The 72089-nt window shown below is 39.4% G+C and overlaps 1 long non-coding RNA gene across 1 annotated transcript; it reads right to left on the bottom strand.

Moving 5' to 3' along the window:
* Positions 1–9261: 9261 nt before the first annotated feature.
* On the bottom strand, positions 9262–31704 carry LOC116422825. Its single transcript, XR_004233361.1, has 3 exons — positions 31502–31704; positions 31092–31175; positions 9262–9970 (listed from the first exon to the last, which is right to left on the bottom strand). It is a non-coding gene; the product is annotated as an uncharacterized LOC116422825 (long non-coding RNA).
* Positions 31705–72089: the final 40385 nt, after the last annotated feature.

Below are 72089 nucleotides of genomic sequence, written 5' to 3' on the forward strand. Positions count from 1 at the left end.
CAAAAGGGAACAAATCACGAGTTAGGGGGAAAAAAAAGAAGCAAACAATAGCAACAACACAAAGGTGAAAAACTATGCTTTGATGCATATTCAGTCTCCATAGTTATCTTTTTGGATGTGGATGGCATTTTTCATTGAAAGAGTCTTATTCTTTTAAATTTGAATTACTTCCTTGTCTATTTTGAGAATGAATCATCAGAAACTTGTAGATTCTTTTCCCTAATTAACTGGTTTCCCCCCTAATTTTAGCTAGTGTTTTGTTTGTCCAGTAATTTTAGTTTGTGCAATTTTACATAAGCAAAATTGACCTTTTTATTCTTGTTTGATCATGAACTTTCCCCTCTATCCATAGATCTGAAAGAAAATCTTTTCCTTGTTCTTCCAATTTGTAAATAAGATAGCATTGCTTGCTAAAGCTCTTGTAGTCTGAAAGGAATTTTATCTATTCTGTCTCTTTTCCTGTTATTGCATTAAAAACTGGCAACTTGATGTCTTTTTTATTGGATTTGAAAAAGACGGATTAATTCAGGAGTAGCTCTTGAAGTGCTTATAGTCAGTAGAGTTAAATACTGATATGGATTTGTATAACACTTGTGTGAAGAAACTTGAAGGTTTGTTCTAAATTTGTGTGTGTGTGTGTGTGTGTATCTCTATACATGACTATATACTTCTACACATGTCTGTGTCTACCAATCTATACCTACTTATAGATACAGACATAGATTGTCTCAGAACATCATATATGATTGATCAGAGAGTTGGCTTTCCGCTCCAGAGTTGTATTTCTGGTTTATGAGAAAATATGGAAATTATTCTGCAAGTTATTTTCACAAAGTAAGAGGAAGACCATTGACTTTGACATCAATGGGATGATCTGAGTTCAAATCACAATTCTTTACCTTTCCACTACCTGAGCCTCAGTTACTTCATTAATAAACTGGGGATACTAATCTTTTCATTATTGATATTTGGTGGATATCATGGATATTTGGTGAAAAACATCTTGCGAACCCTAACATGTAATGCCCATAGAAGTGATGTCTTTAGCAAGTCATTCAGTGCTCTAAGTATCTGTCTTAAGACAGATGGAGTCCTGCAATGGGGGGCATACCTCCTCACCCTGGAGTTCCTTGTGTTGGAGGTCCACTATCACTTTCTATCCATTTGAATACTTCTCATCCCCATCCTTTGGACAGTCTTTGACCCCTTTATCTTTCATGAGATATATGTGGTGACTATAAGTATATAAAGTGTTTTTGGTGCAGACTCTGGTTTTTGGGTGTAGTAATAGTTCCTTCTTTCAGATTTTATGTCTTCCCTAGTAATTTCCATTTTTTATATTTCTTTGTTGTTTGTTAAGTGTAGAGGGCTGGAACTCTGGACAAGTATACTTGAAACAAGGTGTTAACTCAGTGGAATTGATGAGGTGATGGTTCTCTAGTTCACATATGTACTTAGTATGGTGATGTAATGATTCTCTGATTCACACATATAGTATGCTGTTATGATGTAATTACTTTTTTTTTTTTTAATTTAATAGCCTTTTATTTACAGGCTATATACATGGGTAACTTTACAGCATTAACAATTGCCAAACCTCTTGTTCCAATTTTTCACCTCTTACCCCCCCACCCCCTCCCCTAGATGGCAGGATGACCAGTAGATGTTAAATATATTAAAATATAAATTAGATACACAGTAAGTATACATGACCAAAACATTATTTTGCTGTACAAAAAGAATCACACTCTGAAATATTGTACAATTAGCTTGTGAAGGAAATAAAAAATGCAGGTGTGCATAAATATAGGGATTGGGAATTCAATGTAATGGTTTTTAGTCATGTTATGATGTAATTACAATAAGGTATATAAGGGCTAAGAAGGACTGGAAGACAGACATTCTATTTTTGACTGTCTTCCTGGTGGCTCTCCTACCTCCTCCTGAGATCAAGGTCTCCAGAAAGCCAGTCCAAACATTATAGTTAAGGTTATTTATCTTCATTTGATACCTCAAGGGGATGAGTCCTGGGAGCCATCCTGGAGATTTTCTCTTCCAACCCTCTTATTCTAAATCTGGGAGAGCTGAGACCCACAGAGGGGCGAGGTCCCATGAGTAAGTAACAGGTAACACAGCTCATTTCACTTTTCTGTTAAGATTCCTGTGAGAATCTCTTCATTGTGCAAATGAGTAAACTGAGGTCCAGCAAGAAGTAACTTTCCCCAAGATGGAAAAAATAAATAGGCCTGTGCTCAAGATCACAGATAATGAAATAACTAGAATCAAAATGAACTTGGAGAAAGGGTGGTGATGTCATAAGGGAGGGAATCTTATTAACTCTCTGTGTCATGGAGTCCTTCAGCAGTCAATCTGGTGAAGCCTATGGACCACTTCTCAGGAGAATTTTTTTAAATGCATAAAAAACTTATGAAGGAAACCAATCCTACTCATGTGTTATTATTGAAGTATATTTTAAAATTAGATTCATGGACACCCAAGTTAAGATACCGTAATGTAAAGGGGAGTTGAGTAGCAGCATCCAGATTCTTTATTTCTTGAGGTAGAGCACTGATGACCAAAGCTGGAGCTATGCCATCAATGTAGCTATTATACAAACCTATCTTTTCCAAACCTTTTTTGCAGAGTTCCTATGAGATTTAACTTTACTTTGGTGAATACATAAGTTCTCAGGATTTCACTTTCCTCATCTGTAAAATATAGAGAATTGGGCTAATGCTCTTTAAGGGTTTTTTGTTGTTGTTCCAAATCCTATAGTTTCTATATCTCACTATTAACACAGACACTATTTGAAAGTGACATTATTAATTTTATTCCAGATTTATCCTTGTTAGACCTTTCAGGATATTATCCTTGTTAGACCTTCAGGAGATCTGGTTGGTTATCCTCTATTACTTGGAGGAACCAGTCCAGTGGTCTCCTGAGATTCACTCTGTTGAACACAAGATTTGGGGCCAGGCTTGACAGAGGCCAGAGGCCTGGTGGCTGCTGTGCTTACCGCTGGCATTTTAGGTACTCTCCCAGCTTGCTTTTCCAGTTGCTGTGTGGCTAACTTGCTGGGTTCCTTGATGATCATGTACATTCTGCACTTGCCGCGGTTTTCCAGGGAGGGCAGGACATGGTCAGGGGGTCCCAGCTTGGAAGAACTAGTCCAGTGGTGTTCCAGTAATGAATGAACCAAAACACCAACTGAGAGTAGTTAATGCTTTTTCACAGTTAATCATCTATAAGTCACAGAACAAAACAATGACTGTCCCCCCTAGTTCTAATCCTTCCTGGCTGTCCCCCAGCTGCATTTAACACCAATGAGCTCTAAATTTTCCTCTGATGTCTTCAGTGCCACATCCTGCTACCTGTCTGTACTTTGTTTCTTTCCAACACTCTTGCTTCCTCGTGACTAACTTTATAAAGCATTTTCCCAAGGCTTTAGGCCTTTGGCAGGTCCTCTTTCTATGGCCTTCCTTAGAGGCCCCTCCACTGAGTGATGGATACATCACTTCTGCTGCACTGGATTTGAGTCATGGGGGACCTGGATTCAGAGCCTGCCCAGTCAGTCACTCACTGTTGGGATGAATCCTTTAGGTTTCAGTTTCCTTGTCTCCAAAATGGGGATAGTAATAGCACTTCTTTCATAAGATTGTCATAAGGATCAAAGGAGATAAAGTGTATAAAAAGCAATTTGCAAACCTGTTTGCAATTGCAAATGCTAGCTGTTGTCATTATTGACATCATTCATGTTATTGCCATGCTCTCATATCCCTGGTCTACTTCTTCCATCAGGCTCTCATGCTCTTTCTGTTCTGATTGCCTAGAGCAGAATTTAAAACTGTTTTTTTTTTTTCCATCCACCACCCCTTTTTGCCCAAGAAAGTTTTACATGACCATCTCTTGCATCTGAGCCAAAGGTATTTCTGGCAGCATTTGTGGTGCACAGTGTGAAATTCACATGTTCTGTGGTTAGAACCAAGGCTGCAGTGAAGTTTTGGAATGCAACAGGAGTAAGTGCTGCCAGGATTCATTATGTGTTTTATTTTGAATTAATTTTTTTTAATTGGGAAGAATGTCAATTTTTTTCCCCTTAATAGTATGTTATTTTTCCAAATACCTGTAAAGACAGTTTTCAGCATTCATTTCTGTAAGATTTTGTGTTCCAAGTTTTTTCTCTTTCCCCTTCCCTCTCTTCCAAAGACAGCAGGCAATCCAATGTAGGTTAGACATGTACAATACATGTGCAACCTATTTCCATATTTATCATGTACAAGAAAAAGCAGGCCAAAAAAAAAAAAAAAAAAAACCATAGGAAAGAAAAAGCAAACAAACAAAAATGATGAGAATACCATGCTGGGATCTGCATTCAGTCTCCAAAGTTTTCTCTCTGGATGTGGATAGCATTTTCCATCCCAGATCAATTGGAATTGTACTGGATTACTGCAGTACTGAGAAGAACTAAGACATAGTTGATCTTCACAGAATCTTGCTGTTACTGTATACAGTGTTCTGGTTCTGCTCACTTCATGCAGCAATGGTTCATACAAGTCTTTCCAGGCTTTTCTGAATTCATCCTGCTTATCATTTCTTATCGAACAATAATATTCCATTACATTGTATACCAAAACTTATTCAACCATTGCCCAGTTGATGGGCTCATTGAATTAATTTGTGGTTGTTCAGACACTTTTTATTGCTGACAAATTTTTCACAACCTCCATGTTTGGTTATACAATCCCAAGTGGGGTCACAACCCATAATTTAAGAAGCTTTGCTCTTAGAGGATGCATAACCCTTAATATGAAACCAAAATTATTCTTATTTTTCCTTGTTCCCCCTCCCCCACATAATTAGCTTTCTACTATGACCTTACATATGGCATTTCCCTATTGGTGGCCTTCTCCCTTTTTCCTGTGTATCTTACTCTTAATTACAACCCAAAATGAATCCTGTCCGAGCTAACCATCTTGCTGTCCCTTACTTAAAACCTGTTTACATTTAGTATTGTGCCTTTGTATGTTGTTTCCTGAACATGTGATATTCCCTCTCTTCCATGCCTTCTCTGTTCTGATAGCAGCATTTGTTAGGCACTTTATTGCCTTTACTTTATTGCCACATTTTCTTTTTATTTTATATGTGTCTTGTTTCAGTGTGCCTAAGGGGGGAGGGTTTGCTCTCTAGCTAGATTTTCAGGTAGAGAGCCTGTCCTTTCTTCAGTGTTTTTCATCTTCCAAAACCCTGAATAGAATTCTCTGCATAAAAGACATTCAGCAAATGCTCGTTAATTGGCAAAATTTGAGAACATATTCTGCTTCTGACTTGACTGTGCTATGTGTGTAGATATAAAAGCCTATTAGCAGGTTGGTGTGGGAGTATAACATAGTGGAAAGAGCTCTGGATGCACATTTCAGAGACTGGATCCCTCCTCCAGTACCACCACTAATTTACCTGTGTGATCCAGAGAAAGATACTTTCTCTCCGAGTCCCTCAGTTTCTTTCTCTGTTAAGAATAAGTAGATTGGATTGAATGACCAACTTCTCAAATTTCTTGCTCTAATGTGTGTAAGTCTGTGATGTCTTAAGGTTGGGTTGAAGAATAATCTTACCTGGTCTTTTTCCCTGTGAGGAAAACTAGATGTGTGTGGGAGTGGAGAGATGGGTTTAAAGAAGATTGGTCTCTCCTAAATGACTCATGTCTGCCATTCTACTGATACAGCAAAAATATTCAAGTTAGAAAACATTTCAACAAATAATATAGACAGAATATTACTTCTCCTCAAACGACCTCCTATTTCCCCTGCCCCACCATATTCTGAGTGCCCAATTAAGACTCACTTGCTTTGTTGTGCTACAGATTCTATGGGAAATGAGTTTAGACAGTGCTTGAATACTTAACATGAAGGATTTAATCTATTTATCTCTTTTGGTCTGGAGGTGAAATCTCAAGTAAGTGGGCTAAACTTTTGTCATAGGTGAATTATTAAAAGAACTGGGGAATATTTATTTTGGAAAAGAAAAGGTTTGGGGGGGTTGGAAATTCAATCACCATTTTTCAAATATCTGGAGACTCTCAATTAGTCATGTTAAGTTCCTACTTTGGGCCAAACCAGATGTGAATATCAAACAAAAGTTAAGCCACTTTTTTTCTCAAGGAGAATGTTGTCTTTTAGGAGAGAATGGGCACATTTATATGGATTCGCTGGAAGAAACATTAGGCTGGTTCTGTGTGAGCACCATTAATGCTTAGAAGAGGCAAATGCTAAAGGCTGCCCCAAGTTAAAATAGCCTACTTTGGGAGATGATAGAACATGAGGATAAAGAGAACTATGTTCATGTAATGATTACTCCAAGTGCTTTTTCCTTCCCTGTAGAGGAAGTGGTGTAGCTATCCCCATCTAACAAACTTTGAAACTCAGGTACACCCATGGTCACATAGCCTTTGTCAGAGTTGGGGTACTTAGGTCTTCCAACTTCTGACACTCATTAGATCCTTGCCTTTGATTATCTTCAAATGGAGGCCAAATGATTGCATATCAGTGGTATTATGGAAGGGATTTTTTTTCTCCCTCAAATGGTTAATTTATCAATATTATTTTTAAAAAAAGACATATATGAAATCAAAATGGAATACATTTGTCAATGAATACAGTACTTATAAGTGAGCAGAAAAATAAATACTTTATAATTCATTTTCCTGTATCATTGAGGTAGCTAAATTTTTAAAATTTCCATCTCAGCAAGAGAGAGAGTGTGATATTCTTCTATTTTCCCCCACGCAATTGTGTGCACAGAAACTTTCCCTCTCCTTTTTTGGGGGAATGTGCCTTCTTTGGATGTGACCATCCCAGCTCTCTAGTCATGGAGCCACGCATGTCATAGTCCCTCTGGTGTTGTGGCAGACTTTGGGGAAGATCCACTCCAAAGATGCTTCAGGCAAGCAAGGAGCTAACCAGTCCGTTTTCTGCAAAGTCTGGAAGATCCCCACTGACAGCACCCTATAGACACATGCCTTCCTGCTGTAACATGCCCAGTGTCACACAGTGAGAAGGGGATAGATCTGTGACAGGATCCCTTGTCTTCTAGCTTCCAGACCATTCTTAAGTCAAATCACAGAATCCCTTTTTTTTTTAAAGGGAAAATGATGTCAGGTCAAAGATCAATTACTCCCAGAACAATTATAAAGACAGATTCCCCAAAGACAGAAAGTTCAAATGGTCATTATCCTACTTGATACCTGAATGACCTGGAGGGAACTTGATTCTAAGACAAGTCCCTTTGAGGCTGAAATGAATATTTCTTCTCCTGATTTCTGTGGGAGCCAAGACCAGCGTTCATTTCTCTTAATTCCCAAACTGATAATCTCCCTGTAAGTAGATGATTCTGTTTTCCAAGAGTTAGTGTTGTGAATAAAGCCTGGATTTGACTTTTGCCAGGAAGCAAAACCTAAGAATTGAGGGAAATGAGAAATGTGACTCTACTATTAAAGAACTTTTAGTGGGGCTAATAAGAAGAAAAAGTTCCTATTCTAATGGAGATAACTTGTAAGTAACCAGTGTAAACTTTTGAGGAGTTGGAAGGTGAACTCAGTCCCCAAAGCCTGCAGGAGGTTATATGAGAGTCTTAGAGTGGGGGATGTATAGCCAGGGAAAGGGTAAAATTTCAGGAGCTTTCAGTAGCACGTTACCATGGAGCGAGCAGTAAGAAGGCTGCAAAGGCAGGGAGGGCAAACTTATGCAGTGCCTTAAAATGCTGAACCAGGGGCATGAGATTTTATCTCAGACACAACAGGTGAGAAGGTCAAACTGTTTTAGGAATAAAAAATAGCAAAGTGTGAGGTTGGGTTGGAGTGGGGATAACATAGGACAGTGAACAGTTTTAGTAGTAGTCCAGGTAAGAGGTTAACAGAGGCCCTGTACCAGGGGGATGGCTGAATCAGGTGGAGAGAAGGGAGCAAACTGAGTGATGTAAAGGGAAAAGCCATTTGGCAGCTGATGGAATGTGATGAAAGTGAGGAGTCAAAGACACAAAGATGTGAACCTGAGGGACATGGAAGACGGTGGTGCCCTTGGAAGCAAGTTGCCTGGGGGCATGTTTGTGAGGGAAGATATGAGTTTTGTTCTGGCCATGTTGAGTTTGAGATGTCTATGGGACAGGCAGTTGGTGAAACCCATGCTGGAGCATAGGAGAGAGACTAGGGGTGGATTTATAGAGGTAGCATTGAAGGAAGGAAGAGAAGGGATACTCATGATTAGAGAGCATGAAAATGGAGAAAACCAACGACCTGGCACAGATAGGAGGAGGTCCTAAGATTGTGTGTTGAACAATTGTAGTGGTCCGGAAACAGGACGACTGAGAAATGGCAGAATTGGCACCTAAACTACTAGGAACACGTTTCTCCTGACCTCCTTTCTTCCTTTGTTCTTAGTATAACCTTTCCCCCTCCCTTTCCTTTATAAAAATAAAGCAAAATGGTTTCCAGACCCTTTTTCTTATTTAGTTCTTTTTGTGACCTCTGAAAGCCATGAGAGTTCTGAACTTGAGAGAGCAATGTCAGGGAAATGATGGATTGGGAAAGCCAGATTGCAGGGGCCAGAAGAGATGGAGAAAAATGATGTTGTGGACTGGAGAGCTCTGTCAGCCAAGGAGGGCAGAAAAGAGGATGATAGCAGGGGATGTTGAATCAGGTGAGAGAGAGAGTGTGTAAGGCTGGGGGGGGGGGGCGACAGGCTGTGCTTGTAGGCAGCTGAGAGGATGGTGATGATACGGTCAGGTCTGGAGCTGCGACCTTGGTAAGGAGAGCGCACCTCTTCCTCAGAAGAGTGGAGGAGCAGGCAGGGGAGGGATATTTGTGTGTGGAATAGGAGGCCAGATCTTCCACCCAGAGACCAGGTGCTCCGGCCAACATGAGAGGAGGGGGTGAACTGAGGGCGGAGGAGTTAGGTGATTGCTTAGCCACTTACTTCTTTGTCCTTTTCTTTATCTTCAGGTTAGCTGTGTTAAATGGGGATCAGTGTTCCTCTACACCCCTGTGAATTGGTTTTTTTTCCTCCAGTGTGTTGGTTTTACTGCCTACTTCACTGGGTTGTTATAAGAAAAGTGCTTTGTCAACCTTCACGCACTTGTAGACCTGGGCCAGGCTTACTATTTGGCATCTGATAAAGTGGATCAGAGCTTGAAAGGATCAAACCATTCTAACAAAATCCTATTCTAGTTCCCTCAGGTAGAAACAGTTCTCATAAGATTTAAAATTTAGTTCTAGGAAGATTAAAAAAAAAATCAGCTTACAAAAGTAAGGACATTTACTTGGCGTCTTCTGAGTTCTCCCTTGGAAACCCAAGGATTGCTTTTAGCCCCTTTTTTGACCAAAGGTCCGGGGCCCAGATCAATCTACCTGGCTGCCAAGGTTAAGGCATGCTGCCCTGTCCCAGGATTGTGGGCAGTAGTCCCACCTTAAGGTGGGAACGGTTTCATCAGCATCTTGGTCCTCAGCTAGGTAGGAATTGAACAACTTCAGTCATTCAAAGGATCTTTGTTTTTCATTGATTGAGTGTTCTTTGTGCCTGTGAAATCATCACCCTTCTGCTTATAAACTGCTGAAACCTGCAGATTTTTGTATATTGTGGTTTGTTTGGTGACTAATGCTTTCTCACTTAGCCAAGCAGGTCCTTGCACCCCATACAAAAAGTCCACCACCGTGTATATGCTGGAAATCCTTCCAGCTTGGCCAGAGATTGTTCTGACGTCACGATCCCCTTCATGCTGAGATGTACCCAGGTGAAAGGGAGCACTTCAGTAGAGGTTGATTCCTTGGCCATTTTATGAGCGAGGACTCTATCCAAAAACAGATCTCTTGTCTCTAGAGCACTAACAAGCAGGACAGGGAAGATCTCCCTGAGATCTTTAGACCTGAGCAGTGTTGTGTAGGAAGCTGGGCATTCTGATAAGAGGTCAATAAGATGGAGGGCTGAAATGATAACAAAAAAAAGTAACATAAGGAATGCAGAATGCTGATGGATCCCTGATCTTTTTAATACTTGTGTATTACTGAAGTGGAGGGAGAAAGAAGTTTATAGGTGCAAAGCTGTAATCTGGCTGGTAATCTCAAAGTTTTCAATCTCATGGGATATCTTTGCTTTTATATTCGTATTAGTTTTAAGTGTTAGCCAACAAATTGGTGGTGTGCATATTTGTAAGACTCAATTGAGAGTAATTTTTTTCCCTAGGAGATTGGATCCTAGCATATTACAAAAAGCCTAGTAGGAAGTTGAGATCTCAGGGTTAGTTGATGGTCTGAATCCTTGGTTGATTTGGACCTTCATTGATGTAAGGGGACCCCAGTGGGATCCAATAAATGGTCCTGAGAAGACTTTAGAGGGAAAGGAGCTTCAAAATTTTCTTTTATTTTGTGGCTCTTCCCATCCCACATTCTCTTGCATTTTCCATGGCAGGTGTTTGTTGAGTATTAATGAAGTACCTTATTTTCTAATTCTTAAAATTTCTGCCTTTCCTCAACATGGTATAGCAACCTTTGGAGGAAGAAATCTCCCTGGGAAACCATTCAAAGATTTAAGGAATTTGTAAGAAAATACTTTAGGATCCCTAATGCCATTGTGTCAGAAGAGACTATTTCAAGTCCACCTTGATTTGGGAAAATACATTGGAAGTCCTCTAGCTCTGGGGTTTTGATTTGAAAATGTTCTTTCTGTCATTTATTTAAACACATTTTAGGCATCCTTCAGTCCAAGACATCAAAAGCTTAGGGGTCTAAATAACTGGTAAGTTATTTTGTTTACCTTTCATGCTTTAACTCAGCTATAGAAGAGTTTTCTGTTGGCTTTTTTTTCTTTTTCTTTTTCAAACATCTTGATGTTTTCGGTCTGTTTATAACTATTAACAGAAGATCACGCTACTAACTCAGTTTTTTGTTTAGTAGCTATCTCAGGGTACAAAGCCTTAGAGGACAATATGTTTTGAAAATAAAATGCTTTAATAAAAATAAAATAAAATTTAAAAAATATATAATAATAAATAAAAGAAATTGGACACGTTTTTAAAAAATCTCTGGCTTAATTCATATAGCCAGAGATTTTTAAAAAAATTTATTTATTTAATAGCCTTTTATTTACAGGTTATATGCATGGGTAACTTTACAGCATTAACAATTGCCAAACCTCTTGTTCCAATTTTTCACCTCTTACCCCCCCCCCCCCCCCTCAGGCTGGGGGGCCTGGCAGGATGACCAGTAGATGTTAAATACATTAAAATATAAATTAGATACACAATAAGTATACATGACCAAACCGTTATTTTGCTGTACAAAAAGAATCAGACTCTGAAATATTGTGCAATTAGCTTGTGAAGGAAATAAAAAATGCAGGTGGGCATAAATATAGGGATTGGGAGTTCAATGTAATGGTTTTTAGTCATCTCCCAGAGTTCTTTCTCTGGGCGTAGCTGGTTCAGTTCATTACTGCTCCATTGGAAATGATTTGGTTGATCTCGTTGCTGAGGATGGCCAGGTCCATCAGAACTTAGCCAAAGATTTCTAAAAAATGTGTCCAATTTCTTTTATTGAGAGGGGCCTAATAGATAATCTGAGATTTAGGTCTTATGATTCTGAAACAGAACAGAGATCTTAATATCAACCATTTAACATATCTCAGGGCCAGGAACCATTTATCTTCCACCCAGTCCTGCTGATGTCTGTCCTTCAAATGTTTTTCTTTTGATTTAAAATATAATGTTTTGCATTCTGATACAAGGATGTAGTAGAAGACCCGTTAATAGAGATTTGTAGCTTAAGGTCCATAGAGTCAGTGAACTTATATATGAACAAAATGATATCTTTATTTTCATGCACCTTTAACTCATAATTAGGATAAAAAAGTATTTTAAAATATAGTGAGAATGAATTTATAACCCCTGAAAAAGGTTGAGAACCCATCCCTAATCTTTATACTGCAGTCTTTCCCTTCTGACTTGCTTCATAAAGTTGTATAGATTAGAAATGTTTACATGTAACATATTTACTGCTTTAATACTTTTCATGGTGTGTCTTACTTGATGTAGTTAAGTGACATGTCTCCTGAATTCTGGGTTCTAGGATTTCCTCATGGAGATCACCAGCACTACTGTTTCACATATGGTCTGGCAGAATTAAGATGTCAGAAAAATTAATTACCCTGCATTACATTCATGAAGATCTTCTTGCCACATTAGCTAAGGTTAGTTCTTAAATAACATACATTTACTGTTACCACTCTGCCCTGGGAACCTTTCCAAGCTCAATATAGGGTCTGCCATATCTCTTTGGTCTAGCCAATGAGAACTCAAGGTCGGCTCTGCATCATGATTAGGCATCAGAGCAAAACTTTAATGGATTTTTTTAAAATTCGAAATTAATTTATTGACTCAAATTTTAGTACATTTTCCCATCAAGCAAAATACTCTGAAATTTAAATGAACTAAAATCCAAACAAACCCTGGAATTGCTAGATGAGAAAGGTGTTTGAACACAATTCCTTTAGAGTAGAATTTACTAGTGGAAACCCTGAGTGTTTCTTGGAAGAGAATAAAGTGGAAAGAAGACTGCATTTGGAGTCTTAAGGCTTAGTTGTAAAACTTGGTCCTGCCATTTACTTGTATAATGTTGGGCACATTCTCTCATCTCTAAAGGAACTGGATTGTCATATATATATATATATGTGTGTGTGTATATATATATATATATATATATATATATATATACACACACACACAACACACACACACACATACACATATATGCCATTTTTCTTTGTTAATGCCTTTGGTTTCATGTAGCATAATGTAGAACATTAAAAGGACCTTGCAGGTAATGTGGTTCCACCCACTTATTGGAAGAGGGGATGACTGAGACCCAGGGAAGGAAGCCGATTTACCTAATGTAGCTGTTGACTGGCAAAGCTCTGTAATGTGTAAGTGGGTGTTGTGATGCCCCCAGGAGGGAGAGGACTAGCTCTCCTCCCTCCCACCTGCTTGGTGAGCAGCCTCCTTGGACTTAGATGGCCTGTCACTAGCAGATGGGTTCATGTCGCCACCAGCCGGGATCTGAGCCGGTCTGGTTTGAGAGAACCTGAGCTTGGGCTTGCCGGCCCCACACCCCAGAACAGATGAGTGGGGCAGGAGAGTGGGGAGGGGGCCATGGTAGCTGTTAGCAGTCTGGCCAGTCTGCCTGCTGGTTCTTGGTTCAAAAGTGATTCTGAGGGTGACTGTGTCCTGCCTTCCATTTTCTTTGCTCTGCTCCTGGTACTGTGCCCCTGAATACAGCAGGCGCTGCCATTGGTGGCGTGGGGATGTGGGAGTGTCAGATGGATAAGGACGTCTTACCTTCACCTCTGAGAAACCGGCTGTGGTCAGCTAGCATCTTTGGTAGGTATTAACCCTTCCAGGGGCGCTGAAGCTTGGCCAGAATGTTCTACTTCCTACTTCTGTGATTTAATGCTTCAATTGGTCTGCAGTCTCCTGTGCTGCTTCCCTCCACCGGGGCAGAGATTAAGCCCCCACTGTGTCTTCCCGTCCTGCATGGTCCTTTTCATGCTTCTCCATAAATGTTCTAACTGGCACCTGCTGAGCCTGCTCCAAGGCTTCTCATTTTTTCAAAAAGATGGTCACTCAAAATCTGTCTCTTCTTGCTGTGTGACCAAGCACATATGTCCAAAGTAATCCTTTTATGTCACTTATCTGCAAATGAGTTTTGTGATTTAAGATCTAAATACATGAATATTAAAAACATGTCTTCAAATTCACTTGGAGGAACTGTCAATCATGGGAGGGCAGGTAATTGCCTACTCTCACTATTCTCAGTGATGGAAAATAGTGGAGAAAATCCCCAAAGTCTTCAATTTGACTTTGGAATATGATGTTAAAATTTTATTTTGGATATGGATGAAACCATTCTGCATATGCTCTCTGGATAAAAGATGAAGCCCAGATCTCAGGGACCTATGAGACTTCATTTCCTTCATTTGCTATTTGATGAGGAAACCAGACTTTAAAGACTTACGAAAAACCTCACACAAAATCTTCCCTGGAGTAGGGAAGGTAGTCTTCCAATTTCCTCCTTTTTTCCCCCTCATTCAGAGTCAATTGAGTCTGTCAAGATGTCAGCAAAGGTGTGTGATTTAGCAAATGAGGTGCTTTCTTTTGTGAGCTTAGGAGCTCAACGAAGCATGTGTTTGGAGAACAGGAGCTGTCACTAGTTTGAAAGCTAGATTTGTTATGGAAAATAACACATACATATAAAATTTTAACATTTACAAAGCACTTTTCCTCATGACCCTATGAGGTGGGGAGAAAACTTCACACTGTCCTGGAAAATGAGCTGTTTCAAACTGTGAATCCCTGAGAGCATCAAACTGTTATTGGAGCTACAAAAAATAAACCTTTCAGAAAGCCTTCAGTTGCTTCCTAAGTGTCCTGAGAACACTCTTATGAAGAAAAAAGTGGTACAGCTTCCCCTCTCCCCAGACTGGAGGACCTTGGGGTAAGGGTCTGACTGTGACTATCTTTGGACCAGCCTGACTAAGGTCAGATGCTCATCACCAGGAGGTTTCCTACAAGCTGATTTTTAAAAATTTTTATTTTTTGGTCATGTAGCAATTCATGAAGTTGCAAGTATATAGAAGGGGGAGGCAGATGTGAGCTGGGTTTGGAGAGAATTGGACAAAAATCACATCTTTCAAGTAGAAAAAATGTAAAACATCAGAGCAGGAAAATCTCCCGAGTTTACTCTTTAACAGCCCTGTATCTGGGACATAGTCCAAGACTGTACCTCATTTATACTCTTCAGCCTACTTAAGCCAGGTGATCGATCATTTTGAAAACCTGACTATCTTTGGGGGGTGACTAGAGAATTCCCTATTATGAATGGGAAATAGGAAAGGGTGACATTTTGGTTCCCTTTTGTGTCTTTTCATTGATCTGTGGATCCGGAAGGAATGTTAGAATATGGAGTATTAGAGCTGCATAGCACCTTTTTATAGATCCCCTTGTTTAACTCCATCATCATTCTACTGATGTGGAAATGACCTGGGAGTGAGAAAAGTCAGGGTCTGAACTGCTAGTTTCAGGCATAGTGAAGATTGGGACACAGGCCTTGTGGATTCTAGAAATGGGCCCATTTTTTGAGAGCTTCACTGTAAGAGGGTCAGCCCTGGATGATCTACAGTATTGTGGATTCAGGAGTCTAGCCCCCCACAGCCAGATCTTCTGCAAAAATTCATCATTTCTTTATACAGGGTTGTGGGTGAAGGGTCTCTTTTTTTAAAAAATGTAAAATCTTTGCTGCTGCCATTTATCTTTCTACACTTTTTAACTTTTTTTTTTTTCTCCTGGAACCAAGTCTTATTGATTGGTTATTTTTGAACTTGGTTTTTCTTTGTTTCCTTTTGAAAAAAAAAAAATAGGTGAATGCAAATCTTTTCCTTCCCTTTTCTCCTCCTTCACCCAGAATTGACATAAGGAGCAAATTTTACGGAGTTCAGGACTTAATTCACCCCTCCTCTACCTTTCTCTTTTTGGGGCCAGAAGGCAGAGAGGTTAAATATTTTAATGAAGAATAGAGTGTAAAACAGTTCCCCAGTTAATAATTTTAGTGTTGAGGGTTTTGGATGACCTTTATATTCATTTTGTCATATCTTGTCTGGGAAGTGCATACAGGATGATCTTTCTGAGCCTTTTCTCTCAGAGTGTACGTTTCCTTGTGTGTGAAGTGAGAGCATTAGACCAGGCACTCTCTTGAGTCTTCCTCAGCTTGCACATGTCTGACCCACACTTTCCTGGGTACCAGGTTAAGGAAAGGATTAGGTAACTGGGGGATTGGCAATGTGTGTATGAAATGAGTCAGAAAAAGAGGAGATGGAAGGAGGCAGCATTAACCACAGGCTAGACTGTGTTGCTTTTAGTTGAATCACTGTGGCTCCTATTAATATTCTGCCGAACTTCCTCAGACTTATGGAAATGTCACCAAGCCCATAGTTTCAGATTCTCCTGAGGCGTTGATGGTTTTATAGGCCAATCTTTTTATTTCATTTTGATTTGCTAGAGAAATTCCAGTGAAATGAACCCTTCTAAATTTGTTACCCTCCACGTTTTGTCCTTGGTGGCTATAATAAGTTAGAGAAAGATGGTCTTGGATTTCTGACTCCAGGATGAATTGAGCTTCCTGACTCCCTGATGCAGAATTGCCAAAACTAGAAAAAAAAATGACTTTGTGTGTGCTGCCATATATATCTATATGTATATATTTATATTTCATGTTCTTTCTGTGCCCTTTCAGGAAAATAGATTATGGAGCTCTGAACTAACAGTCAAGCATTCTAGGTTCCAGGCTTGACTTTGCCACTAGTTTGCTTTGTGACAAATGAGTCACCAGCCTTCACAGAGCCCCCAAAGAGCTTACAATGATTTTTCCCCCTGTCTGTAATTGAGGAGTTTGAACTAGATGAGATCCAAAGTCTCTGGTTCTAGCTCAAATCTACATGTTCCAGATTTCTTCCAGTGCTTCTTCCTAGTACTCCAAACTTTTTTTGAGTTTAAACATAATAGTTTGTCAGTAAGTGAATGTAGGAGCTGAAATCATCTTTCTTGGTATCATTAGCAATTTGGAAAAAACTCTCCCAGCTGACTTTGTCCCTGAATACAGTGTGAAGTGAAGATGATTCCTAGTTCAGTGTGGGAGTGCTGTTACATGATGAGTGAGGGAATTCTGGCTATTTAGTTAAAATGTGGAAAATGGGATTTTTGATGCACATTTCTTAATTGACAATTCTACATTGTATATTTGTTTCTCCCTGTTCTTCTAATCCGAATCAAGGTTTTAGAAGCCATGTGCTGCCATGGAAAGAGAATTCAATAAGAAATTTGGAAACCTGGACTCCAGCCTGGTCTTGTCTCTGAAAGGTTGTCACACTGGGCAAGTCCTTTCTCCCTGGCTCTCAGTTTCCTGCAAATGGGCTGGGCCCTTTCTGGCTCTGATTATCAGTTCAGTTTGACACAGTAGAGTTGGTCTTACCTAGGAGATCCGACTTCTCATTCTGCCAAGTGCATTTAGTTAACTGTATGACCATGAGCTAGTCACTTAGGTTGTAAGAAAATACTGCCACTATCTGCCTCCCTCCCTCCCTCCTTCCTTTTCTTTTTCTGTATTCATTCATCCATTCATTCTTTTTTGTTTGTTTTGTTTATTTTGCATATGAAGATACATGCCCAAGGTCACATACATATAAGTGGTGTACCAAGACTGGACTTTGGAGTTCCTGAGTGCAGGGCCTGTGTGCTTCCCCCCACCCTGCCTCCCTGAAGCATGCTGAGATCGGAAAGTGTGCCCAGTTCTGTTCTTGCCTATCTTTTGTCTGGTCCCCAAGATTCCTGAGATAGATGCTGAAGTACATGCCTACGGGACCAGGGATTTGGAGAAAGCCTTCTGGAGAAGAGCAGACCTGGAGGAAAGGAAGGGCGAGTTTGGTTTTAGCTTTCTCTCAGCTGAGCCTCGATGAGAGAAGTGGCCAAGACTCCGCATCTGCCTATAGTAGTTCTAGAAAAGGTTAACATGGAGGTAAGTGAGAGGTTTGTTTGAAGGGAAGAGTTGTCAGAAACTTAGAATTATTTGGTTCTCTCTATGTGGGCAGCTTCTGTATTTTCAGCTGCAGCAACTGTCATCTTAGAAAAACTTTTATTAGCAGCTGGGAGTGTTGAGCACAGTCTTGAATGTCATGGAACATGCAGACCTCCCCTGCTGCTCTCCTGTCCCCGGGAGTACTGTTATTCGTTCTTTAGAGGTGGCAGGGTAAATTTACCTAATTTCATTTGTTCTATTTTGGCCCCCAAAAGAATAAATTTGAAAAGAAGGAAACTTGGTGGGAAGGTGGGGTGCTTTTGAAAAGTCTAACAAAAGGCTGAATTTGCATCAGTTTATATATATTTATCATGTCAGCACAGTCTACATTAGTGTAGGTCTCTTTAAGACTCGAGTGATCTTTCCTGTGGCCATTCTGATGAGGAATCTCTCCAAACCTAGCTAGGAGACTGGCCCCCAGAAGATGAGCAGTCACATACTGGGCTCATCCTTGAAGACTCTTCCAGCCTGACAGGATCAGTGAGGGCCGGGGCTCTCTTGGACTGGCCTCTGAGAAGCAAAGGTGGCTTCCTCCCAGTGTGGGCCGTCCTCCTTTGCCTGTGGTTGTGCCTTTTGGAACTTATTCTCTATTAGCATCCACCTAAACCAGTTCTTACTGGTCATTTTTCCTGGAATAAAGCGCAGGAGTCCCATGAAAGTATCTTGCGTGCTCCCGTGAACCAGCAGCCTTCAAGCATCCCAGCTGGCTGAGAAGGATAAAGCAAGTGCCATTTGAGAAATCCTAAGTAAGCAGGTGTGCTTGGAAGACCCTCCCCACCCGGGCAGTCTGTCCGGCTTCACACCTTGTATAAAGTAATTGTATTCTATCTGGAGGATGTTAGATTTTCTTTAAAAACATTAATATACTTTTCAAAAAACCAAAAAAAAAAAAAAAAAAAAAAAACAAACCCCCAAGCCCCTAAACCCAATTATACAAGTGGCAAATACAAGCTGCAGGAGGAGGGATGGATGTTGTCGCTAGGGAATCCCCCTTTCCAAATAAGGCGGCCTCCTGCTCTCCAGCCTGCCCCTGAATTCATTACTAAACACTATGTAGAGAAGCCAGCTGCCTCTCGGAATAAATTCCTAATCCAATGGTGTTTGTCCTGAAGTATCAATGATTGAGCATGTCACGGTCAGGTAGGCCTTCTCGTCTGGGAGCCAAGGGTTCTGCCTGGGCGCATGTGGATGGCTCTGAAACGCTGTTTCAGCCCCTGCGAGTACTTTCTGCGAGAGAAGCTGACGACTTCCGCCTCCTCCTGGTGCTGTCTAAGGGGCTCTGCCCATTTTGCCGGTCCCCTCTCCCCCCTTGTCCGTACTGAGCGTTTGGGCTCTGCGCATTCCCCAGGAGGATGCCGGTTTATCTGCACCGTGCTCTGGGCGGAGGAGGGACGTGCTGCTGTTTTCCTCATTTTTACAGCAGAGAAAACTGAGGCAGACAGCGTTCGGTGACGGGCCAGAGTCAGCGCCAGCGAATGCTCGGGGCTGGATTGGAACTGGGGCCTCCCGGGGCTCTGTGCCCTGCGCCATCCCAGAGGAGAGCCAGGGACCTTCCCTCTCCGGCTGTGCTGAGGCGGGCTGCGCCCTTGGCTACAGTAGCGGTAAAAGGACCCGAGGCGCGTGGTGGTTCTTGCTTGCAGGAGCCTCACTTCCCATCTGGGAAGTTTGCTCCTCGTTTGCTCCTTGCAGCAGCTTAGGGAGGCCGGGGCTTGTGCCCCTGTTTTCCACGGGACGAGCTGCCATCCAAAGAACGACTCTGCGGAGAGGCCCAGAGACCCCTGGGCAAACAGGCCAGACTTAGTTATCAGAGCCCAGGTAGGTAACGCCTCCCCTCCCGGCTCCTCAGGGACCTGCCTTGCGCCACCTCTTTTGTAAGCTGGATTAAAAAAATAAACTGTTTTCTAAAGTGAGTATTTTTAGTCTTATTTCCATCAGACTGTCTGCCATCTTCTTATGACATTATCATGCCTTTCAGAGTCACTTGGTCAACTTGGCCATTTGTTTATTGTTTTTGTTTCTTGCAAGGCAGTTGGGTTAAGGTGACCTGTCCAGGGTTACACAGCTAGTACATGTCAAGTGACTGAGGTTGGACTTGAACTCGGTTCCTCCTGAGGGCCAGGGAACTCGGTCATTTGTTGCACACTTTTGTGTGGGTCAGACCCCATGGAGAAGATATGAGGAACATAGATTGAGACTTCCCCTTCCTCCTAAATTAGAGAAAGTCCCCTCCAGGAATAAGGCCTTGCTGAAATGTCCACATGAAATGACTAGAAGAATACCCAGGAAATTCACTGCTGAATTTCCTCAGACTCAGGTGGGGACTTTGCCGAGACTAGACTCCCCCGGGACTCCTGTTGAGATGTCCAGCTTGGGTTATTGTCAGGGTACTCGACTGGAGAGGTGGTTTGTGGGCGCACAGATTTCTTACAGATCATCCTGCCCAGGAGCTCTTAAGCTGAAGTCTCGGAACTTTTTTTTTTTCTAATTAATATTTTGATAACATTATGACAACTGAATTGTTTTCCTCTGTAATTTTACATATTTTTGGCATTTATAAACCTTTTTCTGAGAAGGGCTTCATAGTCTTCCTCAGGTGACAAAGGGGAAATACAACACTACCCCCTAAAAATGTCTAGAAATCTCTTGGTCTATTCTACTCCTTTGGGATAAGGAAAGTGAGCGTGAGAGAGGGTAGAATTCTCTCCCTTGGTCTGTGTGCTTCTGGAAACTTGGAGGCCAGACGCTTCCCCCCTCCGGCTAGATGTTGGTCACCATGAATTCCACTCCCTCCCCCCCCCCAAGGCTCTGCCCTCAGGAATCTTGCCTCTGGTTGAGGAGAAAAAATGGGGTCATTTTAACTTCCACATAGATCCTGCCTGTACAGAGGGGCAAAGAATAGCAACGACAGTCGTAGCAGAAAGCATCCATTGTGCTTTCCTAATATCTAATCCTCACAAATGGGAGAGAAGGGGTATTATCCCTGATTTACAGCTGGAGAAACTGAGGCAGGCAGGTTCAGTGACTTGCCCAGGAGTATGCAGTAAATGTCTTGGGCAGGATTCGAACTTGACCGACCCCAGGTGTGCCACAGACATCCCTGGAGGATCCAGGATTTCACCTAGACCAGTTGTGGCCCCTTTTCCCCCTCAAGCATTGCAGCAGATCTTCATGCAGTGCTGTGGCTGGCCTGCATTGTGGGCAGGAGCTTTGGAGGGACTTCTGGGGCTCCTCCTAATGTGCTTTTGGAGACCAGACTCATCCTCTACTAATTGAGACTCAGGGAAATTCTGCCTTAATCTTAGTAACATGATGACACTTGACCATAGGTGGCTGGCTCTGAGGATGTTAGTTTGAAATGACTATTTAAAACTTATGGAGGTCCTTTCTGACATGGAGGTGATGGGATGGTTAGATGGATAGGGCACCAGCTCGGGAGGAAGAAAGCCCTGAGTTCCAATCCACCTTCAGATACTTGACACTGACTGGTTGTGTGATCCTGATTGTCCCCTTCCTCCCCCCCAAAAAAAGGAAATGAAGGGGTGGGAGTGGAATGGAAGGATGAACAGAGCATGAGGTAGTGGAAGATGGCCTGATTTTGGAGTTGGGTCCGTCACTGGCTTGGAAAAAAGTCAAAGCCCTGCCCTGGGCATCCTGTGCTGTAAGTTGTAGGGCTGGATTCTGAGGTCCCTGAAAGCTAGTGGTGAATTCAGGGCCTGCCCTCTGGGGGGCTGGGAGGAAGAGGGGGATGAAGGCAAAAGGGCAGCGTCTCTGTGGCGCCTCCTTTGTGCCAGCTCTCTGCCAAGCAAACATCTCATTTGGGGCTCACATCACACATGGGAAGGAGGTCTGTATGAGCCCTATCTCAGCAGATGACGAAATTGAGGCAGGTGGCGGGTAAGGGGCCACCACACAGCGGGGAGTGGGGCTGGATTTGAACTCTGGCCTTCCTGATTCCAAGCTCGGGGTTCTTTACGCTGTACTGCCATCTGTTTGAAAATGTACAAGTGTACCGGTAAATTTAAACTTTTAAAATGATTGTCATAGGGCATGGATAGCATTTTAAGATTCACAAAGCTCTTTACAAATACTTAGTTTGATTTTCAAAATAAGGAAATGGGCAAGTATAGACTGCCAGGATCAGCTAGTAAGCCTAAGAAGCAGGATTTGAATTTAGGTTATTCTGACTGCCAAGTCTAGAATGCTCGCCCCTGTCCCACCTGGCTGTCTGCGTTCAAAGGAGGAAATACCCAAGAAGTGGGATGCAGGATGCCTTGGGACAGATGAAGAAAGTGCCCCTAGAGCTGAGAAGATGAGAGCTTGAGGCAGGTGGGGAGAGCTGGGGCAGTGAAGACCATGTATTACTTTTGGAGTATGTTTCACGTGAATATATGCTTAAGAGTGGGGCTTTAAAGCCAAGACCCTTTATTATTATCCATTCCCTTAGGCAACAACTCTTCTTCCCCCTCCCTCCCTCAGTGACTTTTGTCAGCAGATGGGAATTTGTCTCCTCGCCCTGTAGATGGGGAGATTGGAACTCTGGGAAGTATCTCAGACAAGGCCTTGCAAGGCCAGGGAATAGCAGTACCAGTTTGATCCCATATCTTGCACTCAGAAGTCCCAACAATCTTACCTGACATCAAACTATGTTCTTGGTACTGGTGGGGAAGGGAGGAGGCACAGCATGCAAGGGGGCAATCACTGCCAGAGTCAAACAATGAAAGTCTTCCTGCTCATTGAGTAGCTTCTCTCTGTCTGTCTCTCTTTTTATTAAAACTTTTTATTTTTCAAAACATATGCGTGGACAATTCTTCAACATTAAGTCCTTGCAAAACCCTGTGTTCCAGTTCCTCTTCCCTTCCCTGCGCCCTTCCCTGGATGGCAAGTAGTCCAATATATGTTTAACATGGTAGAAATATATGTTAAATCCAATATATATTTATACAATTATTGTGCTGCACAAGAAAAAAAGAGAAGCAAAACAAAATTCAAGCAAGCAGCAAAAAGAGTAAAAATGCTATGTTGTGGTCCAAACTTGGTTCCCATAGTTCTCTCTCTGGGTGTAAACAGCTCTCTTCATCCTTGAACAATTGGAACTGGTTTGAATCATCTCATTGTTGAAGAGGCCACATCCATCAGAATTGATCATCCTATAGTCTTGTTGCCATGTACAATGATCTCCTGGTTCTGCTCATTTCACTCAGCATCAGTTCATGTAAGTCTCTCCAGGCCTTTCTGAAATCATCCTGTTGGTCATTTCTTGCAGAACAATAATATTCTATAATATTCATATACCACAACTTATTCAGCCACTCTCCAATTGATGGGCATCCACTCAGTTTCCAGTTTCTGGCCACTACAAAAAGGGCTGCCACAAACACTTTTGCACATACAGGTCCCTTTCCCTCCTTTAGGATCTCTTTGGGATATAGGCTCAGTAGAGACACTACTGGATCAAAGGGAATGCACAGTTTGATAGCTTTTTGAGCTTAGGACTAGCTTCTCTTGTTGTGTTACGGTGGTCTTTTGCTTTGGCTTATTTATTGAATTTCTGATAAACAAACAAACTCTTATCTAGTTGGTTAATACTGTTGGCTGTGAAGGGGTAAAACTCTGAAAGTGTACTTGAATTAGATAACAGAGCATTTAAGGCTAATTACCTATTCAATGTGAGATAATGGCTGTATATACATATATTTAAATGAGATGGTGATGTGATGACTCTCCTCACCATTGGTCTTGCTGAATGTGTGTGATGAGGTTATCTATCATAGGCAAGGATTCAATCAAAACAAATCAGAGATGGTATACATGCAAGGAAATATATATATACCCACAAACACAATAATAGCACCCATCTCCCAGGGTTCAAGAATGAAGTGACATTTTACAAATTTGTATTTTTTAATAGTGCCATCTTTTTTAATCCTATAATATCTGAAAGCAAATTTGAACATCTTTGACATGTAGTCACCCAACCTTTGGTGAGATGGAGCCCAGTGCCTTGAGGTAGTCCACTCTATTTGGGAGAGCTACCATTGCTTTTATGAATTGCTACCTGTTGACCTCACACCTGTTATAGCTACTTTTGCCCTGTGAAACCATAAGTCTAGTCCCTCCCCAGTTATTTTGATTCCCTCAAACTCTTATCTCACAATAGGAGACACCTTCAGTAAAGATGGAAGACGTAAATTGGGGACTGGTGGTCAGCAGGGTGACGTCAGAAGGTGGGCTGCTTTGAAAGCCAAGTAGAATTCAGATTTGAAGTGATAAGAGGTATTGGAACCCTTTTTATTTCTGTTTTTGGGAGGTCTTTTATTTGAGTTGACAAACATTTAAGCCCCACCTACTCTGAGTAAGGCACTGTGCTAGATGCTGGAGACATAGAGACATAATACAAATGTTAATTCAACAAACATTTATAAATCACCTATGATATGTCAGACACCAGCACTAAGGAGGTAAAGAAAGGCAAAATTAAGTCCTGCCCTCAAGAAACTCGGTCTAATGCAAAAGGTAACATGCAGAAAAATACAGACAAGAAATTGAAGATAATCTCATAAGTTATGAGCATTAAGGGGGACTTGGAAAGACTTTTTGTGTGGGATTTTACCAGCAACTTGCAAGAAGCCAGGAAGAATGGGGAAGAGGAAGGAAGAGGATGATTACAGATGTAATGATGTTCACTATTAGCACAGTAAAGGGGAGAATAGCATTTACTTAAAGGATGCTTGGGTTCCAGCTAATCAGTAATATGTGCCAGGTTCTGTGCTGGGCACCAGGGATACAAAGAAAATTAAAAAAAAATCTGTTTTAAGGGACTTATTCTAATATGATTCTAATACCTGGGTATCTTTAAGGTATACCGAAGAAATAGAAGATAGTTTCAGCAGGAAAAGTTCTAATATTTGCAGGGGACCAGGAAAGGAGAGATTTAAGCTGAGTCTTGAAGGAAGACAGAAAATCCAAAATTCAGTTGGGTAGGGATAGCATCCCAGACACTGGAGACAGCAAGGGCATAGAGAATTTCCTTTTGAGTGGATAAGATTTGTTGGATCTGAAAAGTGTGAATGGAGGAGAGCAAAGTGTACAAAGATAGGAAATAGAGGAGGAGGCAGGCTGTGAAGACTTCTCAATGTCAAGTGGAGAACTTTAGATTTGATTCTGAAGCTTATAGCTACTAGAGTTTATTGAGGGAGGGGGGAGAGGGTTGGCGTGATCAGATTTGTGTTTTAGGAAGATTTCTAACATTTCTGACAGGTTCATCATCTGCTAGAAGATAAATATGGAAGATAAAAAATAAATTTGTCAAGTTTGTTTTCTTTGTATCCACAATGCCTTGGTCATAGTATGTACTTAATGAATTTTTTATTTATTGAATTGGACCCCATCACTTCCTGAATGAACGCATTCATTTTACTTGCAGCAACTCTCATTAAGGAGATTTTTCTCTTATATTGAAATTTGCCTCTCAATTTACACCCATTATGGAGGTGTCATTGGGAATGGAAATGAAGGGATGATCCTAGAGAGACATGCTTGCAGTTATCCTTAATCTAGGGTCCATGAACTTGTTTTAAAAATATTTTAATAACTATTTTGATTAAATTGTTCCTTTTGTTACAATTCCTTTGTTTTCCTACGTATTTTATTAATTATATAGCTTTTTTTTTTTTTAGAAGTCTTCACCAGACTGCTCAAGGAGTCCCAGGCACACCCAAAACTAAGGCCTTTTGTCTTGGTGAGAGATTAGACCTAGGAGGTAAAAGTTGAGAGATGGTGAGAGAACACTTTAATTCACTGAATCTAGATGTGGAAAGCATGGTATAGAGCTACTACAGCCCCATTACTGCCTGGCCCAGGGAGGTAAAATAATCTATTGAATGTCACTCAAGTAGTAAGTAGAAGTGAGATTTGAACCCGTGATCTCTTACCATTAAAAGATAGAAATGGAGGATTTAAGTCTAGAAAAGTCTGGGCATGAAGGAGTTTTAGTGATAGAACATCTAAATTTAATTTCAACAAACATTGTGTCTGCTAAGTGCACTATGATAAACCCTGGGGAGATAAAGAATGAAATCAGTCCTGCTAAGTACTCCCACATCCCTTTTCTTACATCCACCTTATAATGAAAATAGTGAAGTGGTATACCCATTTTACAAATGAAGAAATTGAGCCTCTGAAAGGAAGTCATATAAGTTAATAAGAAAAGGAGCTGGGATTCATTTTCCCCTTTACCCTGTTAAATTTTGGAAAGACTAGTCTAACTACAAAAATCATCAAACTTCATGCTGTTCAGCTCTTTTTGTGGTGGCAAAGAATTGGAAAGTAAGGGGTTGCCTATTAATTGGGGAATAGCTGAACAAGTTGTGGCATATGAATATAATGGAATACTACAATTCTATAAGAAATGTTGAACAAGATGATTTCAGGAGGACCTGGAAAGACTTTTATGAATTGAACCTGAGTGAAGTGAGCAGAACCAGGAGAACAATGAATGTATACAGTAGCAGCAACATTGTGCTATGATCAACTATGAGAGACTTAGTTACTCTCAGCAATACAGTGATCCAAGACAATTCCAAAAGATTCATGATGGAGAATGCTAATCACATCCAGAGAAAGAACTGTGGAGTCTGAATTCAGATCGAAGCATGCTATTTCCATCTTTTCCCCCTTTTTTGTGGTTTTTCCTTTTTGTTCTGATTCTTTTTTCACAGCATGACTAAATATATTTAATTGTACATGTACATGTCCAACATGTACAATCTATATCAGATTGATTGCCACTTTGGAGGGGGGGAAGGGAGAGAGGGAAGAAGGAAAAAAAAATCAAAATCTTATAAAAGCAAATGCATTTGGGAAAAAAATACAATTAAGCAGGGGAAAAAAGCTTCATGCTATTAAAAAAAAAACCATCAAGAGGAGATAGAAAAAGAAATGCAATTAAAAATAACCTCAAAATTCATAGCTGTGGGTCAAACCACCAAGACATGTTATAGATTTATATAAATACTATTTTAAATAGCTTTAGAGAAATGGAGTAGGTCAGCCTTATTAAACAAGAATCAAAAATAGTTTCATTAGCCCAGTATCTGGTAAACCCCAAAACATAAGTCACTTAGGACTACATATTCAATAAGATCTCCTAGGAAAATTAGAAATTCAGTTATGTTAAAAGCAAGTTTATATCAGCATTTTATGACATATAGCACGACATTAGCCAGATGGAAACTCAGCCTGAAATATAAAAGATAATAGTATTTTTTTTTAAACCAGAAAAAAAAGGGAATACTTCTCACAATTCTGGCTAGGGAAAAAAAAAGTTAAAATAAAATTTGATTACATTAAAAATGTTTTGTACTAACAAAATTAAGCTAGACTGAATAGAGCAGGAAAAAACATTTTGTATAAACTATCTCTGATAATGGTCTGATGTTGATGATATACAAGGAATTTGATCAAAGTGTTTTAAGACCAAGAACAATTCTTCATTTGAAGTTTTCCAAGAACTGTCAACAAATAACCATATGAAAAATTGCTCCAAATTTCTAAAAGTAAGATAAATGAGAGTTAAAACAGCCCAGAGTTTTTGTGTCTCACTCAGCAAATTGGCAAGGTTAAAAGAAATAGGGAAATAGTAAATATTGAATAATATTAATAATGTAAAAGACAGGGTGCTATTGTTAGAACTGTGTATTAGTCCAATAATTCTGGAAAATGATTTGGAATTAAGCAAAAATAAAATCCAGCAAGTGACTTAAATGGTCATAGCTCCTGACCTTGAGAACTTAGTGTTAGGCACCATGGAGGTCAGGATCAAAAACAATGATCCTATATATACCAAAGTATTTTTAGTAGTATTTTGCAGAAGCAAAGACTAAGGGGAAAGTTGGCTCCCATTAATTAGTAAATGGCTAAATAGATTATTGAACATAAATGTAATGGAATATTATTGTGCCACCAGGAAAATAATAAATATAAGGAAATAAGAGAAATTACAAGGACATGAATAAATGATAAAACATTATTAATTTCTTACCATGACAGGAACTAAACTAAATACTAGGGATAGAAATGGAGGAAAATAAGACATTTTTTGCTCTCTAGGAGTTTAGTTTCTCATGGAAAGAACACATAGGGAATCTACAAGGGGGAGGGAATGGCCCTTGAGATATTATGGTATCTTGATTCAGGGCAAAATAAGTGAAAGTCCACCTTTCAGAACCCAAGATAGTTTCATGATCAGGAAAGTAAAAATTTAAGAAATAGGGGCAGCTACATGGTGCATTGGATAGAGCACCAGCCCTGAAATCAGGAGGACCTGAGTTCAAATATGACCTCAGACAGTTACCATTTCCTAGCTGTGTGACCCTGGGCAAATCACTTAACCCCAATTGCCTCAGGCAAGGAAAAAAAAAAAGAATTATTTGTGGTTGGGTTATATTCACATGATAAAGTTATGCTAATTTAATTTACAGGTTTAGTGACATGTCAATCAATCATGATTAGAACTAGATGAAACAGAATTTACCTAGGGAAATACAAACACAAGATCAAGAATCTTTTTTTAAATAGTTTTTTTTAATTTATTTTCAAAATACAAAGATAGTTTTCAACATTTACCCTTGCAAAACCTTGTTTTCCAAATTTTTCTTCCTCCTTTCCTCCATTCCTTTCCCTAGACATATAATCCAATATATGTTAAATATGTGCAATTCTTCTATATACATTTCCACATTTATCATGCTGCACAAGAAAAATCAGATCAAAAAGGGAAAAAAATGAGAAAGAAAACAAACAGCAATCAAACACCAAAAAAGGTGAAAATACTATGTTGTGATCCATATTCAGTTGCAATAATCCTCCCTCTGGATGCAGATGGCTCTCTCTGTCACAGGTCTATTGGAATTGATCTGAATTGCCTCATTGTTGAAAAGAGCCATGTCTATCAGAGTTGAAAATCAAGAATCTTAATGGAGAAAAGACAGAAATAAAAGAATTTAAGAGGATGTAATGCTACCAGATCTCAAACTGTATTATAAATCAATAATTACTGAAATTATTTGGCAATGATTAAAAAAATAGAGAAGTTGAGCAACAGAACAGACTAAGCAAGCAAGATCCAAAAGCAATAGATAGAGTAGCCTAATTTTGAATAAACATAAAAATATAAAATCCCCCTTATTCATAAGAACTGCTGGGGAAAAGATAATGTAGCTTGGAATTAGGTTTAGACTAATCTCCTGCATCATCATAAGCTCTCATAGAATAAGAAACATAAAAAAAATTAGAGGAAGATAGAAGGGAGTACCTTTCAAGGCCCAGGAAGATTTCTTAAGCAAATAAAGGATAGAGGTAAAAAAAATAAGAGGTAAAATAGACTCCTGATTGCATAAAATTAAAAAGGTTTTGTACACATAAAATTAATCCTCCAAGGATAAAAAAGAAGCTGTTGATTGGGGAAAAAATGTTTGCCAAAAAAATAACAACTTTGCTAAAGGTCTAATATTCCAAGCATTGATTGAAATGAATATATAAGAACAAGGCCTCTCCCTCAATGGATAGGTTGTCAAAGGATATCAATAGTTTTCCAAAGAAATGCAGACTCAACAACCACATGAAAAGTGATCAAAATTTCTACTAACAAAGTCTTACCTCATATTCACCAGTTTGGCAGTGGGGATTAAACACAAAAATCATTAATATTAAAGAATTCTGGAAAGACAGACACAGCAATGTCTCACTTAGAAAAGCTATGAATTGATCAATTGGAATTAATTCAGAATAGTTAATGAATTGGCAGTTTTACTAGAAAAGTCACTGAACTACACCCTTTGACAGACAGAGATCTCAAAGAAGGCAAAGACGAGGGAAATGGCCCATATATAAAAACACTACAGCAGCAATTTTGTGGGAGTAAGTATATGATATATGAATTTATGTATGTATACATATATATGTGTGTGTGTGTGTGTGTGTGTGTGTGTGTATATAGGGACACTAGGTAGGTTCCATGGTGTACAGAGAGCCAGGCCTGGAGTCAGGAAGACTCATCTTCCTGAGTTCAAATTTAACCTCAGACTCTTGGGAGCTATGTAATCCTGGGCAAGTCACTTAACCTGATTTGCCTCAGTTTCTAAATCTGTCAAATGAATTGGAGAAGGAAATGGCAAACTACTCCAGCATCTCTGCAAAGAAAACCCCATAAAGTCAGATAAAACTGACTGACTGGGGTGTGTGTGTTTGTGTGTGTGTGTGTGTTGTGTGTGTGTGTGTGTGTATACACACATTAAGAATTTAAAGAAAAAAATAATTCTTCAAGGCTTTACCATTTTTTTTTGTGGTAGTAGGAACAAGAAACAAAGTGAGTGATCATAGATGAATGGCTGAAAAAAGTGTTAATATATGAATGCGATGAAATGTTATGTCATTAAGAAAAGAAAAATATAAAAAATTTGGAGAAATATGGGAAGAATGTGAACCCTTTTGCCACTTTACTGTATCCCCAACATTTAGGATGATGTCTAATACACTTAATAAATGTAGGTTGACATGCCATACAATTTTCCTGAAAATCATAATAATGTGATAGAAAATAATAGCGAAAGACATCAGAACTTTGATCAATGAAGGAGCCGATCGTGGTTTTAAAGGACTAACAATCTCCTTTCAGCAGAGTCTCTATGAGACATACATTGTCAGACAGAACCTGTTTTGAGAGGAAGAAAGTGATTCCCAATCATGTACAATATTGAAGTATGGGGATACAAATGCAAGCAAAAGACAGTTCCTGTCTTCAAGCAGCTTACATTCTAATGGAAAAAAGACAACCAAAAAAAAAAAAAAAAGCCAATAAAAGTGCTGAAGGAAACTCTTACCCTTAGAGAAAAAGATGAAGTTTAGAGGTTCAATACTGAAGCTAAAAAAGGAGTGAACATCACTGCCTCGGGTATTTCTCTAGCAGAGGTTCTGGGGAGGCACCAGTGGGAGGAAGAGGCTAAAAATGGAGGCATTTTCCAACTTGAGAAAGCTTCTGAGATAGAGGCATACTGTAGGACGGTGATGTCCAAGCCAAACAGAAATAGATCCCTGTGGGGTTTGTATCGACATAGAAAGCCACAAAATAATATTTTCTATGTTGTATTTGAACAACACTGGTTCATCTTTACCTTTATGGGAGTTTTACTGGCCGGTGACCATGGGTTTGATACCTCTACTCTAGGGGAGAAAGATTTGCTTGGTTAGTGACATCTTCAGAGTGATAAGTTCTGCTGGGGAAATAGTGGAAAAATTTGGAGAATCAGGAGTGGATGTATATTTTGCTGAATTGAAAGGGAAGGTTCCATCAATGGGAGGAGTAACCAGAAAATTGTAACAGTGTTTTTCTTAATCACCAATAAAACATTTATTTTAAAAAATAGTAACTTACCCTTGCTGCTTTCATTTTCTGTTACCACTTCTTGATCCTGCAAGCTTTTATTCCCACTATTCCATTAAAACCATATTGAACTTCCTAATCATAAAACCCAAAGAAGAAGGTTCAGTCCTCATTCTCATGTAATGTAACATTTTTAGCCACTGTTTCTTTCTTAAAACATTATTCTTGCCCCCTAAATGTAGGCTTCCCCATTATCCCAAAGTTCAGCTCTTTAAAGGAGTATATTTTAGAGGGGAGGACAGAATTCCCATGTATCTCCCCACGTAGCTCAATGGTCACTGCTATGTAGATGACACACAGATCCATATCTAGCTCTTATATTTTTCCCTATCTCCAATCTCTACCTCATTGCATGAAGGAATATACTTTCCCCTTCCCCCATCCCACCACAATTGAAATACCTTGTCCATGGCTACCCAGATAACAAGTGGCAGAGCCAGGATTAGAACTAGATTGTTCTAACTCCACATTCGTATTCTTCCTCATCACGCTGAAGGCATAAGGATTTTTTCTTGGGGGGTTGAGAATTATAGGGATCCCAAAGTGGGGTCCTTAGGAGTCTCATTCCCAACCCCCATGGGGCTTTGAGTTTCTCTAAGGAACACTTGCTGATTCCCACGTGGATCTAGGAACAATATCAGTTCCCCCTGTGGAATAAGTTACCATGGCAACCTCAAGTTATGCGGGAGTTGTGGAATGATGGAGAGTAATCAGCCACACCCCCCCCCCCCCAATGCTCCATAATTGTCCCAGGGGAATAATAAGGTGAAATGTTTTATTCTTAGATGAGGGAATCTCTGAGCTTTTGTCCTCAGAAGCTGGGGAGGGGGCGGCGGGATACAGCAAGGAGCTGCGTAAGGGACGATGCTGGTGCTTTATACTTAAAGCCAGAACCTGCTCCCTTGGCCATTTGAAGGAACCCCCACGCTTTGCCCCCTGAGGTCAGGATTGTTAGAATCTTCAAAGATTTGAATTGGCCGTTAAGAACTCAGTGCCCAGCTCACCAACCATTCATCAAGTGCCCTATGCTGGATGCTGGGGTCACAGAGACGAAGAGAAACAGCCCCAGAGCTCAAGGATCTTACTTCTGTTGGGTCTTACACAGATAAACAAAGACTAAGTCATTTGGAAAGGGAGAGAATACTAGGAACTGATCAGATCAGGAAAGATTTTCACAGAAGAGGTGAAACCTGAGCCGAGTTTTAAAATAAAGGGTTCTGCCAGGAGCACAATTTAGATAATATGAGCAATATTGAAAAGACAAAGCAGTAACCAATCACAATTCTAAGGGACTGATGAAGAAGCCTGCTCCCCATCTCCTGACCAAGACGTGACAGGCTCGAGAGGCAGAGGCAGACATATATTTTTGGCCATGGCCAATGCCGAAATTTATTTTGCTTGACTGAATATTTGCTATAAGATGTGTTCCTCCTACCCATCCAGGATGGGAGAGGAGATGGAAGAGAGAAAACATGAATGCTCGTTAATTGAATTTTTTTTTTGATAAATGAGGGATTTAAAAAAGATAAAAGAGTTATGAGCAGCTGTGATGAAGAGAGAGTGAATCCCTAGCATGAGGAATGGCTTGTACAAATGCATGGGAGAGGGAGGTTTGGGAAACAGTAAGTAGTTCGGTTAGGCTGCAGAGTCTAGTTCATTAAAGGGAAATCATGTGAAAGGAGGTCGGAGAGACAAATTGGATCCTGATTATAAAAGTTCTCGAACACTAGACTGAGATTGTTGTGTCTCATCCCAGAGGCAACTGGGAGTTCGCCTTTGAGCAGAGGCATGGCTTGGTCAGACAATATTGCCTTAGGAAGGTTCTTGGGGCAGTCCTGTGGGGAATGATTCAGAGAAAAGAGAAACCAGAAACAAGAAAACCAATTGGACAAGTATTCATATAGTACACGAGAAAGGGCTGAAACTGTAAAGAGATATGAGAGATGTCAAGGCAGTGCAATCAACAAATGATTGGATAGGGACAGTGAGGGAGAAGGGAAGAGCTGGGGTGATGGAGGTTCGATTTCTGGGTTTTTGAGAAAGGATAAAGGCGATGTTAGGAACTTTAGAGGAACAGATTTAGGAGACAAGATGAGTTCTGTTTGGGGAATGTGTTTAAGATGCCTCTGGGGCATTCAGGGGGGGAGCTGTCCTGTCAACATGATCCTGCATAGAATTCAGGAGAATTATTTAGATTAACATTATAAATTATATTAAAAATAAACATAAAATAATAAGTAATAATAATCTAGAATTAACATAATAACAAGTAATAATAAGGATAATAAACCACATAAAGAGATATGGTGAATAGGGAGCTGTCCTTGAAGGCAAGAAGATGTGAGTTCAAATTCTGACTAGCACATCTTGACTATGGGACCCCAGGGAAGTGACTTAAATTCTTAGTATCCTACCTAAGTCTCTGTGAAAATTACAGAAAAAGTGCAGACCTGCATTGGAAGAGGAGATTTCCTCAACTGGGATTTCCCTAGATCAAAGAAATCATAAGTCCAGCCCCTATCCCTAACATGTATATAGAACTTTAAATTTTGTAAAGACTTTCTATGTCCTATATGTGTATATATGTATATACAGGTGTGTGTGTTTATATACAAATGTGTACGCCTTCACTTGGTCCTCACAATAGCCCTGTGGGAGGTAAGTGTTATTAGTGTTCCTATTTTACAAATGAGGAAACACGCTGAAAGAGCTTGCCATTTTTTAATCATTTGTATAGAGATGATCAATGAATCCATGGGAGCTGATAAATGCACTAAAGGAGAAGGTGTAAAGTAAGAAGAGAAGAGGGTTCAGGCTAGAACCTGGAGGGACTCAAGCTCTCAGGTTTGGGATATAGATGACAATCCAGCAAAGGAGACTGAGAAAGAGTAGTAGGGGGCAGGGAGCCAGGAGAGGGCAGTATCAGAGAAGACAAGGAAGGAGAGAGTGATTGACAGCATCCAACTATGTTGAGATGCAGATTGAGAAAACGCCAGTGGATTTAGCAGTTAAGAAAGCTGTTTGGAGCCTTTAGAACACAGTATGTCAAAGATGGGAGGACCTTTGCACACAGGATGGAGTTGAGAAGGACCCAGAATATAGAATGTCAGAGCTAGAAGGGCTTTTAGAGATGATCTAGTTCGGGCTTATGTCCCAAAGAGATCTTTAAGAACGGAAAGGGACCTGTATGTGCAAGAATGTTTGTGGCAGCCCTCTTTGTAGTGGCCAGAAACTGGAAACTGAGTGGATGCCCATCAATTGGAGAATGGCTGAATAAATTATGGATATGAATATTATGGAATATTATTGTTTGGTAAGAAATGACCAGCAGGATGATTTCAGAAAGGCTTGGAGAGACATGAACTGATGCTGAGAGAAATAAGAACCAGGAGATCATTGTACACTTCGACAACAAGACTATATGATGATCAGTTCTGATGGATGTGGCTCTCTTCAGAAATGAGATGAACGAAATCAGTTCCAATAGAGCAGTAATGAATTGAACCAGCTACACCCAGCGAAAAAACTCTGGGACATGACTAAGAACCATTACATAGAATTCCCAATCCCTCTATTTTTGCCCGCCTGCATTTTTTTTATTTCCTTCATAGGGTAATAGTTCACTATTTCAAAGTCCAACTCTTTTTGTACAACAAAATGACTGTTAGGACATGTATACATATATTGTATTTAACTCATACTTTAACATATTTAACATGTATTGATCATCCTGCCATCTAGGGGAAGGGGTGGAGGGAAGGAGGGGAAAAATTGGAACAAAAGGTTTGGCAATTGTCATTGCTGTAAAATTACCCATGCATATAACTTGTAAATAAAAAGCTATCAAAAAAAAAGAGAGAGAGAGACAGAAAAAAAAAGAATGAAAATTGTGCTGAAATTGTAAAAAAAAGCAAAAACAAAAACAAAAACAAAAAAACAACCCCAAAAAACAAACAACAAAGAAAGAGATGATCTAGTTCAATTTCCTTAATCCAAGCCTGACCATTTAACAATGGTAGGGCAGACCCTTGGGGCATTTCAGTGAAGACTTCTTTCCTAGTTTTGCATTTTGTCATTAACAACTAGCTTACTGGGACTGCTAATTGGTGCAGTAGATAGAGCCCCAGCCCTGAAGTCAGGAGGACCTGAGTTCAAATCTAATCTCAGACACCTGAGTTCAAATCTAATCTCAGACATTTAACACTTTCTGGCTGTGTGACCCTTGCAAGTCACTTAACCCCAATTATCTCAGCAACAAACAAAACAAAACAAAGAAACCTCTACTACTCCCAACCATAGAACAAGTTGAATTGTTGTCTAATCTACCTGATTGCATTGTTGTCTGGCTTACATGTTTTCATAAGAATAACAGGCTATTGGATTCTTTATTAAAATGGCAACAAACTATATCTACAGCATGACCAGTTCAGGAACTTTGTCAGAAAAGGAAATAAAGTTTATCTGGAATGGCCCTTCATACTAGGGTAATACCCATTTACAATGACTTTTTTTTTAAAAGTCTGGGACAATACTTGTCCTCTGCTGTTTTTTTTGGGGGGGGTTATATCAGATAAAAACTTGAGGAAAATCATAATCACTATGAACCCCTAGATAAGAAAACTTCTTATCATGATAGGTTTGGTTGTCTGTCTTACATTTTTAACTATCTCTGCCCTTTTTTGTGGTTGAGACAAACTTTAGATTACCCAAAGTGTTTGGGTAAGTTAGAAACAGCATAGTATATTATAGTATTTGTTGATAGAATGAAGAGGGGAAATTGGGGAAAGAGCAGACCCTTTCTTGGAACTCCCTCGGGTGCTGGAGTTGGAGAAAAATTTGTTACAATGGTGATGAAAGCCACTGAAGCAGGAGCTGTGGAGCATGTAGAACTTAGATATCCAAGACACCAAGTTCATCCACCATGTTTTGGGCCATTGCTAGTCATTTTGATTTTGCCCTGCCACTGGACTTCCATAACTCTGGAGGAGAAAGTGAGACTGAGGGGACTTTGTGCAACTCTGCCTCACTTAAATCCAAGTCATAAACAAATCAAGAAAGGAAAGAATAACAATAGTTGGTTGTATCTAATGGCATCAAGCTTCATCTTTTGCTCCAAGACATCTATAGATCATATGTCCCTCCTCAATAGCTCCCTTTTCTTCACAGCTCAGTCCTATTTTCTCCAACTCTTTTCTTTGACTGGCCCTCTAGGGTTGTACTATGAAAGCCTCTGAGCTTTCCATTCCACTGCTAGACTCTTGAGATCCCTCCTCTGCCAGACACTCAAATAACCTAAACTGAGGATTCTCCTATTTTAAGCAGTTAAGTAGCTAGCTTGACCTTAAGTCAAGAAGACCTGAATTCAGAAGAAATTAAAACCATTTCTAGTCATATGAAAAATGCACTAAATCACTAAATCACAGAGAAATGCGAATTAAGACAACTCTGGGTACCACTTCATACCTCTCAGATTGGCTAAGATGACAGGAAAAGATAAATGTTAGGGGAGATGTGGGAAGACTGGGACATTAATGCATTGTTGGTGGAGTTGTGAACTGATTCAATCATTCTGGAGAATAATATATAACTCACGCCCAAAGGGCTATAAAACTGTGCTGACCTTTGATTTAGCAATGTTTTTAGTGGGCTTATATTCCAAACCTGTATATGCAAAAATGTTTATGGCAGCCCTCTTTGTAGTGACAAGAAACTGGAAACTGAGTGGATGCCCATCAGTTGGAGAATGGCCGAATAAGTTATGGTACATGAATGTTATGGAATATTATTGTTCTATAAGAAATGACCAGCAGGATGATTTCAGAAAGGCCTGGAGAGACTTATAGGAACTGATGTCGAGCGAAGTGAGTAGGATCAAGAGAATATTGTTGTACATGCGAACAAGATTATTGGATGATCAATTCTGATGAATGTGGCTCTTTTCAACTCTGAAGTGATTCAGGGCAATTCCAATAAACTTGTGATGGAAAAAGCCATCTGTACCCAGAGAGAGGAGACTGAATGTGGATCACTTCATAGTATTTTCACCTTTTTTTATTATTGTTTGCTTGCTTTTTTTGTTTTTTTCATTTTCCCCCTTTTTGATCTGACTTTTCTTGTGCAGCATGATACATGTGGAAATATGTATAGAAGAACTGTACATGTTTAACATATATGGAATTACTTGCTCTTTAAGGAAGGGAGTGGGGGGAAGGGAAGGAGAAAAATTTGGAACACGTGGTTTTGCAAGAGTGAAATTTGAAAACTTTGCATATATTTTGAAAATAAAAAACTATTATTTAAAAAAGTCTGAGTTCAAATCTAGCTTCAGACACTTACTAGCTGTGTGACTTTGGGCAGGTCACTTCCATTTACCTCGGTTTCCTTAATTATAAAATGGAAATAACAATAGCACCTACCACCCAGGATTGTTGTGAGAGTCAAATGAAATAATATTTGTAAAGTGTTTACTACAGTACCTGGTAAATAGTAGTTATATAATCAACAGATCATAACTAAGTTTCCTAAATTAATTTGAATATTCTTCCTGTCAAAGGTCATTCTAGTTTATCCATGGACTTTTCAGGCTTAAAACTTATTTTTATCTAATAAATACATCAAAGCATATCCTTTTGTCATTTACTTTATTACTTTGATTTTTATTTTATTATTGTTAATATATTATTATTGTTTGTTTTTATATTTTTCATATTTTATTATTATAAACATATTTATTTATTATTGAAGGCAATTGGAGTTAAAATGACTTGATCAGGCTCACACAACTTGTACGTGTCCAAGGCTGGATTTTAACTCAAGTCCTTTTGACTTCAGGGCTAGTACTCCTTTCACTGAGCCACCTAACTACCCTTATCATTTATTTTAAATGGACCTTGAACCTTAAAGGATCTTTTTTTTTTTTTGTGATCAAAACTTTCCTTTCTAGATATTCACTAATTATCCCCTTAATAATAGTGCCTGGAACATAGTAATCATTTAATAAATGATTGTTGACTTGACAATGACTTAATCATTCCAAATTCCAAAATTCTGTCAGGAATTGAGATGAAGCTGGACTCTAGTTTGCAGACTTCCTTCTCTTCCCTTTTTTGAAAATGGGGATATTTGATAATAAAGATGACAATTTTACCTAAACTAATCTATTTATTTAGCGCTATACCAATCAGACTCCCAAAAAACTATTTTAATGACCTAGAAAAAATAACAACAAAGTTCATATGGAAAAAACAAAGGTCCAAAATTTCGGAAAAGAAAAAATAAATGATGGGCAGCTGACCAGATTAAAATTTTTATGAGCAGAGTTACCAAAAACATTTGATTATAAGGAATAGATTAGTTAACAGTAATATTAGGTTCAGGGATAAAAACAACAAAAACAACTGTCTTTTGACAAACCCAAAGACCCCACTTTGGGAATAAGAACTATTTTGATAAAAATTGCTTTGGAAACAATATTGGAAAATAGGATTGGGTCCATCTTAACCGAACCAGATGGTCGGGTTCATGACCGGCAAAAAAGAAATTTAATAAATTGAGGGCAGATGTTTACCTCTCGACCGTGGAAGGGACTTTAGACCAAAAAACAGAGAATTACGATCACAAAATAGAAAATTTGATTATACCAAACTGAAAAGTTTTTTGCAAAAAAACTAATCAGAAAGATTAGAAGGAAGAATAAACTGGGAAAATTTTTTGTAAAGGTTCTGATAAAACCTATTTCCAAAATATAAATTAACTCTAATTTATAAAAAATCAAAGCCATTCTCAATTGAAAAAGGTAGATATGAACAGAACCTCAGATGAAGAAATTGAAACTATTTCTAGTCATATGAAAAAAGATGCTCCAAGTCATTATTAATCAAAAAATCAAATTAAGAACCTCTAAGATAGCACTACACACCTTCAGATTGGCTAAGATGACAGGAAAAAAAAATATGATTGTTGGAGGGGATGGGGAAAACTGGGACATTGATTCATTGTTGGTGGAGTTGTACAATCCAACCATTTTGGAAGTATTTGGAACTATGCTCAAAAAGTTATCCAACTGCATACCCTTTGATCCCTTTACTACTGGGAATTTTCCCCAAAGAGATTATAAAGAAAGGAAAGGGTTATTGCACGAATTTTGTGGCGTTTTTGTAGTGGCTAGAAACTGAAACTGAATGGATGTCCATCAGTTGGAGAATGGCTGAATAAATTGGGTATAGAAAATTATGGAATATTACTGCAAGAAATGACCAAAGGATGATTTCAAAAGGCCTAGACTTACACCGAGCTGAGAAATGGAGGGACCGGAGATCTTTATATACCAACAACAATACTAGATATCCGTTCTGATGGACCCAGGCCATCCTCAGCAACGGATCAAAATCATTTCTAATGGGCAGTAATGAACTGAACTAGCTATACCCAGAAAAAGAACCTGGGAGATGACTAAAAACCAAATTCCCAATCCCTTATTTACACACCTCATTTTGATTTCCTTCCAACTTTTCAAAATTCAAGTTGATTCTTTTGCAAAAATAATTTTTAATGATACTTATTGTGTATCTAAGATTTTAATATATTTAACATTCTGGTCATCCCTCCAAGGGGAAAAGGAAAGGAACAAGAGGTTTAAAATTTTAAGGTAAAATTACCCATTATAATTCCCTAAAATAAAAGGCTATTAAATAAAAAAAATAAAAAAAAAAGAAAATGGGGATATTTGGCTTTCTCCAATGCTCTTGTATTATTTCAAGCTCTTTCAGGGATCACTAATAGTTTAGCAATGGTATTGACCAGATCTTTGAAAATTGAACCAAAAACAAAAAGATCCAGTCAAAGGACAAGCATTTATTAAGACCTACTGTGGCCGGCTTTACACGGGATCGAAAGGCGAAGACGTTCCTATAAAACTCCAACCAAAGGGGGTTGAACACAGACAATTATGCAAAAAAATTTGACAGGGAAAATTACATTAAAAGTAGGTTTATTTGGGACTTTTAAACCAAAGCAGGAAAGTAGAAAGAACCTCCCCATGGGAAAAAAAATCTCAGCTCCAATGGGGTGTGTGTGAAACAGAGGGACTAGATCAAAGAAAGGGAGTTGAGTTAAGTATTAAAAAAACAATATTTTCAGAAATTCATATTTTTATTTGATATTTGATTTTTCATTTTTGTCTAATTCTTCATGTCCCTAGTTGGGGTTTTCTAGAAAAACCGGAGTCATTTGCCTTTCCTTCCAATCTTTTAAATAGAAGAAACAGGTAAAAAAGAGTTAGTCCTTGTCCAGGGTTACACGGCTCCTAAATGGGTGAAGCTAGATTTGGACTGGGTTTTGAGCTTTCTGACCGCCCATGGACCCATGTACAAGGTTTAAACCCTTAAGGGACTTGGTTTATTAAAGGAAAACAGGTCAACCTGCATTTCAAGTGGTCACTTAATATGTCTCTGCTTATAGAACAGGGTATCCTCTTCTTATTAGTCATCTTTCAGTCTAAAGATCACTCCATTAGAGCAATTTGGAACTAGCTCAAAAAGTTACCAAACTGTGCATATCCTTTGACCCAGCAGTGTTACTCCTGGGCTTATATCCCAAAGAGATCTTAAAGGAGGGAAAAGGTCCTGCATGTGCAAAAATGTTTGTGGCAGCCCTTTTTGTAATGGCCAGAAACTGGAAACTGAGTGGATGCCCATCAATTGGAAAATGGCTGAATAAGTTATGGTATATGAATGTCATGGAATACTATTGTTCTGTATAAACGACCAGCAGAAGGATTTGAAAGAAGCCTGGAGAGACATGAACTGATGCTGAGTGAAAGGAACAGGACCAGGAGATCATTGTACACGGCAACAACAGCTTATTCGATGATCAATTCTGATGGACATGGCTCTCTTCAACATTGAGAAGAACGAAATCCGTTCCAATTGTTCAGTGATGAAAAGAATCATCTACACCTGGAGAGAGAACCATGGGAATTGAGTGTGGACCACAGCATAGCATTTCCACCCTTTCTGTTGTTGTTTGTTCGCATTTTTGTTTTTCTTCTCAGATTTTTTTACCTTCCTTCTTGATCTGATTTTTTTTTGTGCAGCAAGAGAACTGTATAAATATGTTCACATATATTGTATTTAACATATACTTTAAAATATTTAACATGTATTGGTCTACCTGCCATCTGGGGGAGGGAGTAGAGAGAAGGAGGGGAAAAGTTGGAACAGAAGGTTTTGCCACGGTCAATGCTGAAAAATTACCCATGCATATGTTTTGTAAATAAAAAGCTATAATAACCAAAAAATATAGGGAAAAAATAATGATCACTCCATTGATAGAGAAAAATAAAGTGGAACAAAAATGGCACATCCCTGCCTTCTATCTATCATTTATCTTCCATTCTTCCTTCTCTATCTTCTCCTGAAGAGCAGGACTGTTCTTTCTTTGACTGTCATCTCCCTCTGCCCTCCACTCTCCCCAAAACATCTTCATTCCCCATCATCCTTTTGTATCTTCATTTCCTTCAACTCATTCGGGCCTGTTGGCCCTCCGAACCTTGCCATGCTTTGTATTAACTCCCCCTTACTGCCCTTACTCCCATCTGTTTTATACATCTTGATAAAGTCTAAGGGAAATTGCCCATACATCCAATCTCCTGTGTGTAAAGTATTGTTAAGGATACCTAGGAAAAAAATAGCACTGTCTTTGCCCTCAGAGAGCTGAGGGATATGATATATGAGCTACAAATATGATAGCAAATAGAATGTGGAAAGAGGGGAGTCCGAGCCCTCATCTCTTTTATCAAGATTATTGCCCTTTAACTTGTCTCCATAATCGATTACTAGCCCATACATAATCTTTCCAATATACACTCTCATCAAGTCCCGTCCATCCTCAAAAATTTTCAATGATTCCCTTTTACTTTCCAAATAAAGCTTAAACTACTGATTCTGGCATTCAATGCCTTCTAAAATTTGGCCCTAGTCTATCTGCCTAGCCATATTTCATCGTAGCCTTTTTCATGAAGTCTACATTTGAGAGGGTTGGTCTACACTTCAACCCAAAGAGGTCACCACACACCTCGGACATGTCCCATCACACCATCCTCTATGCCGAAATGGATTTTTCCCAATCATTGAAATGCTTCTTTTTTTTTCCAAGACCCAACTAAGGTGCTGCATCCTCCAGGAGACTTTCTTTCTTCCTCCAGTGAAAGAGATTTCTCTCATATCTCATTTTTCATAGTACTTCACCTGATTCTCCTTTGTACTGAATGTGGAGCCCATTAAATTTGGAATCATGGGACCTAAATTCAAATCTCAGTTATGTCAATTAAAAATAGTGCAGTTTGATTCTCACAACAGCCTTGGAAGGTAGGTGCCATTATTACCCCACATTTTACAGATAAGGAAATCGAGGTAGACAGAAGGTAAGTCACTTGCCCAGGATCACACAACTAGTAAGTGTCTGAAGCTGGTTATGAACTCAGGTGCTCCTACCTCCAGACCATGCACTCTGCCCACTATCCCACCTACATGTTTTAGTAGGTTGTGACTGTGAGCAAGTCATGAAACCTCTCAGAGTCTCACTTTCCCCATTTGTTAAATGAGGACACTTTGAACTCTCATGAAACTGTTCCCTGAAGTCTTCTCCTCCCTCTTTCCCCCACTGAAACATTATCTTTGAACAACTCCTGGAGTTACCTCCATCCCATTCCCATCATCCTCCATGAGGGCTGATGAAGGGATGGGGGCCAGTGGGAAGAGCCCCGGAGACCTGGATTCTGCTTCCACCTCTGCTGCTGCTTGGGTCTGTGACGTTTGGCAAGGTTTCCTCCCACTCTGGGTGTCAGTTTCTCGGTCTGTCATTTGTGTGTGTGTATGGGGGGGAGAGTTTCGATCAGATGATCTCTAGGACCCTGGAATAGCCCGGGACTTGCTGAAAATCTTTGCGAAGCCAAGGAAAGTGTTGGGAAAGTCAGTCTGACAGGATGTGAGAGCCCCGTTCCATTTAGCACAAATGGGAGCCGGAGTGAGATGTATTTCTGGGCTGACATCTGAAACGGAGGCTTAATTGCTGATAAGTGGCTGACAACTGGCAAATGCATTTGGGGGAGAGGAGAGGAACTAAGTCTATAATGGGCCTCGGAAGCTGCTTCACAAAGTTGGGCTTTTACTGAGAACGTGGGTGTTCTGCAGGTGCGGGGGAGAAGGGAGGAGCCCCGGCTCCACACCAGCTTCTGCAGTCGAGTCAGGGAGCGTTTCCGGGGAGCCAGTGCCTATGGGCTGAAGGACAGGATGGGGCTGGGCTGGGGGAGACCCGGATGCAAGACCAAATCAGGGCTGAGTGAACGCAATGACTAGTCTTGATTCCAGAAGATAAGATCTCTCATACTTCCCCCAGGGGGACTACGGGTGTGGAACGGGGCATACACTAGTATCACTGTGGATGCTTTAACTGTACTTCTTTGGAAATGCAGTAACAAAGTAGTGTTGTTCAGAAATATTCACTCATGACCCACTTTTTGTGACCCCATTTGGTGACCCCATTTGGAGTTTTCTTGGCCAAGATATTGGGGTGATTTTCCAGTTTCTTCTCCAGCTCATTTTACAGATGAGGAAATTGAGGCAGACAGAATTTTTTTTAAGGCAATTGGAGTTAAGCGACTTGCCCAGGATCACACAGTCAGGAAGTGTTAAGTATCTGAGGTCAGATTTGAACTCAGGTCCTCCTGTGACTTCAGGACTGGTGGTCTATCCACTGCGCTACCTTGCTGCTCCCAGACAGAATTAAATGTCTTGCCCAGAGTTACTCAGCTAGTAAGTGTTTTGAGGCCAGATTTGAACTCAGGAAGATAAATCTCCCTGACTCCAGGTCTGGTGCTCTATGCACTATGGTGCAATTTAGTCCCTTAAAAAGTTACATTGTACCTCTTTTTCATTTATACCTTATACATACTTGCTTTCTCTCTCCCAGTAGAGTTAAGGGAGTCATTATTGTGGACACAATTGAATTCAAATCCAGCTCCAATTGTTACTCATATGACCTTGGATAAGTCAATTTCCCTCTGGATAAGTACACAATTTCCTTCTAAATCTAAATCTGTGGTCCCTTCAGGGAAGGGACTCTCACTTTTGTCTTTGCAGCCCCAGTGCCTGGCACACAGTAGGCATTAAAATGACTGAGTAGGTTCTTTGTGGGGGTGGTGGATGGTATGGAACCGAGAAATTACAGCTGTGATTTTTTTTGAAGCATCAGTAAAATATTTCTTTAAAAAAAAAAAGATATGATTCATCCGTGGTCTGGAGGAGGTTGTATAAAATCACAGAACATTTGAATTGGAAAGGACCTTGAAAATCACCCAGTCCAACCTGCTTATTTTATAAAGAAAGGAAGGAAGGAAGACAGGAAGAAAAGAAAGAAGGCAGAAGGAGGGAAGAGAGAAAGGAAGGAATTAAGAGAGAAAGAAAAACAGGAGGGAGAGAAGAAAGGGAGGGATGCAAAAAGGGAGGGAAGAAAGAAAAAAAGAAAACCAACATTTATGAAGTGTCTACAAATATTAGCTCATTTGATCTTTGCAACAACCCTGAGAGATAGGTGCTTATTATTATCCCCATTTTACAATTAAGGAAACTGAGGCATACAGAAGTTAAGGGACCTGCTTAGAGTCATACAGCTAATATGTGTCTGAGTCTGATTTTGAACTCTGGTCTTTTTGAGCCCTAGCCAGCAGCCTCTATGCCATTTAGTTGCCTCCAAGAAGACAACCCAGAAGCCGGCCCAGGAGGAAGGATTCTCCCCCCGAACATACGGCAAGCTTGTGGCCAAGAATCAGAACCTGGAAAGCCTGATTCCCGCCTGTCACATTTAGCAGGCGAGAGAAAACTCTCAGTGCAAACTCAAAGCAGCATCTAATGGCGTTCCAGGCTCAGCGAGTCCCTAGGGGATGATAAGATTTGAGGGGACTTATTCTTCGCATCATTAGGCAGGGACTCAGGAGAGGGCTTGCAGGGAAAAGGGAGGAAGCTCCCTAGCCACTCTTAAGGAACCGAAGCTCACAGACACACACAACTAGATATCCCCTTAAAGTGGGGGCTTCTAGCTTTTTTGGTACTGGGAGTTTTTTTTTTGTTTGTTTGGTGGGAGAAGTGAAGGAAGAATGGAGTATTTATTAAGCACTTACTGTGGGTCAAGCACTGTGCTAAGCATTTTACAATAATAATATCCTTTGATCTGGTGATACCTATGGATCCCCTCTCGGAAGAATTCCCCCCCCCCCAGAAGAATGTCTTTAAATGAATAAAATAAAATAATAAGAAATTAATTTTATTCAAAATGTTAAAGAAAAGAAAAGAAAAAAGTTCACAGTCCCTGAGCCAAGAACTCTTATCTCATCAATTTATACAAAGACCTGCTTCTACCCTACTGGTTTTTCCTATAATCTCTCAGATTATCTTTTGCCTTTATACTTCAAAGGATTTATTCTTTCATATGCATACAGATGTTGGGGAAGAGATCATAAAAAATGGAAAAGGACCCACGCGGGTAAAAATGTCTGTGGCAGCCCTTTTTGTAGTGGCAAGGAACTGGAAACTGAGTGGATGCCCATCAATTGGGGAATGGCTGAATATTGTTTTATAAGAAATGACCAGCAGGATGATTTCAGAAAAGTCTGGAGAGCCCTACATGAATTGATGCTGCATGAAGTGAGCAGATCTAGAAGATCATGGTACACGGCGACCACAAGATTGTATGATCAACTCTGACTGATTTGGCTTTTTTCAGCAATGAGGTGATTCAGGCTAATTTCAATAGGCTTGTGAGGGAGAGAGCCATCTGCATCCAGAGAGAGAACTATGGGAACTGAATGTGGATCACAACATAGCATTTTCACCTTTTTTTGTTGTTGTTTGCTTGCATTTGTTTTCTTTTTCATTTTTCACCCTTTTTGACCTGATTTTTCTTGTGCAGCATGATAAGTTGGAAATATGTATAGAAGAAGTGTACATGTTTAAAATATATGGAATTACTTGCTGTCTAAGGAAAGGGAGGGAGAAAAAAATTTGGAACACAAGGTTTTGCAAGAGTGGATGTTGAAAACTATCTTTACATATATTTTGAAAATAAAAAGCTTTTATTTTAAATCTATATATTGGGGGAGCAGAGAGTGTGATTTGTCCCAAGTCAAACTTTCCAGTCTGGCTAGTGTGATTCCTTGGCAGTCAGTGGCTGCCTGCTGGGAGGGAAGCCCCCCTTTCCCTTCCCAAATATATAATCACCACCTGTCATTGTGCCTGAAATCCCACTTTTTGTGATTCACTCCTTTCATGTTTGAAGGATTTTGAGCTTCTGGAGGTGTCTCTGAAGTAGGAGGCAGACTGGTTGAGTGGAAAAGATACTGAACTGGGGGAGGCATCCTGGAAGAAAGTGGGGTAAGGAGAGAGCTACTGGAAATCACTGAAGAGCATTCCTACTCGCAGGATTGAATCCAATCTGAATCACATGTTGGGTCCAGAGTAGAAAGGCCCTATAGCAAGAGGGAATGGGAGTAACACTCCAGCCTGTTGGGTCCCAGAAATAACAGACAATCAGGAAAAGGAAAGGAAGAAGGTGGAGGAGATTAACAAAGAGAAAACTGGGTCAGGGGGATAAAAATATAGAAAGAAGATCATATCAGAGGAAGGAGGCGGGGAAGAGCCGGTTAAAAATGAGCACCATTTATGGTCTAGACTATACCATCTAACTTCATTTGGTCTAGTCTTGTCCTGGTCTCCATTTGGTGAGGCTAACCTCCCCAACTGAGCTATAAGCACTTATAAGTCAGAGGGCTTGTCTCATTCGTTCTTGTCCCCAAGGATGCACAAGACTTGATGTCCTTCATTCTCAGAAGACCAAAATGACATTATAATTGAGCATAATTTATCCCTCACTTTGTGCCCGGCACTCCATCATGCACAGGGATACAAATGGGGAAAGCAAGATAGTCTCTACTCTCTAGATGCTTATGTTTTAATAGGGGAAAACAGCACCTACAGGGAAGTGGTGGCCAGGAAAGGAAGTCCCAGTGATGGGGAGTAGAAGCAATGGGCCATATGTTTGCCTTCCCATTCCATTCCAGGAATGTTAATGTGCTATTGATTAATATTCCCAGAGTAAGAGATGGGTTGAGGCAGGGATATGACTGGAGTGTAGCAGTATATATCCAGGGCCAGATAGCTTTGGTAAACTCTCGCCAATTAGGGGAGCGAGTTATCAGGGAGCAGTTAGCCTAAGTTGGGGCCAGCAGGGATGTGATGGAACGATGGTCTAAGACTTGATAAAACATTTGACTTACCTTGCCTTTAGCTAAAAGACATAGATAGGGGTAGAGATAAGAAATAGAATCTGATCAGCAGAGGAAAAAAGGAGAGGAAGAGGCTCTCTATGCAGGTAAAGGAAGGAGATAAAGCAAGAGTGAGTCTGATACTGGGGAGAATGGAAGAAAAGTGGGGGAACCAGAATGGTGAAGAATCATCTGAGCTCCCTCTTGCCTCTTCTCTGACTTCTCCCATGCTGCAACAGCAGGATTCCCCAACTCCTGCAAAGCATGCTGTTGGAGAGCATTTGGCAGAGAATCCCAGATGGGATCTGGTAGCTGGGGCGCTAAGCGGTGGTACTGGCTGATGGCAGAGCCTGCAGCCTGCCTAGGTCTCAGGACCCACAAATGAATGAAACTGCATTTAATAAGTACTTAGCACACACTAAGCACCACCTCTTGGACCATGAGCACCTTGAGCGCTGGGATGTTCCTTGGTCTTTGTAGCTTCAGTGCTTCGTACAGTGCCTGAAATACAGTAAGTGCTTAATAAAAGTTAAATGGCTGACTGCTAACCACTGGAAATACACATAAAATGGCAAGACAAGAACTCACACTATAACGGGGGGAGACAGCACATGAAACTAAGTTCAGCTGTAAGAGAGATGGAACTTGATAAGGCCCAGGGGTTATTAGGTAATGCTGGAGATTTTATGAGAGGTGCACAGGTGCGCAGGTGTGCAAGAGTTCAGGGATCAGGGGAGGCCCCTCCAGGTGGGTGACCGTGACCAGTCACATCTCAGGTCATGGGCTAGGCTGAATCACCTTCTTGGAAAGCCCTCCAGCAAAACAAGAGCCTCCTGCATCTCTGCCCTGTGACATTCTAAGTGGGTATATCACCTCTGAAAGGTTGACATAAGCCAGAGGACCTGAAATCCAGACCCAGATTTTTTTGGAGAGAGAAGGGAGCACCATCCTCCACTGGTATTTCCACGGCAGCCCCATCATCAGCTTGCTAGACTTAGGTCTCAGATGTTTTATCTGGGAATGCATACAGAAGTAAATGGGAAAAGTCTTTTCCATATGGAAAATTTCACAAGGATTCTGGAAGACCTGAGTTCGGGTCCCCACTTAAATATTTATTATCTGTGTGACCTTTGATGAGTTACTTCACTTCTGTCTGAGTTTCCTTATTTGTAAAATGGGGAATAGTAATAATAATATTTATCTCCCAGGGTTGTTGTGAGGATCAAATGAAATATTATTTGTAAGGCATTCATAATACTTATCTGTATAATAACACAGGAGGCTCTTGTTGTGAGGATCAAACCGAATATTATTTGTATTAGCATTTAGCAACTAGCAATTAGCATTAACAACTCTTTAAAAATGCTCTTAGCTATTATTATTAACAAAAACCTTTTCAAGAGCAGCTTTATTCCATATATTGAAGGACACCTGTTTTGGTACAACTCTGACAAAGAGTTTTCTTAATAGCCTTGGAGGATCTTGTCGTACTGTGTTAGGGAAGGTCAGGTTTGTAATTGGGAAAGGAAACTCGGTTGCTTTAAAAACCAGGGAGCAGATGCATCTGATCTCATGTGTGATGGTTGCCATGGAAACATTTCGATGTAAACTTTTATACTATGGCAATGCCAGCTAAATAAATGGTCAGGAGGGAAGGATGGGGAGTGAGGAGAGCAATTTTCCTCACAAAAGAAATAGAAAGTAAAGAAAGAGTCGGCCAGTCAGCCAGGCAGGGAGAAACCTTTTCCCAGTTGGAAAGATAGTCATGTTTTGGTTCATGGTTGGTAAAGGGATACACACACACATAAGTGTCTTTATTTTTGTTTTCTATCTACAGATGAATGGATATCAAAAAATCTAGGAGCAGAAGATCCAGAGGAAATAAAGTGGTTGGAAGAAATAGGAAGGTTTCAAGTCCTGGTATAATAGCTTCAGAGACAGAAAGGTCATCTAGTTTAATCTCCTTGTGTTACCAATGAGGAAAATGGAGCTTCAAGGGATGAAATAACCTCTCCAAGATCACACACAAAATAAGGAGCACAGACAGGTTGTGGTCCCAAGTTTCCTGACTCCAAAGCTCAGTACCCTTTCCATGGCACTGTACTGCTAATTAATAACCCAGAGAGGACTTGGGTTCAATGAGCCACACAAATCAAATAGATCTCATGGCTGGGAAAGCAACTGTATTGGAGTGTAAGCTTTATGAAGTTACTCATGATATAATTTTCCAATTTTGTATTCCCAGAACCAAAGTCCCATGTGCATAGTAAGAACTCAATAAGTGTCTGCTGAATTTAATTGAATTAGAAAAATCACCGACAAGAGTTTTTTGATGTCATGATGCCCTAAAATATGTGTCCCAAGAAGTTTCTAATGTATGTAATTGATTCACCTTAATAGAATAGGGTTGAATTGAAGGAAATAATCTTATATCTGATAACAGTTAAAGATTGAGAACAATCAATCAGTCATCACGCATGTACTAGGTGCCTACTATGTGCCAGGTGATAGGGATACAAAGACAATAACTCAATCGGCTGACTTGTAGGAGCTTGCATTTTATCAGGGAAAACAGCATATATACTTATAAATAGTACAAAATATATTCAGAGTTAATGCAATGTAATTTTGGTGAAAAGCCATCAGATCACTTAGATATGAACTAAATAACATCCCTTGTGAATATAAAGTGAAAATGAAGAATGGATTTGAGGGATTAGATCTGGTAGAGTTCCTGAAGAACGATGGACAGAGGTTTGCAATATTATATCGGAGATGACAACCAAAAAATCCCAAAGAAAAAGAAGAGCAAGAAAGCATAATATCTGTCTTATGAAGCTTTACAAATGGCTGAGCATAGAAGGAAATTGAAAGATAAAGTAGCAAAGGAAGGATATATCCAATTGAACGCAGAATTCCAGAAAATAGCAAGGAGAGCTGAGAAGGTTTTCTTAAGTGAGCAATGCAAAGAAACAAAACAAGACAATAGAATGGGAAAGACAAGAGATCTAGTCAAGAAGATTAGAAATTATCAAGGGAATGTTTCTGCAAAAATGGGCTTGATAGAAGAGGGACTTAACAGAGACGGAGATTAAGAAGTGGCAGAAATATACAAAAGAACTATTCAAGAAAGACCTTAACATCATTGAAAACCACAATGGCATATATTTAGATCCAGACATCCTAGAGAATTAAGCCAAGTGGGTTCTAGGAAGCATTCCTAACAATAAGACTAGTAGAGGTGATGGAATACCAGCTGAGCTATTTAGTATCCTAAACTTAGATGAGGCCATTAAAGTGCTGAACTCACCATGCCAGCAAATTTAGAAAATGAAACCATGGTCACTGGCTTGGAAAAGATCAATTTATGTCCCAATTCTAAAGAAGGATAATCAGTGCTAAGAAATATTCAAGTTGCTGAACAATTGCATTCATTTCACACACCAGCAAGGTTAGGCTTAAGATTCGGTATTATAGGCTTCTGCAATATGTAAACCAAGAATTACTGGCACAGAAGGCTGGTTTTTGAAGAGGCAGAGGAACTAGAGACCAAATTGCCAACAATTCCCTAGATTATAGGGAAAACAAAGGTGTTTCAGAAAAACATCTACTTCTGACTAGGTTAAAGTCTTTGACCACGTGGATCACAACATCTTACTTGCCTCCTGAGGAGCCTATATGTGAGCCAAGAAGCAACAGTTAGAACTGAACATGGAACAATCGACTGGAAAAGAAATACAACAAGGCTGTATTTTGTTACTTATTTATTTAATATATATGTAGGGTACATGATGCAAAATACCAGACTGAATGAATGAAAAGCTAGAATTAACATCTCTGTGAGAAATACTGGCAATCTCAAATGTGCAGATGATACCCATGGATGGCGAAAAGTGAAGAGAAATTAAGAAATTTCTTGATAAAAGAGGAGAGAATGTAAAAGCTGGCTTGAAGCTTAACTTTGGAAAAAATAAAAACTAAGATTTTGGCAATTGGTTCTATGCTTTTGATCAAATAGAGGGAGAAAAAATGGAAATAGTGTCAGATTTTTTATTTTTGAGCTCAAAGATCCCAGCTACAAAATTAAAACTCAAGGAAATCTGGATACCATACTAAAAAGAAGAGACATCACCTTACTGACAAAGGTATGTAGAGTCAAAGCTCTGGCTTTTCCATTAGCAATGTATAATTGTGAGAGTTGGACGATAAGGAAAGCTCAGCATCTCAGAATCGATGCTTTTAAATTGTGGCACTGGAGAAGAATTTTGCGAGTCTCTTGGGCAGCAAAAGGATCAAATCAGTCAATACTTAAATTAATTCAGGTTGTTACTGCAAGGTCAAATAGTGAAGTCACATAATGAGAACATGGGATTTATTGGAAAAGACCCCGATGTTGGGAAATATTGAAGGCAAAGGGAGAAAGAGATGGCAGAGGAAGAGATGGATGGATAGTATCATGGAAACAATATGAACTCGGACAGACTTCAAAGAAATAGTGGAAGATAGAAAAACCTGGTATAAGATGGTCCAAGGAGTTGGACACAAATGACTGACAGATCAACAACAAAAGCAACAACAAATTTTGATGGAGAGGCACCAGCAAAGAGGAAGATAAAGAAAGATCTCCTGTAAGAGATTGCATTAGAGCTTAGCTTTCAAGAAAGTTAGGGATTCTAAGAAGTAGAGGTGAAGGAATGCTACTTCTGGGCAGGATATGGTAAATAGGATGCCATGCATGAGGAACGGCAAGAAGATCAGTTTGGCTGGACCACAGAATGAATGGGAAAATGTAGCAAAAGGAACCAAAATGATTCATCACAGGACCAAGCACAGTCCAACAATTTGTTCCAAAAAGTCCTAAAACAAAGTTTAGAATTAGGAAATACGGCTTTAAAAATGAACAAATAAAAAGAATTCCATCATAGAGAGTTATTTTGGTGACAGGAATACTCAAGAAGTCCAGAAAAAGAGAATAACTTCAAAACATCTATAAGCAAATGCTAAAAGAAAAACACAACCTAGTTACAAGTCCAACTAAAATTCCTGGAATTCTTATGAAATAAGAATATTTAAAAAGGTAAGAATGATTTTATAAATTAAATGGAGCTGTAGAGAAAGTAATTAGGAAAAAAAACAAAGTTATGAAAGAAATAATTGGGAAGAAAATTGAAGTTTTGCACAAGGTGTATAAAACTTCAACCAAGCAAAACATTCCTTGAAATTTAGAATAGACCAAACAGAAGTCAATAATTCCTTGAGATAAATGAGAAATATTAAAATTAAAAGACTAAAAAGTAGAGCAAAGTTTCAAATAAAAAATAACTGACCTGGAAAACAGATCTAGGACAGATAATTTAAGAATCTGATCTACTTGAAAGTTAAGAAAAAAAGAATCTACACATGATTTTTAAAAAATTTGTGATTTTTTTATTTTAAATTAAAGCTTTTATTTTCAAAACGTATATATACATGGATAATTTTCAACATTTACCCTTGCAAAACTTTGTTTTCCAGTTTTTCCCCTCCCTTAGATGGCAAGTAATCCTATATATGTTAAACATGTACATTCTTCTATACATATTTCCACAATTATCATGCTGCACAAGAAAAATCAGATCAAAAAGGAAAAAAGTGAGAAAGAAAACAAAATGCAAGCAAACAACAAAAAGTGAAAATACTATGTTGTGATCCACCCTCAGTTCCCACAATCCTCTCTCTGCATGCAGATGGTTCTCTTCATCACAAGACTATTGGAACTGGCTAAACATGATTTTTAAAAATTAATAAATAAAATCCTTTAGATCTCAAAGTAAAAAATAGAAAAATATATTCATCAACTCCTAGAAGAAATCCCCAAATAAAAATTCTTAGGAACATTATGGCCAAAATTCAGTTTCCTGGATCAAAGAAAAATTCTTCAAGCAGTCAGAAAGAAAGAATTCAAATATCAAGGAGCCATAATTAAGATCAAACAGGATTTACCAGCCACCATTTATATCAGATCGAAGAGTATGGAATAAGATATTTCAGAAGGCAAAAGATATAGATTTATAATCAAGAATAATTTACCCAGAAAAACAAAGGCGGGAACTGGATCTTTAAGGAAATAGAGGACTTTTCAAGCATCTTTGACTAAAATATCAGAGTTGCATAAAAACATCAACATAGAGAAACACAAACACAAGAATCAAGAGAAACATGAAGAGACAGGAAATTCTAATCAATACAATGACCAGTCATAGTTCCATAAGATTTGTGCTGAAACATGCTACCTAAAATCATGCTGACAGAAAGTAATGAGCTCAAAATACAGATGAAGACATCTATTATTTTTGTCATGGCCAATAAAAAAGCTCATTTCTTTTAATTATGCATATTTGCTTTAAGGTTTTGTTTTCTTTATTTTTCATTGATTGAAGAGAAAATGGATTTTCTTCAATTAAAAAAATAAAATAAAACTTTAAAAGAGGCTTTAGGGTGAATGTTGCTAAGATTAGAAAGAAAATGGTTAACTGGAAAAAAATCTTTGCAATAAGTTTCTATGATTCAAATTTATAAAAATATTATGAATTCCCCCGGTGATCAAATAGTCAAGGGATCTGAACAGGCAGTTTTCAAAGTAGAAAATCCAAGCTATATTAAAAAAAAAAAAGGCTGCAAATCCTTATTAATCAGAGAAATACAAACTGAAGCAACTCTGAAGTTCTATCTCATAGCTGTGAGATTGAAAGCTGCTCCTCCCCCAAAAAGGAAATGATAAATGCCCAAAGGGTTGTGGGGAAACAGGAGCTAATATTAATGCACTATTGATGGAATTGTGAATTGGTCCAAACACATTGGAAGGTAATTCACAACTATACTCAGAGCATCATAAAAGTGTTCATTCCCTTTGAACCAGTGATACCCTTTCTAGGCCAATATCTTAAGGAGACCAAAGAATACATATGTACAAATAGATTTTTTGTAGTGGAAAAGAACTAGCATCTAAGGGAGCATCTATCAATTGAGGAATAACTGAACCAATTGTATTATGGGTACAATGGAGCATCATTCTGCCCTAAGAAATGATAAAAGAAGTAGTTTCAGAGAAACCTGGGAAGACACAAAAATGGACGCAGAGTGAAATGATTGAGATCCTGGAGAAGATTAAAATCTTACAATAATAACATTGGAAAGTGATTGGGGCAGCTGGATGGAGCAGTAGGGAGAGTGCTTCCTGATTTCTTCCTGATTTCAAATCTAGCTTCAGGCACTTACTGGCTGTGTGAACCTAGAAAAGTCACTTAACCCTGTTTTACTCAGTTGCCGCTTTGGACTTATAATTTCTGCAGAGGACTTTTTAGTATGGAATGAGACTAGCCTGGTATTCTAAGAGGTTAAGTGACTAGTACCAAGATCACACAACTAATCTGCATTGGAATCAAGATTTGAACTCAGGCTTTTCTTATTTCAATGTCAACAGACTCCTATGTGCTGTTCTCCCTCTATGACTGTGTACTAGGGAGTCTTTAAATCATCAATCTTGGGGCCTGGGGAAATCCTAAAGAAATCATCCAATCTGACCCTCTTACTTAACAGATGAAGAAACAGGTTAAAAGGCAGGTAGATGGCACAGCGATGAAACACTGGATTTGGTACCAGAAATGTGTAGCTTGAGCATAGCCAGCGTGACATGGGGCACCAAGTCATTTCTCCTCTTTGTAGTTTAATTTCCTCAATAAAAGATGAGGAGATTGGGCTCAATGATTTCTAAGACATAAATTTTTGGCTTGCTTTGTATCCCCAGCGTTTATCACATGCCTAGAACATTTTATAAATGTTTGCTCTCTATTGACTCTAAGGTCTTTCTGTCTTCACTACTCTGTATTTTACAGGCCCTCTCAGTTCTGACCTCCTGGGTTCTAAGGACCCTCCCAGCTCTGACATCCTGTTATAAGAGCTCTCCTGGCTCTGGCATTCTGTATTCTAAGGGTCTTTCCAGCCCTGATGTTTTATATTCTCAGGTCCCTCCTAATTTTTACATCTAATGTTTTACCATTCTATATTCTACAAATTTTGTTTCTTTGTTTTTTGTCTCAAGGTCCTCTTTCTTCTTTGACTATCTTACTGCCAACAAATAGCCTGAAATTTTACAATTCTTTATTTTCTAATAGTTAATTGTATAGGATCTATCCTCCAAGATAGACTTGAGGATCTTTGAGGTAAGAGACCCTTCTCTGGCTCCCTGAAACAGCTATCCAAAGATGGGAAGACATGGTCTCTGCTTGGTAAAAAAAAAAATCCAATCATCCCTAATGGGTAAAACTGGCAAAGATTAGAGAGCATCTGCCTCTCCCATTTTATAGAGAAGAGCACTGAGGCCTGAAGAGAGAAAGAGACCTGTTTAAGATCATACAGCTTAGCAGTGACAGCTGTGGAATCCAGCTCTCCTGACTCGGTCCACAGCTTTCTCCCTCTCCCCTCCTATGTGCCCCAGGAGGCCACTTCTGATGATTGACTGGCAGGTCTGTGTGCCTGGAAAATAATTAAAAGCGACTGGGCACTAATAGCCTTTGTGATTTGGCCAGTGAGCAGCCGAGCCAGCTCTTTTTGAAATAATTAATCGTTGTGCACGTGTGATCTCGCCCGAGGTGTGAGGAGAGGCAGGAGGGTTGCTGCTTCCAAATGGCCAAGGAATTAGGAAGATTATTTTTAAATCTGTCCTAAGAGAGGATGCTGAAACATGGCCGCTCTCCACACTCAGCTGGGCAGCCTAGAACCCCCTAAGTCAATTCTGCTGGATTGTGCCTCAGAGACAGTCATAGAGACTCTCTCCCTCTCTCTCTCTCTCTCTCTCTCTCTCTCTCTCTCTCTCTCACACACACACACACACACACACACACACACACACACAGCAATGCTCTGCCTTTTATAATCACACTCAGTTCAGTGTCTCACACAAAACCACCCACAAATGCACCGGTTCTCCCCCCATCACACACACAATTGTCTACCTTTTGTCTCTTTGGGTGAGGCAGCTAGAGACAGAACTAGGGCAAGGTCGTCAGAAATTTGCCCCAGAGTGCCCAAACTGAGAAAGGCATATGTCCTCCCTTTGTAATACTGCAGCTCAGCTTTCCTGAGATTCTGCTTTTTATTGGTTCTGCATCACAGACTTCTCTTTTATTAGATACAATTACCTTCTTTTTTTGCTCAAGTCATTTCCCATCATAGTCCAGCACTGGTTTGTATTTCTCTGCCCTTTGTTCCTTCCTACCTATGCTCCCCACACACAAACTCTTGAGGACTGGGAAGAGGAGGGGATGAACTCAGAACTGGTGGAAAGATGACTAGATTTAGGATCTGGGGTTCAATAGAGGCTCTGTTACCCAATTTTGTTCTCTGGATGGTCCTCTCAAGCTCTAACATTTTATGTTCTGAGTAGGCTTCCATCAATAATGTTCACAGAATCAGAGAAAGTAGACTGAGGGCTAGAAAAAAAAAATCACAATATGGGCTAATCACCCATTTTATAGATGAGGAACCTGAGGTCCAGGAAAGTTAAGTGACTTGGCTCAAGTTTTCCTAATAAATAGTAAGAGTCAGAATGTTTTCACATTCTATGTTCCATTATTCTATATTCTAAGGCCCCTCCCAGCTCTGACCTCCTGTATTCTAAGGGCCCTCCCAGCTCTGACTTCCTGTATTCTAAGGGCCCTCCCAACTCTGACATCCTGGGTTCTAAGGCCCCTCCCAGCTCTGACATTCTGGGTTCTAAGTGTTCTCTGAGCTCTGACAATTTCTATTTTAATCTTCAGTCCCTTCTAGGGGCAAATCCATTGATTCACTCTGAGTATTAGTAATCCTCCGTTGTCCATATTAGTCAAACACTCCTCAGCATCTGTGTAAGTCCTTAGGGAATCCTGCACTTTCTCCTCCCTGGTAGAAACCCAAACCTGCTGAAGGATTAGAGGACCACGTCTCTGTGTTTCTGCTCACACGGCCTCCGCCTGAGAGAAGGCCCTCACTCCACGGCCTGGTCCATGGCATGAGCCTCTTTTTCCATCGCCTTTTCTGAATCTCCCCCTGGCCCCTGCTGGCTAACCACGAATGCTCCCCAAAGCTCTATAGTGAGTGCTCTTCTCTTCTCCTTCAGTACTGTTTCACTGGGTGACCTCATCGGCTTCCATGGATTTGAGGATTATCTCTTTGTTGGTGATTCTCTGGTGATTCTCAGAACTGTTTGCTCAGCCCTGACCTCTTCCCTGACCTCCAATTGCCTATCGGACATCTCAAACTTGACATGTTCAATACCAAACTCATTCTCTTTCCTCCCCAATCCTCCCCCATTCCTCTAGCTTCCCTATTACTGCCAAGGGTACAGCCACCCTCCCAAGCATTTGGGTCCACAACTCTCCCTCTGCCCACCCCCATCCCATCTTTGCCCAGGACTGTCAATTCTACCTTAGCCACATCGATTGTCTATATGCCCTTCTTGTCTGACATTTCTAATGGCCCTGTGCGGGACATTGTCCGATAGCCTCACACCAGGACCATTGCTCTAACCTGCTGGGTGGACTCTCTGCCTTATCTCTTCTCCACTCCGGGTCATCCTGCATTCTGCTGACAAATTGATCTTCCTTAAGTGCAGGTCTGACCACAAAAATCCCCCCCCCAACACACACTCAATAAACTCTAGTGCTCCATAACTTCCAAGAGCAAATCTAAAATCCGAACTGACTTTTGAAGACATTCATTATTTGGCCCCATCCTATCCTTCCGGACATTGTTCATCACCTAAGACAGTCCCCCCGCTCTGGACTTTTCCTCTGGCTGCCCCCCATCCCCTTGCCTCGAGTGTTCTCTCTCCTTGCCTCCACTTTTTGACTTCCTTTGAGTCTCAGCTAAAGTCCCATCTTCAGCAAGACCCCTTTCCCAGTCCCCCTTAAAGATAATGCTTTCCCTTTATTGATTACCTCCAATTTATATCATATCTTGTTTGTACAAAGCTGTTTATGGGCTTTTTCCTCCATTAGACTTGAATTCCTGGAGAACTGAGACTTTTTTTGTCCTTTCTTTGTATCCCCAAAGTTTAGCACACAGTAGGTACTTAATAAATGTTTGGTGACTGACTTGATTTCTCTGACTATTCTTTTCTCCTTCCATTTCTTCCTCCACTCAGCCATGATAAAAGCACCTTTATTGCCACAATTCTCTCTCCTCATTGGTCCTGCTGACTATCTAAAATAACTTCTAGTAGAGTTTCTCCTGTAAGATCAAAGGACCCACTATCTCCAAAAGACCCTAAGGAAGTGAACATAATTCTCATATAAAAGAATTTGGCACAATGAACAGAGAACTGAGCTGGGAGTCAGAAGACCTGGATAAGATCCTAGCTCTGCCACTAGCCATCTGGGTAACTAGCCTTGGGAAAGTCACTTCTCTCTCGTCCTCACTTTTCCCTTCTGTAAAAAGGGAATGATAATACTTGAGTTACTGAGAATCAGATGAGCTGACCTATACTAAAAATGTCAAACATGGAATCTGGTGTTAATAGATAATATGGAATTCTCAGAGGGGGCAGCTAGGTGGTACAGTGGAGAGAGCACCAGCCCTGAAGTCAGGAGGACCTGAATTCAAATCTCAACTGAGACACTTAACACTTCCTAGCTGTGTGATCTTGGACAAGTTATTTTACCCCAGTTGCCTTAGCAAAAAAAAAAAAAGAAAGAAAGAAAGAAAAAAGAAAAAAAAAAGAAAAAAGAAGGAAGAAGAAGAAATTCTCAGAAGGAAGGGTTCCTGTTGATCCATTTCCTTTTATTCTCTTAAATATATTTTTAAGCTTCTTTTTTTATTAAATCTTTTTATTGACAAAACATATGCATGGGTAATTTTTCAACGTTGACCTTTGCAAAACCTTCTGTTCCAACTTTTCCCCTCCTTCTCCCCACCCCCTCCCCTAGCTGGCAAGTAGTCTTATACATGTTAAATATGTTAAAATATAAAATACTTTATTGATGACAATTCCAATAAGCACTCTCACACACAGAGAGAACTATGGAGCCTGGATTTAAAGAATAGTTTTTTTTTCTATATATATATATATATATTTAAAATACATTTTTGAAGCTTTTTATTTTCAAAACTTATGCAAGTATTTTTGTCACCATTGACCCTTGCAAAACCTTGTGTTTCAATTTCCCTCCTCTCCCTCTCCCCTCTCTCCTAGATGGCAAGTAATCCAATATATGTTAAACATGGTAAAAAAAATATGCAAATCCAATGTAGGCGTACATATTTATACAATTATCTTGCTGCACAAGAAAACGCAGATCAAAAAGGAAAAAAATGAGAAAGAAAATAAAATTCAAGTAAACAACAAAAGAAGTGAAAATAAAGCACAGTATTTTCACCTTTTTTTAGTCTGTTTGCTTGCTTGCTTTTTCTTTCTCCTGTTTTTTCCCCTTTGGGTCTGATTTTTCATGCACAATATGACAAATATGGAAATATGTATAAAAAGATTGCACATGTTTAACCTACATTAGATTACTTTCTATCTTGGGGAAGGAGGAGGTAAGAGTGGGAGGGAAAAAAATTTGGAACACAAAGTCTTACAAAAATAAATGTTGAAAACTATATAAATATTTGGAAAAATAAATACTATTGAGAAAACTATTTTATTTATGTTCTATTTTTCTTCTTCCTTTTCTTCATCTTCCTCCTTTTGTTCCTCTTCCTTCTCTTTCTCCAGTGAATTTCCATATTCTAACCTAACTCTTAGATTTTAAGCTTCTCTAGGTAGGCTCTATTTTGTCTTTCTTTTCATTCTCCAGTCCTTAGGACAGTGCCAGGCACATACTAAGTAAGTGCTTGATAAATACTTTCTGACTAATCAGTCAACATGAACAGACTGACCCTAGAATCCTTCCTTTTGTCAAGGAAATACAGTTGAGAAAAACAGATCAAATCACTGGTCATATCTGAAAATGTATGCTTCATTCTTTCCCTCTATTTTACCACCTCTCTGACAGGGAGAAGTAGATTTCACTATCGGTACTCTAACATCACAATCAGTCACGGAATTAGGGAGAGTTATGAAATTTTTCATTGCTATTTTTGTTTATACTGCTTTCACTGGCTTCCCCCAAAATTCTCATCATCTTGTCTAATACAGGAGAGGTGACAGACAGCTACATCTCTAGGGATAGTCATAGAATCATGGATATAATTGTGGATGTAAGAATATAGGATCCTAAGAATATAGGATGTCAGATTTAAGAACACAGAAAATAAAAAATGGAAGGGGCTTTAATACACAGCATGACAGAGCTGGAAGGACCCTTAGAATATAGAGAGTCAGATCTGGGAGGGCCCTTAGAACCCAGGAGGTCAGAGCTGGGAAGGCTCTAGAATACAAGATGTCAGAACCAGAGGGTCCTTAGAACATAAAATGTCACAACTATAAATAGAATTTCAAAGCTTGAAATAACCTTAGGACACAGAATGGCTTAGATGGGAGTACTCTTACAACACAGAGTGCTAGAACCTAGGATTATAGGTAGAAGAGACTTTGGGTCATCGAGTTCAATTCCCTCATTTTATAGAAATGGGAAGTAACTTGCCTAGGGTCACACAGGTAATAAGTGGGTGAACTAAAATTTGAATCTAGAGCCTTTTGCTCCAGTATTCTGTCCAGATTATATTATCCCTCATAGAAAACCAGAAACCAAAAGCATCTGAACAAACAATTCTCAGAAGAAAAACTGCCTCATGAAAGAATGCTCCAAATCACGAATAATAGGACAATTGCAAATCAAAATAAAACTGAGATTTTGTTCCAAACCATTCTTGCAAATTGGCAAAAACAGTAAAAGATAGGAATGATCAATGTTACAGAATGTTGTGGAAAGATAGATACACTGGTGCATTTTTAGTGGAGTTGTAAATCAGTACAACCGTTCTGGAAAGCAATTTATACAAATAAAGGTACTAAAATGTTCATGCCATTTGACTCAGAGGATATAATAGACATATCCCAGGGATAATATCAATATAGAAAAAGTCCTCATACACATCAAAATATTTATTTACATAGAATTGGAAACAAAATAGATGCCCATTGGTTGGGGAATAGCTAAACATGGGATAACTGAATGCAATGGAACATTTTATTGTCATAACAAATATGGTGACTACAGAGAAACATGATAAAGATATGCATGAACTGATGCAAAGTAAAGTAAATTGAACCATGAAGGCCTGGAGAGATAGGAATTGATGTTGAGTGAAATGAGCAGAACCAGGAGATCATTATACATAGCAATAGCAAGACTATATGATGATCAGTTCTGATGGATGTGGCTCTCCTCAACAATGAAATGATTCAGACCAGTTCCAATGATCTTGTGATGGAGAGAGCCATCTGTACCCAGAGAGAGAGGACTGTGGGAACTGAGTGTGGAAAACAACATAACATTTTCACTCTCTTCATTGTTGTTTGCTTGCGTTTGTTTTCTTATTTCTTCCCTGTTTGAGCTGATTTTTTCTTGAGCAGCAAGATAATTGTATAAATATGTACGCAAAAATTGGATTCAGCATATATTTCTATTATGTTTAACATATATTGGACTGTTTGCCATCTTGGGGGGGGGTGAGGGAAGGGGAGAAAATTGGAAAACAAGGTTTTGCAAGGGTTAATGTTGAAAAATTTTCCATTCATATATTTTGAAAATAAAAAGCTTTAATAAAAAAAAAAGTAAAAGAAAACCCTAAATGGAATCACAATGAGTTGGAAATGCCTGAATGACTCAATAACAACCACAAAAATAATTGCAGGAAAAATATTCAGAAAATAAAAATTATTTTCTTCTTTACAATCAAGCTCACAGTCTCCCTGACCCCTTGGGATCCTTTTACTCTGGAATAAGAAACCATGATCCAAAGCTAGAAGATGAGCCTGGAAGTCATGTAATATAATTGTTTTATTTCATAGCTGAAGAAACTATGGTCCAAAGCAGTCAAGTTGGCAAAAATGTCCCTGTCTTAGAGGGATGTCAATTTTACTGTTGTAGAAAATCTACTAGGCTTGGAATCAGAAAGGTATGGGAAGAAATCTCAGCTCTGACCCTTATTTGCTATGTGTACCTGACTACTTGATGTCACTGAGATTGTTTTCCCAACTTTAAATGATGATATCAAAATTTAGTGATTGTGAGACAAATGCTTTGTAATTCAAGTACTATTTAAGTATCCTCTATTCTTATTAGACCATGTCAATTTTGCCCAGCCTCTTAAAACTTTTCCTTTTCTAACTATAGCTATGATGACCCCATCTTTTGCTGCTCTACATCTTGGTGGGATAATCATAGCTATTTGTGATATACACTGGGAAACTGAAGCTGATGTATATTGGCGTTTACTCAAAAAAATCTTGTTCTAGATGTTGCATGCTTATAGCTTTCTTTTTAAAGTTGCATTCAATATACTCAGTTTGTATCCTTTATGTATCTATTATATACGTAACCATTTTTGTTTTTTCTTTGTATCTCCAACATTTAGCAAATAATAAATAAAAAATGCTTGCTGATTTAAAAAAAAGAAGTTCTCTTTCCTCACTCCTTTGCAATGGTGCATCCACGAGTGAGGAACATGTCAGGATATTTTTTGACGTGTTGATTAGTTTTACTAGTTTTTTGTTTTTTTAAAAAATGAATGTTAATGTGCAAAAAATGTTTGTGGCAGCCCTTTTTGTAGTGGCAAGGAAATGGAAACTGAGTGGATGCCCATCAGTTGGGGAATGGCTGAATAAGTTATGGTATTGTTCTGTAAGAAATGACCAGCAGGAGAGATTTACATGAATCGATGCTGAGTGAAATGAGCAGAACCAGGAGTACATTGTACATGGCAACAAGAAGATTATCTGATGATCACTTCTAATGGACATGGCTCTTTTCAACAATGAGATGATTCAGGCCAGTTCCAATGGTCTTGTGATGGAGAGAGCCATCTGCATCCAGAGAGAGGACTGTGGGGACTAAGTGTGGATCACAACATAGCATTTTCATTTCTTTTGTTGTTGTTTGCTTGAATTTTATTTTCTTTCTCATTTTTTCCCCTTTTTTGATTTGATTTTTCTTGTGTGGCAAGATAATTGTATAAATATGTACCCCTATATTGGATTTACATATATTTTTACCATGTTTAGCATATATTGGATTACTTGCCATTTAGGGGAGGAGGTGGGGAGAAGGGGGGGAATTATCCTTGCATATGTTTTGAAAATAAAAAGCTTCAACTAAAAAAAGAAAAAATTTTCCATGCTTATGTTTTGAACATAAAAAGCTTTAATGAAAAAAAAATGAATATTAAAATTATTTTGGGGAGAAAATTGGTTTAAACTTGTTAAAATGTTAAAAAATAAAATATTAATTTTTTTTTGTTATAGTAGATAGTTCCATGGGAGTATGAAGGGAAGGAGAGGAATACTGGTAATGTATAACATAAGATATTAATAAAAAATTTAAGAGAAACTTGGAGAGTGAAGGAATCTTAGTAAATGGGATATTGATGCGAGGAAGTTACAATATAGCTTGTGAAAACTAGAAGGAGCCTTAGAGCATAGACTAATGATCAAAATAATTCATATTTATATAATCTTCTAACATTTGGAAAGTGCCTTTCTTCTGAATATGTGAGGCAGACAGCTCAAGAATTATTATTCCCATTACATGCTGGGAAAACAGTGAAGATAAGGGAAGTTGAGGAAGTTTCCTATAGTCATAGTTAGTATATATCAGAGTCAGGGTTTGCACTCTGGTCTCCTGACTGCAGGTCCAGTGGTTTTAAGAGACCTTAATGACTATCTCTTCCACTCTAATTTCCATTTTATAGATCAGAAAACTGAGGCACTTAAAGTCGAGACAACTTGTCCAAGGTTAGATTAGTGAGTGTTAGATTATTTAATGTCTTTGGTTTAAACGAGAGCTTCTCTGTCTCCTCCCCACCCCCAAAGTAATTGGGTTCAAGTGACTTGCCCAGGATCACACTGCTAGGAAATGTTAAGTGGCTGAGATCAGATTTGAACTTAGATCCTCCTGACTTCAAAGTCAGTGCTCTATCCACTGTACTACCTAGCTGCCCTTGAAGAGTTTCTCTGTTTAACGCTCTTTCTGCTGCCCTCAAGTGCCTCTGGGATTGTGTACCATCTTTCCTCATTGGCAAAGAGAGAGCCAGGCTTGTCCTTCCTGGATGCACCATAGTGCATAAGGGACTGGGGGTGGGAATGTCTTACTGGGACAGAAGGACAGTGGCACATGGACTGCCTCGCCAGCTGCTTGTGCCAGCTGCCTTGCTCCTTGCTGCTCAACCCCTGAGCTCTGGGGAGCTTGCTCAGGCAGATAGGTGCCTGAGCTCTTTGCCTCCCCCAGACCTAAGTTGGCTAATTGTGGATTTGCTTGGGTTGTCTTATGTGTGTTTCCTTCCCAACCCCCCAGCCACCCTTTACCACTCTCCCCCAGCTTCCCACTTCCTGCAGTGGAAGCAGATGGGCACATTATGCTTTCTAGAGAAGAGTAATTTCCTACCTTCTTCAAAAGACTCTATCCCTGGACATGGCAGGAAATGTACTTGTGAACAGTCTTGGAGAGCTAATGCTCATTGTGGGTATCACAATTTGTCCAGAACATCTCAAGTTCTGGCCCCACTGCCCCAGAGCCCTGAGAGACACGCCGCACTATCAAGCTAAGGATGGATCACGCAGGCCAAGAGGAGAGGAGAGGCAACAGAAGACCCCAAATCAGACTCTAAACCCTAATTGCCTTGCCAAAAAAAAAGCTCAAACAAACAAACAAACATTATCTCACTTGATTCTCACAATGCTGGGAGATGAGTGTTATTATCCTCATTTTACACATGAAGAAACTGAGGCAGACACAAGTTAAATGACTTACCCAGGATGATACAGCTAATGCCCTTCTGAAGAGGGATTTAAATTCATATCTTTCTGATTCCAGGCTCAGATTCCATAGAACCGCCTAAGCAGATCCTGAGAAAGAGAGATGGGATGTATTCAGAAGGACAAGAACGAATCCAACCATTTTGGAGAGTAGTTTGGAATTATGCTCAAAAAGTTATCAAACTGTGCATACCCTTTGATCCAGCAGTGTTACTACTGGGTTTATATCCCAAAGAGATTATAAAGAAGGGAAAGGGACCTGTATGTGCACGAATGTTTGTGGCAGCCCTTTTTGTAGTGGCTAGAAACTGGAAACTGAGTTGGAGAATGGCTGAATAAATTGTGGTATATGAATATTATGGAATATTATTGTTCTGTAAGAAATGACCAACAGGATGATTTCAGAAAGGCCTGGAGAGACTTACACGAACTGATGCTGAGTAAAATGAGCAGGACCAGGAGATCATTATATACTTCAACAACAATACTATATGATGACCAGTTCTGATGGACCTGGCCATCCTCAGCAACGAGATCAACCAAATCATTTCCAATGGAGCAGTAATGAACTGAACCAGCTACGCCCAGAGAAAGAATTCTGGGAGATGACTAAAAACCATTACATTGAATTCCCAATCCCTATATTTATGCCCACCTGCATTTTTGATTTCCTTCACAAGCTAATTGTACAATATTTCAGAGTCTGATTCTTTTTATACAGCAAAATAATGTTTTGGTCATGTATACTTATTGTGTATCTAATTTATATTTTAATGTATTTAACATCTACTGGTCATCCTGCCATCTAGGGGAGGGGGTGGGGGGTAAGAGGTGAAAAATTGGAACAAGAGGTTTGGCAATTGTTAACGCTATAAAGTTACCCATGCATATATCCTGTAAGTAAAAGGCTATTAAATTAAAAAAAAAAAAGGACAAGAGATATAGATACCAAAAAATATTCATTTAAATAAAATTTTTTAAAAATTAGGTGGAAATTTCAAAAATATGGATGAATATGACACCTCTGGATTAAGGGTAGAGCTTCCTAAAGGTGGGGCTTATATTCTCTATTATAGCCAGTAAAGGAGGAGAGAAGGTTAGGGGTGTGGGGTGAGGAAGAAGAGATGAGAGGGAGAAAGTGGAGCAGAGAAGAGCAGAAGGAAAAGAAGGGAGGAGGAGAGAGGGACTGACGGAGTGTGGGTAACAAATAGGGCCATCAGCGCTTCTTAGGGACCCAGGGGCAACCTCAAGGCTGGCTATGTAAATGTGGATGCTTGTGTATGCCGGTGGGCTGGGGTAGTAGAAGCCAAGCAGGGTCAAGAACCCAGGGCAGCTGGCTCAACTGAGAGGAGAGACAAGTTTGACTCAGGGCGTCTTAGGAGAAGGGAAAACAACCGTATGTGACCAGGACCTTGGAGAGAGAAAAACAAATGATCAGTGGGTTCCTAATGGGAAAAGCTGTAGACCAAGAGATTGTGGAGGGGGGGAGGAGATAATTAGGTGAGGGCAAAGGAGACTGTTGACCCTGGAGGTTGGGGGTGGAGGAGAAGGGGTGCTTAGGGACTCTTGAATTCTGGGTAAAGTTTTTTCTTCCCTTCTATAATTAGAGAGACAGAATTCAGGCTCAGCATTATCCAAGAATGTAGAACTGCAAGGGCTCTTAGACGTCTTCTGGTCCTCGCTGAGAAACTGAGGGCCCACAAAAGTTAAATGACTTCTCTAGCACAGTCAGGATTTGCAGCCAGATCATCTGAGCCTAAATCCAGTATCCCGTCTCCCTCTCTCAGAAAAGCTATTGATTCAGTGGAATTCAGCTATTGATTCCAATTACTGGAATCAAGAAAACCTAAATTCAAATCCTATGTCAGATACTATTTGTGTGACTCTGGGTCTTTGCCTGTCTCAGTTTCATCATCTGTAAAATGAAAATAATAATGCTACTTATTTCTCAGGATTGTAAGAATCAAATAAGATAATATCACAATAGTCAGAGTGAGTCCAAGCCTTACATGCAGACTTGAATTCTGGATAAGGCATGATTTAATTCCATTTAATTGTCATTATTTAGTCAAGCAAAAAAAAAAAAAAAAAAAAAAAAAAGCATTTCATTAAGCATCTTACTATGAGCTGAGCATCCTTCAGGACCTACCAAGATGCAAAGCATTATTCTAGGCTCACACAGGCAAAGACAAAAGAAAAATTCCTGTCCTCAGGGAGCTTACTTTCTTTTGAAGTACATGATTTACTCAGACAAGTAAAGACAACATTATTTGAGAAGGGAGATCTTGTTCAGTATTTCAGTTGTGTCTCTTTATGACCCATGAAAATAGAACACCAAGCCCTTCTGTCCTCCACTATCTCTCAAAAACTGTCTGAATTCATGTTCATTGTTTCCATGATACTATCCATTCTCCTCTTCCTCTACTGTTCTCTTTGCTTTCAATTGTTTCCAACATTGGGATCTTTTCCAGTGAATCCCATCTTCTCATCAGGTGGTCCAAGTACTCTTCCTGTGTTCAGATCTGGCCTTAGACATTTGCTTGAACCAAGGCAAGCCACTTCACCCTGTTTGCCTCAGTTTCCTCATCTGTAAAACGAGCTGGAGAAAGATATGGCCAACCACTCCAGTATTTTTGTCCAAAAAATCGCCTTCAAATGGGGTCCTAAAGAGTTAGATACAACTCATGACTTAACAACATTTGTAAAGGGAGCATACACTAAAACTTCCTCAATTAGTGTTGAGACTTGAAGGATGCTAAGGATGTGTTAAAAAGAGAAACTGAAGGCAAAAGAAGAGCTGGACCAGGAGGGACCTAAGTTCAGTGACTTGGACTTAAGGATCCAGGTGCCTCAGATTTTACTCAGAATCTTGTGTTTGACTGCCATATTGTAGAAAGAACATTGGTGGGGTTGGACTCCAGTGTATGCACAAGATGACATCCAGGATGATAAAAGAGAAATGAACACTTTTGGGGGTGGATAGGTAGGAGACCTGACCAATGTCTACAAGGATCTGAAAGGCAGTTCATCTGAGAAAGGAAGAGGCTTTTTCTGCTTAGTCTTAGCAGTACAAGTTGGATCAATGGATTGGTCTTGAAGCATGAAGATTCTATCTTTGAGAAAGAAAGTCTTTATGATAAGGAATGACCAACAATAGTGTGAATGAGTTCACTGTCACTGGAAGGCTTTATACTAAAGCCAGATGACTGACTACCTGTTAGAGGAGTTGTAGAGAAGATTTCTGCATTGGTCCCACTGGAAGTTGGACCAGATAACCTTTAATGAGGGAAGGGTGAGTGGCCAGTAAACCAAACCTCTGAAAACACAATGCACTCTTTTTTGACGTAATCAAAGTTAGGTGACTTGTTAGGGTCACATAGCTAGTAAGTATCTGAGGCTGAATTTGAACTCAGATCCACCTGACTAGAAGCCAGCCCTCTCCACTGCACCACTTAGCTGCCCCAACACAATACACTTTTAAATTTAATCTGCAGTATTTACATTTTGGTTTTCACTTTCTTAAATCTAAAAAAAGTAGCATTTGTAAGCTCTGCCAAGGAGTAAATTCTCAGAACTTAAATTTAACGATCTAGTTTCCCACTTCAAAAAAAAGCAGAGAGAACACATTATCTTATTGATGCCTTTTGTCTTTAGGTCAAAGTTGTTTTTCATGCTCAAGCAGATCAAACCTTGGTCTCCCTCCCTCCACTTGGGGACAAGGTAAAACAAAACATTGGCTCTGGAGATATACCTGACAGTGTATACTGGATTCTGTCTTGGAATCCCCCATGTCACAAGAGGATATGAGAACTAGTCTTTTCTTAATGAAACCAATATTGCTTTTGAATTGAAAGTCATAGAAACTTTATATTGGAAGCTTATCTAGGACTCTGAGTTAGGAGAGTTGGATTTGGATCCTAGGTCTGCCATTAACTCTTCTTGGAACCTTTGCCCTTCACTTCTCCTTTCTAAAATTATATTTGTTCTTCTATAAAATGAGAGATTTGAATTAGAGCATGAGACTTTAAACTTCCTGGTGTCCCCATGGATCCCCTTGGCAGTTAGATGGTCCACGGATCTTTCCCAGAAAAATGTATTGTCTTTGTATTTAATAATATTTTATTTTTTCCAATTACATGTAAAGATAGTTTTTCAACCTTCATCTTTATAAGATTTGAGTTCTAAATTTTTCTCTACCTTCCCTTCGCTTCTCCCTCCCCAAGACTGTAAGCAATCAGATATGGGCTATACAAACATGCTAAACATATTTTCATATCAGTCATGTTGTGAAAGATGAATCAGAACAAAGGGGAAAAGCCATAACAGAGAAAAAAAAACAAAAAATATTTTCTTTTTGCTTTTTTGCTTTTAAAAAATGAAAATAACATGCTTTGGTTTATATACAGACTCTGAAGTTCTTTCTCTGGATGTGGAAGCCATTTTCCATCACGAGTCTTTTGGAAATGTCTTGAATCACTCTATTGCTGAGAATAGCTAAGTAATTTACAGTGGATCATCATACAATGTTGCTATTATGTGCATTATGTTCTGGTTCTGCTCACTTCACTCAACATCAGTTCCTGTAAGTTTTTTCAAATTTTGCTGAAATCTGCCTGCTCATCATTTCTTATAGCACTATAATATGGAATAATATATTATATATTTCAATATGTATTTCAAAGCATAAATAATTTTCAAAGCATGAAATATATAGAATCCCCAAGAAAACCAATTATATATACAATTATCAAAATATATTAAAAAAAACAAATCCCCAAATCTTAGGTTAAGAGCCCTTGGACCAGATGTTTTCTAAAGTTCCTTCTAGCTTTAGGTAATTTGACGTCAACCCTTTTTTGGCAGATGAGAACACTAGAGAGATTAAGTATCTAGTGCAAAGTCTCAAATTCAAAATTAAATAAAGGTTCACATTCACGTGTACTTTTATGTGTTTGCTCAAAAGTTTAAAAAATGTAATTGATGAAAAAAAATTGATTGACAGTCTCTGTTGTGTCTGTCATTTTATTAATTATATGCAAAATTCTTCTCACCTTTCAAAAGCTTCTTATCTTTGTTCTGTGAGTGATGAGGACCGGTTGACTTATTTCAAAACCCCTGAAAGAGATATTTGGAATCAATCACCATTTTTTTTTTCGGTGGCTCCAATCTCTTTTTCCTTTGTTTCATCAAGTTCTGATAGATCTGACTGAGCAAGCCCACGAACTTGATTTCTTCTTTTCACTACTTTTCTTAAAGCATCAATCTCCTCACACCCAGTTTTTTTCAGAACTTCCTCTCTACTTCCCTCCATGGCCTACCAAAGCCTTGGCTACCATCCCTGCTACTGGATTCCCCATCCCCATGCCCACAACATGGGACCTCTTTGACCAATCTCAAATTTACATTTACAAGTAACATAGAGAAGATGCTAACCATAGGAAGGGAGAGCCTTTGATGTCTATTATATTCAAGAATGGCTGTCAGAGGATGACCCCATCCATTTTTCAATAGTCAACCACTGGCCATCAGAAAGCCACTGGCCACAACTATGGGGAGATCAGGCAAATGCTATCGCTGGCCCCTGACTCCGTGAAAATGGGAGCTTTTTTTTAAGGCTGTTCAGAGGTTACAGTTTACATAAATTTGTGAAACCACAGACTGGATGAAGTAGCATATTACAGTCAGTCGAGTAGCATTTATTAAACACCTACTGTGTACCAGGCACAGTGCTAAGCACTGAGGATATAAAGAAAGGAAAAAGATAGTTCTTGTCCTCAAGGAGTTCACAGTTTAATAGAAGATATATGACATGTGAGTAACTATGTACAAACAAGATATAAACAGGATAAATTGGAGATAATCACAGAGGGAAAATAACAGAGTTAAGAGCACTTGTCTCTGAAGTCAAAGAATCTGGAGAGCAGAGGATACCCACTCTGCCTCACTTAAATCCAATTCACCTGCAAGTCATGTCATCACTCCATGATTGAAAACAAACATAAACAATATCTATTCATCCTTCTCTCTGTCTCTGTCTTGTCTCTTTCTGTGTCTCTCTCTCTCTGTCTATCTCTGTCTCTGTTTCTCTCTCTCTCTCTCTCTCTCTCTCTCTCTCTCTCTCTCTCTCTCACACACACACACACACACACACACACACACACATCTATCCCAGAGAAAGAGAGCATGGTATAACAGAATACTGCACCTGCATTCAAAAAAACATGGACTCAAATCCCATTTCTGACACTATAAGTCTGCCTCTTGATCAGCATCAATCTCTCCTGGCCTTAATTTCCTCATCTGTAAAATGGGAATAATAATAATAATAATATCTACCTCTTGGTAGTTGTGAGGATCTCCAACAATACTGGATAGAATTACATCTATCCATCATGATTCATACATCTGTAAATCTAGGGGGACAATACTTTTGAAGTGCCCAGGATTCCACTTTCCCTAATGCTTCTTGCAACTCCAGAGACGGTTCAAAGAGAATACTAACTCAATAAGATCATTCTCCCTCACTCCCGGGTGAAAAACAAATTTGTTCTTCTATATTCTTTGTTATATTCATATCTTTGGTATATTTATTTTTCACCTAGGAGATAGGATACAAATTTGATAGGTAAGGAACAGCAAAGGTGAAACCAAATGGAGCCAAATGGCAGAATTGCTTTTATTAATGTTGTTTATGACTGAAATGACTGAGTTTCATTTCATTGATCCAAATGGTCTTATCTCA

The sequence above is a fragment of the Sarcophilus harrisii genome, chromosome 3, assembly GCF_902635505.1.
Source record: "Sarcophilus harrisii chromosome 3, mSarHar1.11, whole genome shotgun sequence".
Lineage (NCBI taxonomy): Eukaryota > Metazoa > Chordata > Mammalia > Dasyuromorphia > Dasyuridae > Sarcophilus > Sarcophilus harrisii.